This window comes from Brachionichthys hirsutus, chromosome 20 (genome assembly GCF_040956055.1).
Source record: "Brachionichthys hirsutus isolate HB-005 chromosome 20, CSIRO-AGI_Bhir_v1, whole genome shotgun sequence".
In the NCBI taxonomy this organism is placed as follows: Eukaryota; Metazoa; Chordata; class Actinopteri; order Lophiiformes; family Brachionichthyidae; genus Brachionichthys; species Brachionichthys hirsutus.
Genome location: NC_090916.1, coordinates 11,030,616 through 11,102,704, shown reverse-complemented (window position 1 = coordinate 11,102,704; position 72,089 = coordinate 11,030,616). Strand labels below are relative to the sequence as shown.

At 46.1% G+C, this 72,089-nt stretch overlaps 3 protein-coding genes across 4 annotated transcripts in view; 2 read left to right on the top strand and 1 right to left on the bottom strand.

Annotated features, from left to right (window-relative positions):
* psmc6 (proteasome 26S subunit, ATPase 6) overlaps positions 1-8,034 on the bottom strand; it is a 29,923-nt gene extending 21,889 nt beyond the window's left edge. The window contains exons 1-3 of the mRNA XM_068753463.1: positions 7,937-8,034; positions 7,535-7,614; positions 1,221-1,260 (exon numbers count right to left, since the gene is read on the bottom strand). Coding sequence (XP_068609564.1) covers positions 1,221-1,260; positions 7,535-7,614; positions 7,937-8,021 — 205 coding nt within the window. The 5' untranslated portion in view covers positions 8,022-8,034. The remainder of the gene's footprint in view (positions 1-1,220; positions 1,261-7,534; positions 7,615-7,936) is intronic.
* A 7,063-nt stretch (positions 8,035-15,097) lies between these two features.
* Positions 15,098-48,410, top strand: gopc (golgi-associated PDZ and coiled-coil motif containing). 2 transcript variants are annotated; one of them, XM_068753773.1, is made up of 9 exons: positions 15,098-15,358; positions 23,259-23,423; positions 24,595-24,618; positions 33,173-33,348; positions 35,862-36,027; positions 36,102-36,197; positions 37,456-37,620; positions 37,699-37,864; positions 47,379-48,410. In XM_068753773.1, the coding sequence occupies exons 1-9, from the start codon at positions 15,098-15,100 to the stop codon at positions 47,495-47,497; spliced, it is 1,338 nt and encodes a 445-aa protein (XP_068609874.1). In that variant the 3' UTR covers positions 47,498-48,410. The 2 variants fall into 2 exon arrangements, with proteins under 2 accessions (XP_068609874.1, XP_068609875.1); XM_068753774.1 differs by having other exon boundaries at positions 15,264-15,358; positions 37,708-37,864.
* Positions 48,411-62,662: 14,252 nt separating this feature from the next.
* Positions 62,663-72,089, top strand: part of mcm9 (minichromosome maintenance 9 homologous recombination repair factor) — a 23,546-nt gene continuing 14,119 nt past the window's right edge. The window contains exons 1-3 of the mRNA XM_068753755.1: positions 62,663-62,827; positions 62,991-63,144; positions 64,030-64,136. Of these exons, the coding sequence (XP_068609856.1) occupies positions 62,663-62,827; positions 62,991-63,144; positions 64,030-64,136 (426 nt within the window). The remainder of the gene's footprint in view (positions 62,828-62,990; positions 63,145-64,029; positions 64,137-72,089) is intronic.

The following is a 72,089-nucleotide window of genomic DNA, read 5'->3' as shown; positions in this document are numbered from 1 at the left end:
TACGAGGGGAATGAGTTGCTTGGCGGAGGTTTGCGCTCTCAGAGTGCTTTTCTAGTTCAAATTCCATTTCATTTCATTGAACAACAATTATTTGAAACTAAAAACATTCTCGTCCTCAGCTTACCGTATTTTCACACCCATAGGATGCGCCTAAAAGTCTTAGATTTTTTCCAAAATGTGCCGCGCGTCCATTGGTCCGCGCGGCCTATTTGTTGTTGTAAGGCGGACTCAGTCAGGTGCCTCGCGGAGTGATACGTACCGATGCGCTTCACCATAGTAAACTATTATGGCGTGCTAGCGAAGTGGCTGCCGAGGCTGGTGGTCCCGCAGCAGAACACGGGAATAGAGCAGCGGAGAGAGAATCCAGCATTAATGAATCCATGGAGGAAGAGGAGGAAGCAAGAAGAAGACCTGCAGCAACTCGGCTCCTGCGATCTGCGACTCCGTGCGCGCTGATCTCACCGATACGGTCTAAACCGGAGTGAAGCAAGCTAACGCGCTAACGGGCTAACTAGCAAGCTAGCTTATCAGCATCATCCCCGGTGGATTAACCAAAGAACTCCAACCGCGCAACGTTAAACTGCGAGCTGCGTGGGAGCGCTGGACGACAGAAGGAGAACACAGTTCCACTCAGAGTGGAAGGCAGCGCAGCGCCACCGTTTGACTGGATTGTAGCTGCTTCGGCTAACTGTCTGCTAGCATTGTTGTTCGAGCCTTCGCAGAAGCCGGCATCCCGCCGCACGGCACGGAAAGAGACTGACAGTGAAGAAAGGGAGACCGGCATGTTTGACGGAGATCTAGCGCAGCTGTTCACTACAGAAACAGAGGATGAGGACTTTGATGGGTTTGATTAATGACTCTGTTTTGCTCCGGCTCTATTTCTTAAAACGCGCACCAGTATGCTTGTTTGATTGATGACGATTAAAGGTGTGAGTAACAAACTCAGTTTTGCTCCTGCTTTATTTTGCACACCTATCATGCCGGCGCCTTTTGATCCGCGCGCCCTTTGTACGTTTGAAATACCGAAAAATCAGCTGTTAATGAGACTGCGGCGAATCACCAGGTGCGTCATAAGGTCGTGAAAATACGGTAATTTTAGGATACGTCTTTTACTGCAGTTACAGTGGATGGTTGATAAAATCAGGCTGCATGGCTGATATTAGGATCCTCACTGATGGCGATGAGCTCTGAGCCACTTGTGCAGAAGCCAATGAACTTACATTTTTCATCAGTTAGCTGCTTGAGCACTTCTCCAACAATCTGTAGAAAATGCAGAAATATTGTTATTAGTTAGTAAAAAGGAAAATGCATTGCGTTACAGAATGCTGTCCCCAATCACACCCAGATAAACACATTATTCACGCAGTGAATGCTGCAGCAGCAACATTCACATGAACACGGGGACAGGATCTAAGAAAGCTCGAACGCAGGGGTGTCAAACTCTGGCCCGCGGGCCAAATTTGCCCCGCAGTGTAATTATATATAAAATCAATATTAGAGCTGGCCCGCCGGTACAGAACAGCACATTCACCGCTAATACTACAAATCCCATAATGCCATTTATCTTATTTGACATTATTTATGTACACTATTTTATATATATTGTGGCAACTTTATTTTTCTTTTGATGTGGCCTTATACATTGTTTACCTATTTATTTTGCATTTTAATGTACAAAAAACACATTTTTGCGGCGTGCCCGGGTGGGGTGGGGGCCCCAGGAATTTCTTGGAGTCCCAATAGACCAGGGGTGGGCAAACTTTTTGATGTGCGGGCCACATTGGGTTTGAAATTTTGACAGAGGGGCCGGGCCAGGAGCATTTGGATGAGTGTTTGGATATACTAAAGCGCTGCGTGTAGTGTGCAAACCTCATAGCACAGTAAACACACAGATAAATGTACAACCAGATTTACTAACAGTGTGTACGAAGAACTGCGTCTTTCAAATGTGCAAAATAGCCCTAATGCAGGTAGTACGTTTGTCTCAATGAATATGCAATATGCAGCATTTACACATATTTTGGCACAACAGTGTGAGGAGAAATGTAAATAGATTAAAATAGAACAACAGTGTGAGGAGAAATGTAAATAGATTAAAATAGAACAACAGTGTGAGGAGAAATGTAAATAGATTAAAATAGAACAACAGTGTGAGGAGAAATGTAAATAGATTAAAATAGAACAACAGTGTGAGGAGAAATGTAAATAGATTAAAATAGAACAACAGTGTGAGGAGAAATGTAAATAGATTAAAATAGCACAATAGTGTGAGGAGAAATGTAAATAGATTAAAATCGAACTACAGTGTGAGGAGAAATGTAAATACCGTATTTTCCGGATTATTAGTCGTGGTTTTTGTCATAGTTTGGTCGGGGGTGCGACTTATAAATCGGAGCGACTTATATATGCTTTTTTTTACAAAATCTGTGAGCGCAGAGACAGTAGCCTACACATTTCTATAACAGGTGTTACAGGGAACTCTGTGACCCGTCAGAACCTGTCGCGGTTTCTGGAGGTTCAGAGTTATCTGTCACACCTGTTATCTAAAAACACCAATTAGAAGGGCTGATTGAAAATGGCGCCGAAAAGAAAGTCATATTCCGCGGCTTACAAGCTTCAGATAGTGAAATATGGAGCCGAAAACGGCAATCGAGCAGCAGAAAGAAAGTTTGGAGTGAGCAAAAAACTTGTAAGGGACTGGCGAAAAGCAGAGGTTACGCTTACTGAAATGAAGAAAACAAAGAAAGCTAATCGCGGGCGACAAGCTAGGTGGCCGCAGTTGGAGGAACGAGTTCACGCATGGGTGCTTGAACAACGTGCTGCTGGGAGAGCTTTGTCAACGGTGCAGTTGCGTCTCCACGCCCAGGTGGTTGCCAGGGCAGTGAATATAAACGGCTTTGCGGGAGGACCTTCTTGGTGTTACCGCTTCATGCAACGCAAACGCCTCTCTATCAGAGCTAGGACGACACTGTCCCAAAAACTGCCAGCGGACTTCCAAGCCAAGGTTGACAGTTTCCGCGCGTTCATTGAAAAGCATGTAAGTGATCACAACGTGACACCGGATCATATTATTAACATGGACGAGGTCCCCCTCACTTTTGACATCCCCATGGGCCGAAGTGTTGCAGAGAAAGGGCAAAAAAGTGTGAATATCGTTACAACTGGTCATGAGAGATCACACTTCACAGTGGTGCTGGCATGTTGTGGAGACGGATCAAAACTGCCACCGATGGTCATTTTCAAACGAAAAACCATGCCAAAAATCCAATCCTCCTCAGTTGAAGTCGCCGTGAACGAGAAAGGGTGGATTGATCAAGAAATGATGAACTTGTGGCTTACAAAGTGCTATAATAAGCGACCGGATGGCTTCTTTAGAGCACGCAAAGCTACTAAATCTCAATCATTTCTGCTGCACTCATTGTTGTTCCACTGCTGTGCATAAATGCGCACTTCATTAAAAGAACGGGATTTATTGATCATGACGCTGATCGTCTGCTCACACACGGAGGTCGAGCCAAACAGCAGCAGCATCTTCTGTGCCGTCCTCCGGAGGTTTGGAAACGTTGCTTCGTTAAGTGAGACATAAAAGTAATTCAGGTTAAGAGACTTGAACTTATCCTTTGAGGCGGAGTCGGACTGAAGATCGATCAGTTCCAGCTGCAGCTCCTGCGGTGCTGTTTCAGGGTCTCTTGGCATATCAGACATGCAGCCGTAGATCGGATTTCGGTGAAAAGAAATCTTGTTGTCCGCTCTTTATTAAACACTCGGCCCTCACCGTCTACTTCGCTTTTCTTTGGTCCGCTCATTTCTACAGATGGGGTCAGAGAGCAACGGGGAAAACGAAACGAAACTAGAGTAATATGCTATGCGCCACCGATGGTCAGTGCGCCATCTGCTGGTGAAACACGGGTATTACAGGGACAAAATGAAAGTTATGATTTTAAATTTTTAGGTAGTTGGACAAGTTCGGCGGGCCGTATTGAAAAGCATAACGGGCCGTGGTTTGCCCATGTCTGCAACAGACCCTAGCAACGCTACTGTATATATTAACACATATTTTGTATAATATAACACATGGAATTACAGCAATAAACAAATCTAAATTCGGTTCGGTTTGTTTTCGTGATAAATTCATATTTGAGCAGTCATGTGACATTACGGAACTCAAGTCAGTTAAATAAAATGTTTGCCCCCCTGACACAAATGTTAAGCTCCGCCCAGGATTCCAGGTATCTGGCTTGGGCTCATCAGATTAGATCAGTGTTGCAAACTGAGCAGTAATTAACGCTTTCTTGATGCACCTTTTCTTGCTACTCCAAGGCCTGAATGGTTGCTTCATTCATTATTTTATTTTCACATTTATTAGCCTGTGGAAAAGTTTATTTTCATATTTACCTCAGAAGCCTGCAAATAATAAAACATACAATTTCTATTTAAAATACGATTTTTTAATTTGAAATTTGATTTTTCACGTCTTCATGATTGAATTACAAAAGCGTTGCTTGTTCCATAATCAATGTTAAAGCAAAACTTGTTTGGGTCCATATTAAAGGTTCATTTATTCAACATTGGCCCGTGACTGATTAATTTTAAATTCTGGCCCACTGTGTATTTGAGTTTGACACCCCTGCTCTAACGTGTTGCATTCTGAAGGGGCTGGCTGATATCAGCATCTAGATAAATCACACTACAATAGCCAGTCAGGTAAGATGGCCATTAGTAATAAGAATGCATAGTTTAAGCTGCCATTGTATATCAACAATACCACAATGGTGTGAAAAAGTACAACCCCTGACAAAAAACATGGAATCACCGCTTGTGGAGGGAAAAAAAGCAAATCACTGACAAGGCTCAAAACTATTACTGGTAATACCTAAAAAGTCAACCTTCTGACTTTGTGAAACAAAACCAAAAAATAAAGACAGAAAATCCTTTTAGTCATAACTTCTTTTTGGATCGAGTGGAAGAAAAACAGAACATGACATCACTCAATTCTAAAGAAAATATTACAATATTGAATTACCCTGTAACTGGCTTTTCAAACAAACACCTGCATCAGATTAAATCTGCTAAAGCAGTGGTTCTTAACCGGGGTTCGGCGGAGCCTCCGCCGTGGAGGTCAAGACACACCCGACTCATCGTGTCAATTCGTGATGACACGCCCCCTCCTGGCCGTCACTGGCTGCAGATTATCACGCTACATTGCTTGGCCAATCAGTGCTGCGGGAATTTAGTGCGCTCAGTATTCAACGTGACTGTCGTGCTCATGCTGGTGAACAAAGCTAAGGTGCAGCAGTGCTAAAGAAACACGCCAGACTAGCTGAAGATGTTTTATTTGCTCTTACTGGTAATAATAAAGTTCCTTGTCCTCGATACCTCCACCTCCGCTCCGGGCTTCACTCTCTCCCTCTCACAGGGGAGGGGCGCACACACGCACTCGCATTCACACAATGAGCTACCCATCCCAACACAGGAGCGAGACACATCTCACACCAGACTAACTATGTCGAGCAAAAAAAGCGGTCGGACAAATATGTACAACACGGATTCACGTGCATCACGGAACGTATTTGGGAGTTAGCGTCCTATCGGCACTAAATCTTTTTTTATTGAAAGATACTGCATGACAAGTCAAAACAAAACATTAAACAAACATAATAAATACAATACGCTTTCCAGGGGGAGAATCTGCATGACGGAGCCCCCTCTAGTGTCGCACCAGCAAACCTAAAGGAACACTTTTTGAAGCTACACGGAGATGGGGAATTATTATTGCTAAGAAAGCCCTGGAATGTTTAATACCATTTGTTACAACATATCTTTGTGAGCAATCCTTTGAGGATGCCGGACATAAAAACGAAGAAAAGGAGCAGACTTTGCCGTGAACATGACATGAGAGCGGCACCGAGGTGAAGCCACGCACCTGAACTGTCTCTCAGGTAACGGCAGAATCACTCTGATTGGCCGGGATGTAATTTCTAGTGAGTTCATGCACTGTGTTTGTTTTGTTCTCTGAAGGTGATGTTCATGCACGGTTTATTTTGTGCACCATTAAAGAATCATATACCTATGTCTTAAATTTTATTTCCAGATCTATTTTGTTTTTCACTAAAGAAGGGTTCGGTGACAGCGCATATGGAACTGGTGGGGTTCGTACCTGCAACAAGGTTAAGAACCACTGTGCTAATTAGTCTGCAGTTTAAAAATATTTTTAAATAAGAGTGCTCAGACCTTGGAGAGCTGTTGCACCGAGTGCATATATAAATATATACAGTATACACATTACATTTTAATTACCACAGAATTGTATTAATCAGAAATTCTCTTCACGTTTTTGAGTATCTATTCTAAACCAAAATATTTTTGGATTTCAGATGTTGTTAATAACATTGACTTGAACCTTTATATTTGTTCTTGTAGCAACTTGATTTGATAGAATTGCTCGCTTGCTCAGTGATGTATGTGCAGGTTTACGTCAACCCCCACCCTACATGTCTTTGAGATGATCAGCCTCTCATATAATTTATTTTACAAGGTTTTAGCTTGTTAAGCTGCAAGTGGGCATGATTTACTTGGATCAATTGAAATGAAAGTGTTAATATTTAAATGGGTCCCAGACCACTTTGCACTGGGACCCCTGCCCTAGGGGACTGTCTTCAAGCTGCTGCACATGCACCCTTCAGCGACAGCATGTAGAAAACTTCACTGGATGTTGCGGGAGCAGATCACAGGAGAGCGCGAGACAACAGAGAGACTGGAAAAATGAAAACCTGATTCCTGAACAATTTTATTCTATTTTGCTTCTAGGAGATGCGTTGAATTCAGGTAAAGAAATAGCTATTTAAGTCTTATCTTGATGATTTGAACATAAGCAAGAATATAGCACAACACGCATGTGGAAGCAGTGCTCGGTTGACTTAAATGTTATTTATAAAATATTTTGACCATAAAAAAAACAAATACACAAGCAGCCTATGCTGGCTGGCTCCATTGTCTCCTACCACGACCTTAGTGACCAACCCCCCTCTTCTCCTTCTGAGTAAAACAGAACAAGAAGAAACACAAACCCAGGAGGACAGTTACCCTCATTTTATGGATGAGGACTCCACTTCAAAGGAATAGTCCCTCTGCCTCCCAACGCTGTACCGGCAAACGATACAGAATTATGCTTTGTTTTTCATAATACTCAGACGTATGTGTTAGCTGTTGTTGAGATACACGTCTTTACATATTCATATTGATCATTGTCCCGTGAGGGGTCACCACAGCAACTCAACACTGGTAATAATTATACATAACGTCACGGTCCTGTCATAGAGCAAAGAAAATGCACGTCACAATGGTGAGAAATAACCTTCACTGTTTGGACCGCTTCCAATAACTATTAGACCAATGTGTTTTTACGCACTTTAACCAACTTGTCCTGTATCAACCATATTTATGGTTCTGTAATATGTGGATTTACAAAACTGCATCGAGTCGCCTGTTATTAATAAACACGTGACTTACAATACATGAAATGCGATGCTCTTACCTGGCCCACACTTTGCAGCGCCTTCAAGTCATTCTCAGACTTCTCGTACTGCTTGGTTTGTTCTCTCAGTTGTTCTCTCACTGGAAACAGAACAGGAGCATCCGGTCAGACACGTTCAGAACCCCCGACTCAACGACTCTCATTCGCCGATTACAACACCTTAATGTAAAAGCTCTTTATCTGTGAAGCTCTAGTCAGGCTAACAGCACTGTGCTACTCCTTAGCAGCGTTGTATAAGCTAGGCTAACCAGTTTGCTTCCATTCATTTCAACGAGGATGCTAACGGCATGACGAAGCACCAGCTAGCTGCCCAGCTAGCACGCAGCGGCTGCCCCGATGACGCCTCCATAAAGCGCGTCTGTCGCCGCCACACAGCGAGCGTCGCAACGAAACGTCATTTACGTTCTTTCAGCCTTCCATCAACTTCTTTATGTTCCAACAACTTCTTTCTGTAGTCCTGAAGCGCTTTCTCTCTCCCGTCCGCCATGATGCCGCACTGAATGCCGGGAAATGCAGCGCCACGCACTGAATGCTGGGAAACGCAGCGTCACGCAAAGCAGCAGACCGGGCTCTGCCTGCCTTGATTTCAATAGTTTTGCCACATTGAATAACACTTTAAAATAAATGATTTTTTTTTTAGATATCCAACGTCATTATGGAACTTTATATCCCCGCCGAGGCCGAAGTTATGTAATCGCCGCGTTGGTTGGTTTGTTTGTTTGTAAATAACTCAAACGGTTATGAACGGATTTGATGAATTTTCAGAAAATATTGGGAGCGTTACCAGGAACAGATGATTACGTTTTGGTAGTGATCAAGAAGAGATCCTGGCTTATGGATCACTTTCGTTAACATTTGTGAACGAAGAGGCTTGCGATGGTTTACTGTGGTGACCAGCGTTGCAGGTCAACCGCCAGCTGCGGCTAACAGCTGATGCTGCTAACAGCTGGTGCAGCTAACAGCTGGTGCTCAGGCAGCTAACAGCTGGTGCTGCTAACAGCTGGTGCTGATGCTGCTAACAGCTGATGCTGCTAACAGCTGGTGCAGCTAACAGCTGGTGCAGCTAACAGCTGGTGCAGCTAACAGATGGTGCTGCTAACAGCTGGTGCAGCTAACAGCTGGTGCAGCTAACAGCTGGTGCAGCTAACAGCTGGTGCAGCTAACAGCTGGTGCTGCTAACAGCTGGTGCAGCTAACAGCTGGTGCTGCTAACAGCTGGTGCAGCTAACAGCTGGTGCTGCTAACAGCTGGTGCAGCTAACAGCTGGTGCTCATGCGGCTAACAGCTGGTGCAGCTAACAGCTGATGCTGCTAACAGCTGGTGCAGCTAACAGCTGGTGCTGCTAACAGCTGGTGCTGCTAACAGCTGGTGCTGCTAACAGCTGGTGCAGCTAACAGCTGATGCTGCTAACAGCTGGTGCTGCTAACAGCTGGTGCAGCTAACAGCTGATGCTGCTAACAGCTGGTGCTGCTAACAGCTGGTGCTGCTAACAGCTGATGCTGCTAACAGCTGGTGCAGCTAACAGCTGGTGCAGCTAACAGCTGATGCTGCTAACAGCTGGTGCAGCTAACAGCTGGTGCTGCTAACAGCTGGTGCTGCTAACAGCTGGTGCTGCTAACAGCTGATGCTGCTAACAGCTGGTGCTGCTAACAGCTGATGCTGCTAACAGCTGGTGCAGCTAACAGCTGGTGCTCAGGCAGCTAACAGCTGGTGCTGATGCTGCTAACAGCTGATGCTGCTAACAGCTGGTGCAGCTAACAGCTGGTGCAGCTAACAGCTGGTGCAGCTAACAGCTGGTGCAGCTAACAGATGGTGCTGCTAACAGCTGGTGCAGCTAACAGCTGGTGCAGCTAACAGCTGGTGCAGCTAACAGCTGGTGCTGCTAACAGCTGGTGCAGCTAACAGCTGGTGCTGCTAACAGCTGGTGCAGCTAACAGCTGGTGCTGCTAACAGCTGGTGCAGCTAACAGCTGGTGCTGCTAACAGCTGGTGCTCATGCGGCTAACAGCTGGTGCAGCTAACAGCTGATGCTGCTAACAGCTGGTGCAGCTAACAGCTGGTGCTGCTAACAGCTGGTGCTGATGCTGCTAACAGCTGGTGCTCGTGCTGCCAACAGCTGGTGCTCATGCTGCTAACAGCTGGTGCTGCTAACAGCTGGTGCAGCTAACAGCTGATGCTGCTAACAGCTGGTGCAGCTAACAGAGGGTGCTGCTAACAGCTGGTGCTGCTAACAGCTGGTGCGGCTAACAGCTGGTGCTGCTAACAGCTGGTGCTGATGCTGCTAACAGCTGGTGCAGCTAACAGCTGGTGCTGCTAACAGCTGGTGCAGCTAACAGCTGATGCTGCTAACAGCTGGTGCGGCTAACAGCTGGTGCTGATGCTGCTAACAGCTGGTGCAGCTAACAGCTGGTGCTACTAACAGCTGGTGCTGATGCTGCTAACAGCTGGTGCGGCTAACAGCTGGTGTTGATGCTGCTAACAGCTGGTGCAGCTAACAGCTGGTGCGGCTAACAGCTGGTGCAGCTAACAGCTGGTGCTCATGCTGCTAACAGCTGGTGCGGCTAACAGCTGGTGCAGCTAACAGCTGGTGCTCATGCTGCTAACAGCTGGTGCGGCTAACAGCTGGTGCAGCTAACAGCTGGTGCTGATGCTGCTAACAGCTGGTGCTCATGCGGCTAACAGCTGGTGCGGCTAACAGCTGGTGCTGATGCTGCTAACAGCTGATGCTGCTAACAGCTAGTGCTGATGCTGCTTACAGCTGGTGCGGCTAACAGCTGGTGTTGCTAACAGCTGGCGCTGTTAAGTTTCAGTTATAAGATATTGGGACAAATGACAATGGCTGTCAAAAATATACTGGAACGTATTACTATTGAAATATGTGTGTAAAATGTGACACCTGTTATTATATGCAGAGCTCCGGGCCCCAGCATTGAAGTGGTTCGAGAAAACGTAACACAAGAATAAATATTTGTGGAGACATGAATATTGATTTATTAAATCCATACCAGCACAAAGTAATTTAAGAGTTTATTAATACGATGTACAGTTTAAACCCAAAATAACTAGGCCTTCAAGAATAACTTTGCAATCAGCCACTCTTATTGATAAAATCATTACTAATGGCATTGATACTAATACGGTAAGTGGTTGGTTAATTAATGATATTAGAGACCTTTTACCAATATTTATGGTAACAGATTTCCATTCAAATAAAAAATGTATTGAGAAAACTCAGTTCAGTAAAGGAATACGATCAGGAGAAGCAATCACTGGCTTTAAAAGGGATCACAGGACTGGAATGTTAGAGTCAAGATCTTAATTATGCATCTGATACATGTCAAAAATATTTTCTTACTTATTTAACAGTAAAAATGATAAATATAAAGTTAAATCTTGAATAACAAAAAGTATCCAAAAGGTTTGTAAAATGAAAAACCTGCTGTACAGAGAATTCATTAGAAGGGAATCAGTGGAGGAGATGAAGATGCTGAGGTTCTCCTTGGGAGGGACCAGGTTGGACAGGATTAGAAATGAGACAATAAGAGGGACAGTGAAGGTTAGACGTTTTGGAGACAAGGTCAGAGACCAGACTTTGATGGTTTGGACATGTCCAGAGGAGAGACGGGGACTATATCAGTAGAAGGATGCTGAGCACTTCTGCGGACCTCTCCTACCACAGAGCACACCTGATACTCTCCTCCCCCCGTTCCAGCCTGCCTGCACACGATTCTTCACCTCCTTTCCACATTCTCTCCATCACTCTGCTCTGTTGACCCGAGGTACCTGATGAAGTCCTCTCCCTTCTTTACGTCTCTTCCTTGTAGCTTCACTGTCCCCCCTGGGACCTTCTCATGTACACACATGTACTCTTATTTACAATATTTCATATATATATATCGGTGTTTGAAATATATATATCAGCGTTTCATATATATATATATATTCCAGAGTTTGGTCCATATTCTCAGACCTCACTTTTGATATATATATATAATAAGTTCCTGAACGGCATGCCATAATATATATATATACCGTATTTTTTGGATTATACGTCGCTCCGGATTGTAGGTCGCACCAGCCAAAAAATGCATAATTAAGAAGAAAAAAACCATATATAGGTCGCACTGGAGGATAAGTCGCATTTTTGGGGAAAATTTATTTGATAAAATCCAACACCAAACAACATATAGCACAAAGAACATGCTAACACGTTTACCAAAATATCAGGTTTTACTCCGAATCACGAAATCCAAGGAAATCTTCATCCTCGGTGTCACTTTTGAACAACTCCCCCAACTCGGCAGGTAGACAAGACGCCGCTTCCTCTTCTACGTCGCTTACATCAGACTCGTCGTCAGTTGCAGTTCCAATTATTCCAGCCTTTCTGAATCCCGACAGGATGGTTGCGGTTGTCACTGAAGCCCATGCTTTGTCGATCCATTCAATGACTTCCAGGAAAGTTGCATGGCGCATTCTCCCGGTTGCCGTGAAGCTGTGCTCTCCATCCGTCATCCACTGCTCCCACAGGTTACGCAAAATGGACTTAAAGCTCCTATTCACGGCGATATCAAGTGGCTGGAGTATTTTGGTTAAGCCTCCAGGGATGATGGCAGGTATGGAGTTGAAAACTTTTAATTTATTTTTTAACTGTGGTGTGATGTGCGCTCTCATGCTATCCATCACAAGCAGAGCTTTGCGTGCTCTAAAGAAGCCATCCGGTCGCTTATTGTAGCACTTTGTAAGCCACAAGTTCATCATTTCTTGATCAATCCATCCTTTCGCGTTCACGGCGACTTCAACTGAGGAGCATTGGATTTTTGGCATGGTTTTTCGTTTGAAAATGACCATCGGTGGCAGTTTTGATCCGTCTCCACAACATGCCAGCACCACTGTGAAGTGTGATCTCTCATGACCAGTTGTAACGATATTCACACTTTTTTGCCCTTTCTCTGCAACACTTCGGCCCATGGGGATGTCAAAAGTGAGGGGGACCTCGTCCATGTTAATAATATGATCCGGTGTCACGTTGTGATCACTTACATGCTTTTCAATGAACGCGCGGAAACTGTCAACCTTGGCTTGGAGGTCCGCTGGCAGTTTTTGGGACAGTGTCGTCCTAGCTCTGATAGAGAGGCGTTTGCGCTGCATGAAGCGGTAACACCAAGAAGGTCCTCCCGCAAAGCCGTTTATATTCACCTCCTTGGCAACCACTTGGGCGTGGAGACGCAACTGCACCGTTGACAAACCTCTTCCAGCAGCACGTTGTTCATGCGCCCATGCGTGAACTCGTTCCTCCAACTGCGGCCACCTAGCTTGTCGCCCGCGATTAGCTTTCTTTGTTTTCTTCATTTCAGTAAGCGTAACCTCTGCTTTTCGCCAGTCCCTTACAAGTTTTTCGCTCACTCCAAACTTTCTTTCTGCTGCTCGATTGCCGTTTTCGGCTCCATATTTCACTATCTGAAGCTTGTAAGCCGCGGAATATGACTTTATTTTCGGCGCCATTTTCAATCAGCCCTTCTAATTTGTGTTTTTAGATAACAGGTGTGACAGATAACTATGAACCTCCAGAAACCGCGACAGATTCTGACGGGTCACAGAGTTCCCTGTAACACCTGTTATAGAAATGTGTAGGCTACTGTCTCTGCGCTCACAGATTTTGTAAAAAAAAGCATATATAAGTCGCTCCGATTTATAAGTCGCACCCCCGACCAAACTATGACAAAAACCGCGACTTATAATCCGGAAAATACGGTATATACAAGCAACTTCCAGATGGTGGCGCTAAATGGCTGAGTGCTCCAAGTGCACTTCACTCATTCAATTCAGGTGTAGTCCACATTCCGTCCTCGTCTCCTGCACATCTCTGTGTTGTGTTTCCAGTGTTGACCTGATTCTGGCCTACCTGTGAGCATTCCTGATCAGTGATGCAAGCGGTGAGGATGGCAGTGAAGAAGAAAATAGTTTATGTTTGATTATTTTATGTTCCTTGCATTTCCTGTTAGTCATTTTGTTCTCTTTCTCCATAGTGGGCGTGGCAGAGGTCAGATTGGCAGCGCGGAGCAGACACACCTGTGATCCGTTTTCCCATGTTGAATAATTTGAAACACATTCGGACATTCCAATCATTCATGCTGGATCTAGTCTTTTACTTTAATCCGACAGCGATTAGGTTTGGATCGATGAGACCAATATTTGCTGTCACCGTTTAGCCGTTTAGTTCAGTTTTCTCTAATATGTAATGGACGTGTTCAAAGGCAATCTAATGGCTCCTGCAATACTTACCTCCCTGAGTTCCGATAAACTTACAGTCCCTTTTTGGTGAACATCGGTTGTGGCTACTCCTCCACTTCTTTCCTTTCTTCTTGTTTTCGATCAGCTCGCCATTTGTTAGTTCTCTAGATTCATCATCGAGCAACTCCTTGACATCTTCCATGTCACACTCCAGGGAAAGGTCTTTTGCCAGTTTGTCTATTTTTTTCCATATCACATGAAGTTGTTTTTCACTGTCAAATCTGGCAGAAGTATTTACATAACGCTGAACACAATGTTTCCATATCCCGATCATCCAGAACTGTGGAGGGTGTGTGTGGGAGAGAAGGCACAACTGTAGGACAAGATCCTGGCTGCAGCATCCAAGGATTCATAATGCCCTCAATGTTCTGTACTGAATAAGATAACTGTTTGTGTCATTTTCCCTCTTCACATGAACACTGTTTACAGTGAGCATTTAATGGTGAATGATGTCATGTTTCAAATGAAACTAGATGTTTAATCTTTCTGAAAGTTTGTTTTTCCAGACAGATATTTTCTTCATTTTATGTGGTCTTCAAATATGAACGGCAGAGTGATTTCAGTCAAAAAGAAAACTTGTTTAGATTTATTTGTGTACTGTGTGAAGAAATTAAAAGTATGCCATTGGCAAAATAAAAAAATAGTTAATTTAATGTTAACGGTTCAAAGAATGTCAGGCTGAATGTTCACCTCCCCGAAGCTGGCCTTCTTTGCAAAACGTTTGGACACCCCCGGTGTTTAGGTTCGATTCGTTTCATTTCGTTTCGTCGAGGAGCAGAGCAGAGCGGAGCCGGAGCCGGATCGGCACCCGGACCACTAGGAGGCGCTACTGCCCCTTCGCGAAGGTGGCCATTCGCCGTTATTAAACCACAAAGAAGAAGAATGTCGGATAAACGTTTCAATATTATTTTGTAAGTTAGTCGTTGTACCGGGATACCTCTCGTGAGTTTAATATGTATTTATACAACGTGTATCTCATATCAACATGTGACTGAAATACCACACAATTACATATTGGCAGAAGGCGATCGATCATGCAGGCTCTGCTATCGATTGTTTTCGTACGGCTGTCGGACAGACAGTAACAGTTGATGGCAGATCAATACGGAGGTTGATGTGGACTTCCTGGTCGGATTCGTGGTGATCGTTACGTCAACAGAAACCAACCTGTTTTTCTGACAAGTCAATACTTCGATCGTTTCACGGAGGGCTTTGTTTACGCGGCTCTATCTAGTTAGCTAGCAAGCTAACGGCTACACCGGGCCGGGTTGACGATGTCCGCCTCGACTGGGTGCTCTCCGCCAGGCCAGGCCTCGAGTCTCGGCTCCGGTATGTCGATGTTTCGCTGGTTGGAGGTTTTGGAGAAAGAGTTTGACAAGGCCTTCGTGGACGTGGATCTGCTGCTCGGGGAGGTCGACCCGGACCAGGCGGACATTACGTATGAGGGGCGGCAGAAGATGACCAACCTCAGCTCTTGTTTCGCTCAGCTCTGCCACAAAAGCCAGACGGTGTTCCAGCTCAACCACAAAGTGGAGGTCAGTGTCTCTGTGACGGCTCAGGCGCGTTACACGTTACACGTTACACCTCACAGGTTCACCCTCTTAAACTGACGTCATTTTCATCCAGGCCCCGCCCTCGTGATGTGCGATACTACAGATTTCCCTTCCGATCCGATACCGATCCCGATATTGTGTGTTGGTGCGTGCGTGTGTGTGTGAACAACACAACTTCCTAATGCTTCATCTGATGTAAATTCATCCATGTTTGTAGTCTCTCCAAATAGCCTACGACAAGGGGGTACACACACACACTCGCTGTTTTATAATACTGGCTTATGGCCGATAACGATATTTGGAGCCGATATTTATTTGCAGTAAAAGTGAAAATATTGGCGTTAAAATTTAGAATAATAGGAAGTCCAACACTTAACTTCGTTTAAACGCCTTTAAGCATTATGTTTATTAACAGCTTTTTTTTAAACTTAGACAATAATCAACAAATCTTTGTTTGAAACTTGTAACAAAGTGCCGGGAGCTCAGCAGTACGTCTAATAAATTTAAATGAAACATGAAACAAATAAAAAGCTTCCTGAAATGTTACATAAAATAAAGTTACAAAGTAAATAAAACAAAGTTATATAAATTATGGCATGCCGTTCAGGAACTTATTATATATATATATCAAAAGTGCTGGAATATATATATGAAAAGTCTGAGAATATGGACCGAACTATGAAAAGTCTGAGAATATGGACCGAACTCTGGAATATATATATGAAAAGTCTGAGAATATGGACCAAACTCTGGAATATATATTTTGATATGTATATTCGGATATTTTCAAATATATATTCAGACATTTTCATATATATATTCAGACATTTTCATATATATATTCAGACTTTTTCATATATATATTCAGACATTTTCATATATATATTCAGACTTTTTCATATATATATTCAGACATTTTCATATATATATTCAGACATTTTCGGTGCACGGGAACATATATATGAAAGCCGCGGTGTAGTGGTTAGGGTTCCGCACTCACACCCCTCTTCGGTTCCCGGTCGGGGAGCCAGATCGGTCTTGTGTCATAAATAGAGTCAGCTCGAAATCTAGTGCCGGCAATCCTCAATGAGGAGATAATGAACGCCCTGAAACAAATCCGCAAGGGCTTTTTTGAAACGCTCCTCTTAGACAGGATCTTTGACTGTATTTGTACTGTAATACATGCTGTGGGTGTCCGTCTGACGCGCGACAAGTCACGTGATGGCTGGCGTGCCGACAGCTGTTCGTCACGCCCCCTCGCTGGCCAAACTGTTCTGGCTTCATACGGCACTTGACAAGTCACGTGATGGGGTCGAGGCTGCCTGCCCCGGAACATGCATAGCGCCGTTCTGGCTTCATACGGCACTTGACAAGTCACGTGATGGGGTCGAGGCTGCCTGCCCCGGAACATGCATAGCGCCGTTCTGGCTTTATACGGCACTTGACGGGTCACGTGATGGGGTCGAGGCTGCCTGCCCCGGAACATGCATAGCGCCGTTCTGGCTTTATACGGCGCTATGATCCTGTCTAAGAGGAGCGTTTCAAAAAAGCCCTTGCGGATTTGTTTCAGGGCGTTCATTATCTCCTCATTGAGGATTGGGTTAGGGTTAGGGTCATCACAACTCTCTCCGGATCAACCCCCCCCCCCCCCACCCCCTTTTTTGTCCACCTACGTTGCACATATTAAGTGTCTTTGTAATTTAGTGTCATTCATTGTCATTTTGCATCAGTGGTGTAATTTATTTTAGATTTATTGTTAGTTTGCATCGGCGGTGTAAAATCATTTTATTTTTCTCATGTTACTTTGCATCAATTGAGTTATCGAATATTGGTTTTATTTTTATGTTTTATTTTTATTATTTTTATTTGTATTGTTAAATTTGTATTGTTAATTGTCGATGATTTATGTACGAAGGACTTTCAACGGAAACAAGACCGCAAGGGCTTTTTAGAAATGCTCCTCTTAGACAGGATGTTTGACTGTATTTGTACTGTAATACATGCTACTGTGTGACTGTACTTGTACTCATTCTATCTAACATCTATCTAATAAATATATTCATCATCATCACAAATAAGGCACTTAGAACCAAAGACACGACAGAAGTAATGTGGGTAATTTCCTACTTTAATTTTGTATTATTTTAAAACTTTTCAAACGGTTTAATATTGTTTCTATTTATTTCTCGGAGTTCGGTATACACACTTGTTAACCTCCAAGGCTCCATGGCCTTACAAACCATTGTATTTTTCCTTACAAAATACAAAATAATCTTACACCATATATTTCTTTTCAAATGCGTTTATGTACGTAGTTGGGCACCCCTGGTATAAAGAATTCCTGAGGCTGAGAACAAATACAAGACCAATAAAATAAACTAACGAGTATTATGAGAAACAATAAAAAATATCATTATACTCATACCTGTCAACCAGTACGTTTTTGCCGTACAAAGTACGGTTTTTATGCATTTTAAGACGTGTACGGCGTAGAAGAAAATCTGTACGGAAAAACACAAATTTGAACATTATGGGTAGCGTCCGCCAGACGCTGAAATAAGGATGAGATGTTCTCAGAACAAGCTTTTATTAATCGGTAACCGCGCCGCTAACAGAACAGATATCTTCTCCCGTCTCTCTCACCCCCTCCCCTCGGGAGCACGCTCACACACACACCACCCCTCCTCCCTGGATGCTATGTACATACATTCAACACATTCTGGAGGTCATTACTGTGAGGGTGTTCTGCAGAACCCACGTTCTGGAGGTCATTAAAGAGAGGCTGTTCTGCAGAACCCACATTCTGGAGGTTATTACTGTGAGGCTGTTCTGCAGAACCCACGTTCTGGAGGTCATTACTGTGAGGCTGTTCCGCAGAACCCACGTTCTGGAGGTCCTTACTGTGAGGCTGTTCTGCAGAACCCACGTTCTGGAGGTCATTACTGTGAGGCTGTTCTGCAGAACCCACGTTCTGGAGGTCATTACTGTGAGGCTGTTCTGCAGAACCCACGTTCTGGAGGTTATTACTGTGAGGCTGTTCTGCAGAACCCACGTTCTGGAGGTCATTACTGTGAGGCTGTTCTGCAGAACCCACGTTCTGGAGGTTATTACTGTGAGGCTGTTCTGCAGAACCCACGTTCTGGAGGTCATTAAAGTGTGAGGCTGTTCTGCAGAACCCACGTTCTGGAGGTTATTACTGTGAGGCTGTTCTGCAGAACCCACGTTCTGGAGGTCATTAATGTGTGAGGCTGTTCTGCAGAACCCACGTTCTGGAGGTCATTAAAGAGAGGCTGTTCTGCAGAACCCACATTCTGGAGGTCATTAAAGAGAGGCTGTTCTGCAGAACCCACGTTCTGGAGGTTATTACTGTGAGGCTGTTCTGCAGAACCCACGTTCTGGAGGTCATTAAAGTGAGGCTGTTCTGCAGAACCCACGTTCTGGAGGTCATTAATGAGAGGCTGTTCTGCAGAACCCACGTTCTGGAGGTCATTAATGAGAGGCTGTTCTGCAGAACCCACGTTCTGGAGGTTATTAAAGTGTGAGGCTGTTCTGCAGAACCCATGTTCTGGAGGTCATTAAAGTGTGAGGCTGTTCTGCAGAACCCACATTCTGGAGGTCATTAATGTGTGAGGCTGTTCCGCAGAACCCACGTTCTGGAGGTCCTTACTGTGAGGCTGTTCTGCAGAACCCACGTTCTGGAGGTCATTACTGTGAGGCTGTTCTGCAGAACCCACATTCTGGAGGTCATTAAAGTGTGAGGCTGTTCTGCAGAACCCATGTTCTGGAGGTCATTACTGTGAGGCTGTTCTGCAGAACCCACATTCTGGAGGTCATTAAAGTGTGAGGCTGTTCTGCAGAACCCACATTCTGGAGGTCATTAAAGTGTGAGGCTGTTCTGCAGAACCCACATTCTGGAGGTCATTAATGAGAGGCTGTTCTGCAGAACCCACATTCTGGAGGTCATTAAAGTGAGGCTGTTCTGCAGAACCCACGTTCTGGAGGTCATTAAAGTGTGAGGCTGTTCTGCAGAACCCACATTCTGGAGGTCATTAATGAGAGGCTGTTCTGCAGAACCCACGTTCTGGAGGTCATTAAAGAGAGGCTGTTCTGCAGAACCCACATTCTGGAGGTCATTAAAGAGAGGCTGTTCTGCAGAACCCACATTCTGGAGGTCATTAATGAGAGGCTGTTCTGCAGAACCCACGTTCTGGAGGTCATTAAAGAGAGGCTGTTCTGCAGAACCCACATTCTGGAGGTCATTAAAGAGAGGCTGTTCTGCAGAACCCACGTTCTGGAGGTTATTACTGTGAGGCTGTTCTGCAGAACCCACGTTCTGGAGGTCATTAAAGTGAGGCTGTTCTGCAGAACCCACGTTCTGGAGGTCATTAATGAGAGGCTGTTCTGCAGAACCCACGTTCTGGAGGTCATTAATGAGAGGCTGTTCTGCAGAACCCACGTTCTGGAGGTTATTAAAGTGTGAGGCTGTTCTGCAGAACCCACATTCTGGAGGTCATTAAAGAGAGGCTGTTCTGCAGAACCCACGTTCTGGAGGTCATTAAAGAGAGGCTGTTCTGCAGAACCCACATTCTGGAGGTTATTACTGTGAGGCTGTTCTGCAGAACCCACGTTCTGGAGGTCATTACTGTGAGGCTGTTCCGCAGAACCCACGTTCTGGAGGTCCTTACTGTGAGGCTGTTCTGCAGAACCCACGTTCTGGAGGTCATTACTGTGAGGCTGTTCTGCAGAACCCACGTTCTGGAGGTCATTACTGTGAGGCTGTTCTGCAGAACCCACGTTCTGGAGGTTATTACTGTGAGGCTGTTCTGCAGAACCCACGTTCTGGAGGTCATTACTGTGAGGCTGTTCTGCAGAACCCACGTTCTGGAGGTTATTACTGTGAGGCTGTTCTGCAGAACCCACGTTCTGGAGGTCATTAAAGTGTGAGGCTGTTCTGCAGAACCCACGTTCTGGAGGTTATTACTGTGAGGCTGTTCTGCAGAACCCACGTTCTGGAGGTCATTAAAGTGTGAGGCTGTTCTGCAGAACCCACGTTCTGGAGGTCATTAAAGAGAGGCTGTTCTGCAGAACCCACATTCTGGAGGTCATTAAAGAGAGGCTGTTCTGCAGAACCCACGTTCTGGAGGTTATTACTGTGAGGCTGTTCTGCAGAACCCACGTTCTGGAGGTCATTAAAGTGAGGCTGTTCTGCAGAACCCACGTTCTGGAGGTCATTAATGAGAGGCTGTTCTGCAGAACCCACGTTCTGGAGGTCATTAATGAGAGGCTGTTCTGCAGAACCCACGTTCTGGAGGTTATTAAAGTGTGAGGCTGTTCTGCAGAACCCATGTTCTGGAGGTCATTAAAGTGTGAGGCTGTTCTGCAGAACCCACATTCTGGAGGTCATTAAAGTGTGAGGCTGTTCTGCAGAACCCATGTTCTGGAGGTCATTAATGTGTGAGGCTGTTCCGCAGAACCCACGTTCTGGAGGTCCTTACTGTGAGGCTGTTCTGCAGAACCCACGTTCTGGAGGTCATTACTGTGAGGCTGTTCTGCAGAACCCACATTCTGGAGGTCATTAAAGTGTGAGGCTGTTCTGCAGAACCCATGTTCTGGAGGTCATTACTGTGAGGCTGTTCTGCAGAACCCACATTCTGGAGGTCATTAAAGTGTGAGGCTGTTCTGCAGAACCCACATTCTGGAGGTCATTAAAGTGTGAGGCTGTTCTGCAGAACCCACATTCTGGAGGTCATTAATGAGAGGCTGTTCTGCAGAACCCACATTCTGGAGGTCATTAAAGTGAGGCTGTTCTGCAGAACCCACGTTCTGGAGGTCATTAAAGTGTGAGGCTGTTCTGCAGAACCCACATTCTGGAGGTCATTAATGAGAGGCTGTTCTGCAGAACCCACGTTCTGGAGGTCATTAAAGAGAGGCTGTTCTGCAGAACCCACATTCTGGAGGTCATTAAAGAGAGGCTGTTCTGCAGAACCCACATTCTGGAGGTCATTAATGAGAGGCTGTTCTGCAGAACCCACGTTCTGGAGGTCATTAAAGAGAGGCTGTTCTGCAGAACCCACGTTCTGGAGGTTATTACTGTGAGGCGGTTCTGCAGAACCCACGTTCTGGAGGTCATTAAAGTGAGGCTGTTCTGCAGAACCCACGTTCTGGAGGTCATTAATGTGAATGTGTTGAATTCAAGTCCATAATGAGGCTAGAACTCAAACGTGGGTCAATCAGAACCTTCTCAGACGTGGTTCTGCAGCACTAAAATCTAGGAGCTGGAACATCTCAGCTGTTTGTGCTGCATCTCAAGCATCCAGAGCAGAATGAGAAAGAGAACTTAGTTTAATGAAGCGTATTAAAATAGCATCCAGAAATGCTCCTGAAGTGTTTGGAGCAGCCGATGCATAAAGTCAAAGCTGCAGGAGACGAGGACGTCAACCTGGACAACGTGAGAGGGACACAGGACACATGAGCTTATACTGTATTTAGCAGACGAGGAGTTCCACATGAATGAATGAATGAATGAATTTTATTTTCGAACATGTATAAAAATATGTAAGTATTTGTACATACAAAGGAAAGAAATACTAATAAAAAAAACAAAAGACATAACAAAATGTAGCACATAGTTCAAAAGAGGAGTAGGAAGAAGTGGAATACTTATTTAAAATAATTCCTACCATATTATTCAGTTTATAGCAAAATATTCAACAAATATTTGCATTAATAAACCATAAAATACTATGATATATAAATACAAATATATAGACTCCTCATCATCCACAGTTAACACCTTTCCTCTTCTGTACACTTGTTTAGAAAAAACATTTTATACCTCCCTTGCTTGTTAATTTTATGTTTTATTTGTTGATTTTATCTCTTGTTTTTATGTTTTTTTATACTCTTGTGCACTTTGAGGTTTGCTTTCAAATATAAAGTGCGTTCAACATGAACTTTATTGTTCTGATGTTGCTCACATTGGTCTGCTCAGGGAGTTTGTGTTTGCTCAGACACACGGAACGTTAGCGGGAACATTGGTTAGGTTCTGTCCAAGGTTTCCAAATGCAGTATTTCCTTGCCTGATGTATATATATATATATATGATGATGATTATATTTATTAGATAGAATGAGTACAAGTACAGTCACACAGTAGCATGTATTACAGTACAAGTACAGTCAAACAGTAGCATGTATTACAGTACAAATACAGTCACACAGTAGCATGTATTACAGTACAAGTACAGTCACACAGTAGCATGTATTACAGTACAAGTACAGTCAAACAGTAGCATGTATTACAGTACAAGTACAGTCACACAGTAGCATGTATTACAGTACAAATACAGTCACACAGTAGCATGTATTACAGTACAAGTACAGTCACACAGTAGCATGTATTACAGTACAAGTACAGTCAAACATCCTGTCTAAGAGGAGCATTTCTAAAAAGCCCTTGCGGTCTTGTTTCCGTTGAAAGTCCTTCGTACATAAATCATCGACAATTAACAATACAAATAAAACTAATATTAAATTACTCAATTGATGCAAAATAACAATAAATTAAAAAGACACATAATATGTACAACGTAGGTGGATAAAAAAAGGGGGGGGGGGGGTTGAACAGGAGAGAGTCGTGATGACTATCTCCGTTTCTGCCCCCCTTGCCAAAGTGCTTGTTCTTGTGGGTCAAGTTGGGTTCTGTCTTTCTCTGCTAATCCTGTAAAGTGCCTTGAGATTACTTCCTGTTGTGATCTGGTGCGATAGAAATTAAATGAATAGAATAGAATCAAGCTCTTTCTTTCCCGTGTGTTATATTTCCATTCATAGTGACTGTGTATTTGTTGAAGCCAACGGCGTCTTCTTTCTGTACCTGACTCTAGGCTCAGCTGGTGGACCTGCGCTCTGAACTGACTGAGGCGAAGGCTGAACGGACGGTAGTTGAGCGGGAGGTCCATGATCAGCTCCTGCAGCTTCACGCTCTCCAGCTGCAGCTTCATGCAAAGCAAGGTCAAGTTGAGGACTCAGACGCGATCAAAGATAGACTGGTAGGTAGGATGAGGACATTATAACACAACCATCAGACTAAGTAACTTTCAAAATGTGGAAAACAATTAAGATATATTTTTAATAGGGACAGAATATGGAACGGACCTAGCTAGTGCTGCTGGTTCCAGCAGAATATGGAACGGACCTAGCTAGTGCTGCTGGTTCCAGCGGAATATGGAACGGACCTAGCTAGTGCTGCTGGTTCCAGCGGAATATGGAACGGACCTAGCTAGTGCTGCTGGTTCCAGCGGAATATGGAACGGACCTAGCTAGTGCTGCTGGTTCCAGCGGAATATGGAACGGACCTAGCTAGTGCTGCTGGTTCCAGCGGAATATGGAACGGACCTAGCTAGTGCTGCTGGTTCCAGCGGAATATTTAACGGGCCTAGCTAGTGCTGCTGGTTCCAGCGGAATATGGAACGGGCCTAGCTAGTGCGGCTGGTTCCAGCGGAATATTTAACGGGCCTAGCTAGTGCTGCTGGTTCCAGCAGAATATGGAACGGACCTAGCTAGTGCTGCTGGTTCCAGCGGAATATGGAACGGACCTAGCTAGTGCTGCTGGTTCCAGCAGAATATGGAACGGACCTAGCTAGTGCTGCTGGTTCCAGCGGAATATGGAACGGGCCTAGCTCGTGTTGCTGGTTCCACGTCTTTCGATGGTTCTTGATGAAGCAGCACGTAGCAATCCCACTCAGAGCAAGTCATTGCCTTACTCCAGATAGCCCTGTTGTAATGTTGAATGATTGACTGAAATGATGATGATGGTGATGACTACACAAAATGGGAACAGCATTCTATGCATGCCTTTGTGACTGCAGTATTTTGCCTCCTTCAATTCCAGAATTCTCAGACTCACTCACTTTTAGCTGATTCACCAATCAGTTATTTCTCTCATTAACTGCATTACGTGAATATAATTTGGTAAAAAATACTTCATGCCTAAACCTTTCCTGATATGTGTAATACAGTATACCATTACAGAGAGGTATAGATGGCTGCTTTGCTTGACCCCCCCCCATGTTGCTTTGCTATTACTCCCACTGCATGCATTTACCCTGCAATACTGTGTGCATCTTGGTTTTTGTTATATTCACATCTCACACTATTTGCCAGTAACACCTTCTCTGATTGAATTCTTTCTCTTCTTCCTCTGCTCATTTTATCCTAAAGCCCCCACCACATTTGAAAGAGATGGTAAGTTTGTGTATGGATGTGTTTTGATTTTCAAAATAAAAATTCAGTTTGATCATGTGGCAACTAGGACACAATTGGCTCATGAAGTCATTCTATCATTCACTTTGAATTACCAAGAGAAGAAACATGGGCAGGAAGGAGGACTTAACTAACTCCACCTTACAAGAGACCTCTGACAAGACAAAGACGACAACAACAAATATCTGCAGCATCCTTCTGTGTCTGCAGAAGAAATCATCGTAGAGATAGTGGAAATGTTGGGAGTGGTAAAATCTGCAGTTTGGTGCATCCAAAAAGGCCTGAAGGTGGTGCATGATTGCTGGAGTGTTTCCATGGTGACCACCACCTTAAATTCTTCATGTATTTCTATTTTCTATTTTTAATGTCTCTTAATGTAAATATAGTTGGTTAGTTATCTTAGATTTCCTCTTTTCTGATTACTGTAAGTTCCGGACTACAGAGCGCACCTGATTTCAGTGCACTAAACGACGGTTTGGCCCACCAGGACTGGTGTGCAATTTATACTAAGTCTGATGTGGGCGGTGCCTATAGTACATTTTTAGATATATTCACCAAGTTGTATGATAAATACTGTCCGGTTATGGAATACTGTATAAAGAAGAAACATATCAAAAGCCCTTGGCTCACAAAAGGAATATTAAATGCCTGCAAAAAGAAGAATACTCTTTATAAATTATTTATTAAAGTAAATACAATTGAAATGGGACAAAGATATAAGAAGTACAGGAATAAATTAACCGACATTATAAGAACCAGTAAGCAGCTGTATTATAAAAGAAAATTATATGAAAATAAAGACAACATAAAAGTAACGTGGGAAACATTAAATAGTTTAATTAAACAAGGCTACTCAAGACCGACATATCCGGATTTCTTTACTGATGAAAATGGTGAAAAGTGTCAGAATATAAGCAGAATTGTAAATAAGTTCAACAATTTCTTTGTAAACATCGGCCCTGAATTAGCTGCTCAAATCCCAGACCAAGGCCAACATAAATATGATTTGAAAATTAAGCATAATCCATCGTCTCTTTTCCTCTCTATAACTGAGCAGGAAGTGATCAACATTGTACACAAGTGTAGGAGTAAGCTGTCCACTGACTGTCATGATATCAGCATGACGTTGGTCAAAAAAATTATTCTGAATATTGTGAAGCCTTTCACTCACATCTGTAATTTATCATTTCAGTCCGGTTGTTTTCCGAAAGGAATGAAGACTGCAAAAGTAATCCCTCTATACAAAAATGATAACAAACATTGTTTTAATAATTATAGACCGATTTCCTTGTTGCCTCAATTCTCGAAAATTCTGGAGAAACTCTTCAACTCTCGGCTTGATAACTTCCTTGAGAAACATCACATTATAAATGAAGGTCAATATGGATTTTGAACAAATAGATCGACTTCTATGGCGATAATTGAGGCCCTTGAAGAAATCACTACTGCAATGGAGCTGAAAAAATATGCGACTGGTATCTTTATAGATCTAAGAAAAGCATTTGACACCATTAATCACCCATTATTACTCAATAAGCTGCATAAATATGGGATAAGAGGGATGGCTGGGGACTGGTTAAAAAGTTATTTGACAGGAAGGGTGCAGTATGTGCGAATGGGGCAGTGCTTGTCTCATACACTTGACATTGCTTGTGGTGTCCCCCAGGGGTCGGTTTTGGGTCCAAAGTTGTTCAGTATATTTATAAATGATATTTTTAATGTATCTCAAACATTAAAACTCATCCTGTTTGCAGATGACACAAATATATTCTATAGTAGTGATAATTATAAGGAGCTTGTAAATACGGTGAACAAGGAACTAAGTGCAATAAAGAAGTGGATAGACACAAATAAATTATCTTTAAATATTCATAAAACTAAAGTAATGATGTTTAGTCGTCTAAAAATGGATTCAGAACTGCAAATAACTATTGAAGGTATCCCAATTGAAAGGGTAAATAAGATCAAATTTTTGGGTGTTATTATTGATAATAAATTGTCATGGAAACCTCACGTCGGACATATAAAAACTAAGATCTCCAAAAGTCTCTCAATAATGAACAAAGTAAAACCATACCTAGACGTGAATGCTCTCCGTACCTTGTATTGCACGCTGGTACTTCCATACTTTACATACTGCATTGAAGTGTGGGGGAATACTTATCAGAACACAACAAATCCATTATGCATATTACAGAAACGAGCAGTACGGATCATTCACAAGGTCGGATTTCGGGATCATACTCATTTAATAACTTTATTTATTTATTCAGTCAAAGTTGCTTAAATTTATGGATCTTGTGAAATACAACACTCTGGTAGTTCTGTTAAAGGCATTTAACAAATCATTACCCATTAACCTGCAACGTTTTTTTACTGTTCGGGCAGCTGCTCATGATTTGAGAGGATTTGGAGTTTTTAAACTTCCTCAAGTTCGAACCACGCTCAAAGGTTTTTGTTTGTCTGTACGTGGGGTTAAACTTTGGAACAGTCTGGATACACACCACAAGCAATGTCAAGGTATTCATCAATTTAAGCTAGTATATAGACAGCTGGTTTACTCGCAATATTCAAACAGAGGGTCTTGAAGGTACTTATTGTTTCCATTACCATTGTTGGTATATGTTTGTTACCATTGCTGGTATTGTTTATTATTAATGTTGGCATGACTGTCTAAACTGTCATGTTACCTGTGGTAACACCATAATGAAAAAAAATAAAAATAATAATGAATAAAAAATATAATATATATATATATATATAATTTTGTAATTTCGCTAGTTTCATCCAATATTTTTTTGTGTTTTTCGAAATCATGCAGTGTATATAGTTGTTGTTAATATGATTTGGAGCTTGAAATAGAGGAGCTTACTACGTTTATGAGAAATGGGGGTGGGTTAAATAAGTTTTCTTCTTCCCACTCCCTTTCAGGCTGAATTGGCATATTACTTATTACTTATTGTTTAAATGTGGCTCGTGCGATGTGGCACGGGTAGTTTTGTTTTGTGTGCTTTTGTCATTGCCTGAAATAAATACATACCATACCATACCATTTAAAGCCGCATGCGCTAATTTTTAGAAAGTAAATCAATTTTGTACGTGTACAAGCCGCACTCGATTTTAAGCCGCAGGCTTAAACAGCCCTAAAAATAAACGAGTACTGTAGTTCACGATCATTTGTTACATTTAAATAAATAAGACACTGTTATTCTTCTTAAGCATTGTTCAGATATTTACACAGAAAGATATTACAGGTGAAGATTTTTTAACTTTTTTATTTAATCCGCTTAGTAACATAAACAAATACATACATATTGCGCATGCTTTTCTCTAACAGTAGCTGTAACGCGGCTACGCTAGTGTGACTAGCAAACATTTGTATCGGTAACACACAACTACGTTATATTAATCAACAGTGCATGAACAGTATTCCAGGATCTCCGAATAACATAACATATACCACTGTTAAACTGGTTCCGGTTCCGGTTCTGGTCTCCGAACTGTGGTTGAGTGACACCGGGGAGATCGCTCCTCTCCAGGGCCGAAGACTGCTTCTACCTCCGGGGTTAGCTAGCCGACTTCACGCTGGTGAACGAAGCTAAAGTGCAGCAATGCTAAACGGACACGCCAGACTAGCTGAATAACTGAAGCTGTTTTATACCACTTGCACTTAATAATAAAGTCCCTATTTCCTCGATACCTCTCGCATACATCTATCTCTCTCTCTCACTCACTCACGGGGGAGGGGCGCACACCTCAGCTGCACACGCACTCGCACTTGCACTCGCGTTGTGTGTCGTGTTTTTTGTTGGAAGTAACTTGTTCACTTGTGGCTGGATCTTATGTTTCCGTTTTCTTTGCGGCACCAGCCAGTCGCCACTTGTTAGTAGAGCTTGCTTTTTGGTTTTTCTTTCGGCTGTGTATTTCTGTTATATATATTACGTTGGGCTCCAGCCGCCCCTCGTCCTGTGTGCAGCTCCAGGTTGTTGTTGTTTTTTGCGTTGAATTTATATCAGTAAATGATAAATTCAACTATTACACCGTCTCTGTTCTCTGCTTTCTGGGCTCCGTTCACATTAGTCCGTAACATTCAGAGGCTTATTATATTGACATTTAGTTGAATTCACGTTTAAAGTATAATATATCCATCCATCCATCCATTATCTTCCGCTTATCCGGGGGGGTTGCGGGGGCAGCAGCCTAAGCAGGAAGCCCAGACTTCCCTCTCCCCGGCCACTTCCTCCAGCTCTTCCGGGGGGATCCCAAGGCGTTCCCAGGCCAGCCGAGAGACATAGTCTCTCCAGCGTGTCCTGGGTCTTCCCCGTGGTCTCCTCCCGGTGGGACGTGCCCTGAACACCTCACCAGGGAGGCGTTCAGGAGGCGTCCTGAATAGATGCACCTCATCTGGCTCCTCTCAACGCGGAGGAGCAGCGGCTCTACTCCGAGCTCCTCCCGGATGACTGAGCTTCTCACCCTATCTCTAAGGGAGAGCCCAGCCACCCTACGGAGGAAGCTCATTTCAGCCGCTTGTACCCGGGATCTCGTTCTTTCGGTCACTACCCAAAGCTCGTGACCATAGGTGAGGGTAGGAATGAAGATTGACCGGTAAATCGAGAGCTTCGCCTTTCGGCTCAGCTCTCTCTTCACCATGACGGATCTGTGCAGAGTCCGCATCACTGCAGACGCTGCACCGATCCGTCTGTCGATCTCTCGCTCCATCCTTCCCTCACTCGTGAACAAGACCCCGACGTACTTGAACTCCTCCACTGGGGAAGGATCTCCTCCCCGACCTGGAGGGTGCACTCCACCCTTTTCCGGCTGAGAACCATGGCCTCGGATTTGGAGGTGCTGATTCTCATCCCGGCCGCTTCACATGCGGCTGCGAACCGATCCAGTGAGAGCTGGAGGGCGTGGCCTGATGAAGCCAACAGGATCACGTCATCTGCAAAAAGCAGCGACCCAATCCTGAGGTCACCAAACCGAACCCCCTCAACGCCCTGGCTGCACCTAGAAACTCTGGCCATAAAAGTTATGGCTCTCACTGAAATAAATTTCCAAATCTCTTGCTTTCATGGCTCTCAAAGGCAAAAAGGTTCCCGACCCCTGTTTTAAACCAATGGAAACTGATGGAACAATGAATACTGGGAGGATTACCAGTGTTTATTGCTAAACTTGAATCTTGAATCTTGAATCTTGAATAAAGGGGGTCTTGCTGCTGGCATGAAGAGGTGCTGTGGATGAAATGGGGCAGGAACACTCAAGAGGGAGAATGACAGCGTAGACACAAGGGAGAGAGAGCACCAGCTGGACCCCAACGCGGCATCCCACCTCCATAGTTTACCATTGTCTTGTAAAAAAAATACACAAAAGAAAACATGAAAGTAATCCTTGAATGAGAGAGACTACTTAAAAACATGCTGAAGTAACAGTGGCAGATTTGGCATTTTAAAAGTGAAGCCACATCCAAATTCTTCCCCCTGTATTTTATGTTCCCATGTAGGGTACCCAACCTGTATTTCAGATAAGTGGCTGAAGACGAGATGATTGTAATGATATCATCGTCAAATATATCAGTGAATGTAGGACACTGTTTAGTTTCTTTCTTGGATGGCGTAGCTCATCAGAGCAGGGAGGAGGGGGCTAGAAATGTCCTGTTGGTGAAAGACGGCTACTGTTCCAGTCAAAGATTTCAATAAAGCTCATATATCTTCACCAAAAGGCTAGAAATTCATAGGATTTATATAAATGTAAGTACAGGTACATTTATGATTGTATTGTTGTAAAACACTTTTAGAAAATGTATGTTCTTGGATGCAGTTTGTGTTTTTTTTTTACATAGTCCTCTGTTCTGAGGTGAGATTGGTCCTGATTTGATGGTAGAAAACAACAGGCTTGAATAGAACCATTATACTGTCATGTTTTCAAAAGACACCTGAGCAGCCATCTGATCCGATCTACAGCAGAAAACAGAAATGCTGCAATCCATCCATGCATCCATCCATCCATCGCTTTTCTGGGGCAGGGATGTGGAGCCATTCCCAGGGCAGCCGAGATCACACTGCCACCGTTTGCTCCCTTTTAACCTGACCAGAGTTCCTTTCCTCGGATAATCCGCTCCGTTTGGGCCAGTGTGAACGCGCATCCGGACTCTGGAGAGGATCAAAAAAGTCCGCCTGAAAAGGAGGGTCTCGGTTCCTTTCGGCGGAGCAAAGGCAGGATCAGCTGTACGTAGTAACGCTGCGCTGTGCGTCTCCGGTAGAGGAAGTACAGCGAGTACTCCAAGCCGCTCTGAGGGGAAACTCAAGTTACCAGAAAAACTAAAAGTGGTGAAATATGTACCGCTGTGTGTAGATTTAATTAACTAAATATGTGTTATAATTAGGGGTGGGACATTAACGCGTTAATTACAATTAATTAATAAGAAGGACGTTAATTAATTCAAAATATTAACGCATTTTAACGCAGTTTGCGTGTCAAAAAACCCGGAACGTTTGTCAGTTCACCATGTTCTGGTACGCCACTTATACTGACGCACACAGTCCCAGGCTGGCTTGGGGACGAATGGAGACGGGAGAGAGTACTTTTGTAATGTATTTGGTCCGTGCCTGGATTCCGTAGTCACGTGATGACGTAGGCACGTTAGCTTGTTGTGTGCGCCGATGTAGCATGTAGTTCCGTGACTGACTGCGCCTCATTAAAAGATAAGTTTGTTCCTGAATCTGCCTCCTCCTTCCTACCATCCGTAGAGGTGAGAGACAAACAACTCTGCTGGACGGTAAATTCATTTTCAAAAAACGACCAGATGGGAGAGACAAAGCCACCGTGTATTGCAAACTATGCAAAAAAGAGTTTGCCTACCACAGAAGTACTTCGCAGCTAGCACAGAAACGGCTTGACCAAATGACAAATGGATTTAGACGGAAAATGAGCAAGTAAACGTCGGAAACAGACGAATCCACTCGCAAAGTGGGTTGCCAAAGACGGTAGACCACTATCAGTGGTAGAAGACAAAGGCCTACAAGATGTGCTGCGGATAGCTGCGTGTGATGAAACCTTTGAAACGCCGTGCAGAAAGACTATTTCAAGCAAAATTCTGCAACTGTACTTACCTTTGTTTACAATTTTGAAATGAAATGAAATTACCAGCCATTAAATGAGCTTCAGTTAAAAGTCATGTCTGTGTGTATCATTTGATAAGTCGTCCAATACAATTTATTTGCATAAAAAATTTTGCTTTTAAGGAAATTATGGTCATGCGATTAATTTCGATTAATTAATTACAAAGCATATAGTTAATTAGTTAAAAAAATTGTATCAAGTCCCACCACTAGTTATAATACTTTAATCTTTTGTTCTGCAGCTCCACGGTGCTTTAACAGTCCAGTGCGGAGCGGAGAATCAGCTGATCATCAGCGATAGTTTTTCATTCCGTTGTTCTGAACTGATCCGCAGACTTTACGGAGACCCAGCGACTTTGTGTTTGTTAAAAACGACTAGCGTGTGTAACATTTATGATTTAGGCCAGAACTAAATGAGATTCCCTCATTGAATGAGCAGCAGCCGCAACTGCGCACTCGAAAAAAGCAAACATGGGAGAGGGCGGGGCTTCCCCTTCTACTTTTTCCAATCGACAAGCGCCCCTTTCAGCCACGCGACGCTGCTTTGAAAGTTCGTTTTGTGAAGAAATCACAGTGTGAACGCAGACCTTTCAGCGAATTATAAAAGCAAGAATTTGCTCCCAAAGGAACCGAGTCCTCTTGGTGCAGTGTGAAAGCACCCTTAGTCTCTCCAGCGTGCCCTTGGTCTTCCCCGAGGAGGCCTCTTCCCGGCAGGACATGCCCGTAACACCTCCCCAGAGAGGTGTCCTGGAGGCCTCGTATGTAGATGCCCCAGCCACCTCAGCTGACTCCTCTCGATGTGGAGGAGCAGTGGCTCTACTCCTCCCTGGTGACTGAGCTCCTTCTCCTGTCTCTAAGGGGGGGCCCAGCAACCCTTCGGAGGAAACTCATTTCGACCGCCTGCATCCGTGATCTTGTCCTTTCAGTCATAACCCAGAGCTCAAGACCAAAGGTGAGAGGAGGAATGTAGGTTGACCGGTAAATTGAGAGTTTCTCCTTTCGGTTAAACTCCTTCTTAACCACGACAGACCGATACAGCGACTGCATCGCTGCAGCTGCTGCACCGATCCCTCTGTCAACATCCCGCTCCATCCTTCCCTCACTCCTGAACAAGACCCCAAGATACTTGAACTCCTCCACTTGAGGGCAGACCACCTTTTCCCGGTCGAGAACCATGGCCTCGGATTTGGAGGTGCTGATTCTCATCCCACTCGCCTCACACCCCAGAACACGCTGAAGGTCCGGGCTCAAAACTGCTGTGTGTCTTTGCCATTATATACAGTCTATGTCTATGAAGATTAAAAGCGAGGAACACGCGAAAATAAGGGGTAGGAATAAGAGGAATTTGGAATGAGCCAGAGAGCTTTTTAGGTTTGCATATTGTGTTTGTGTTGTTCACATGTAATGTCCTTTTCCAGCAACAGGAGCTGGAGGCCAGTAGGATGGAGAAATTGGCAGAGTCGAGGCTTGAGGCAGAAGTGAGATTGTATAAGAAGGAAAACGAGGCCCTCCGTCGACACATGGCAGTGCTGCAGGCCGAAGTGTACGGAGCCCGGCTAGCTGCCAAGTACTTGGACAAGGAACTGGCTGGCAGGTACGGAGATGTAGCTGGAACATCTTGTGAAGGAAACGTAGACTTTACTGAATTAGAAGTGTCAATCATAAAACCACTTTAAACTAGAAAGTATCAATTTCAAGAATAAAATAATGAGAAATAAATAAAGTAAGCGGCGCCTTATTCTCATTTGTCAGTTTGTGTTTGCGTATAAAGATCATTTAGTATGACCTTGAAGACCCCAGAAAGGATCACTAACATGTACAGTGGGACACACTACAGGTTGCACACTGCACACATGTACAATATTAGGCAGCCACTGGTTGAAGTGAATCTGTCTTAATCTTTAATCCACCATGTTGCGATCCACTGTATCAACACGGTGATCACAACTTCCAGTTTCACCTGTGAAGATGTCAAGGCCATCATACTGTTCAGTACACCTTGGAATAGATGGGAATCTCAGCATCAAGGTGGACAGAAATCCCTCCCACACCAACCAGTATCTTGTTTTTGATTCCCACCACCTGCTGCAGCACGAATTAGGGGCCGTCACCCTGAAGCACCGGGCCCAAAACACCTCCACAGAGTGGAAGGAGAGGCCAAAGAAAATAATTCACATTTTCAGCCCAAACCGATTAATTTGTCTTGATCCAATTAGGCAGTTAGTCCTCAGTAAATCCACATTTCGGGAGCCAATGAGAGACTTCAGTCCCTCTCAGTCTTTGCCAAGTCCGATCTGCCGAAACAGTCCTGCCTGCTGGGGCAAGATGAGATCCAGTCTGTGCCGCTCTTCCACGGATCGGGCAGTTCCTCGATCTGGGCCAACACCCGGTTCCCCAAAGCCCCCAAAAAGCACTTTTGGATCCATAGTCATTTTATCAAGAGCTAGGCGTGCACCGATTGCAATTTTCTCAATGTTTTAAATAACTGGCAGCAAAACCTTCGATGTTCCGCTCTTATTTTATTGAACACAAACAAAACCTGTGCAACAGGTTACCTGCAGATCTGTTGTGAGCCTCTCGCCAAAATAAAGTGTACAGTAGTGTTTAGCTTTTACAGATAAAAGGAAATGACGAGGTTTGAGGTCGTTAATAAAATAACTATCTACAGGGCAAACGACCTAAACCATCAGTAAGGTGTCCTGACTTTTAGCTTTTCCTTCTTGTAGTGCAAAAAGACAAAATGGCCAAATGCAGCAGCTTTGTGACGATTTCTATGTAAAATTCTTTCTAAAAATAACTTGCAGCATCTTACAGGACAAAAACCTGCTAAAAGTCAAACATTCTACAACAAATAGTTGAGCATGTTTAATAATTTTAATCAGTTCTGCTTTTTCACCATCGACTTTTCTCATCGACATGTCCAGCCAAGCTAAACAGGCGCTTTCAATGCAGCAGGGGGCGGAGCCATAGGCTCGGGCAAGTAGGCGGGGCTGTCAGTGATTTAATGGCAGAGCAGAAGGAGACAGGGGGCTGACTTTCATACCTTTGCGGAGGTAAATAAGATCGGTGGAAAAGATCGTTTTCATATGTAGCAATTGTCCGATTCCGCATAATCAAGGAAATCAGTGCCGATCGATCGGTGCATCCCTATCAATAACTGTGAAAGCCGCAGTCTTGGAGTCTCCGGTACACCAGGGTAACTCCCAGCCCCATTTGCAGATGCCTCCTCACCAATAAGCCAAATAGCCAAATATCTATGTCCTCCACAGACAGGACTGCGAGACAGACAACTCTCCACTTGTCCCAGGCCCTTGTTTGCCTGCCACGAAGGTCCCATCTGGGCAGGTCCGCATATTTGATCAATGCACTGAGACCAACAAATCAATTCCATGATTTTAGTTGTCAGTAAGCACAAGATTTCCATCCCTTCAAAACTGGCAACACACTGAGACAGAAGCTGGTCCACTTGAAAGCAAAACACCACAGAGACAGAGCAATGTAGTGCATGTTGTCCACTGCAGTGAAGAATGCCGTAGCTTAACCGCTCCACAAGCGTCTGGCTCAACACGGGAGGGACAAGACCCAGCAGTCCACCTGCACCTGAAAGACACGGGACACTCCTTTGAGGACAGTAATGTCCAGCTGTTATCCAGGGAAGACAGGTGGTTTGAGACGAGAGAAGATATTTTAGTCCAACTACTAGAGAAACCATCTGGACAGAGGAGGAGGACTAACACACCATCTATCAGCAACACACAATGCAGTACTGAACTCTGTCCCCAGAAACCACAACAAGCATCCACACCTGGATGCAGCTCAACATAACAGCTCACATGAAGGTGGGGGGGCAACGACTCCCTCATAAAGGTTAATGACTCCAAACAAGACTTGCTGTCTTATTGTGGTGGTTTTGTGCGCCAACAGGAGTAGAAGTACCTGGACTTTGTACCAGTAAGTAAGAACAGCATATTCCATTAGCCTTCCTGTCATGAACGGATCCATGCCACGCACCTCTGTGATTGCTGTTGGGAAGCAAAATGCTAGTTCATATCCTTGTTCTACATTAGAAATGAAAAGTGAACTCCATTTATTGTGTTTGTCCTACAGAGTGCAGCAAATCCAGTTACTGGGTCGTGACATGAAAGGGCCAGCACACGACAAGCTGTGGAACCAGCTGGAGGCGGAGATTCACCTCCACCGCCACAAGACCGTGATCCGAGCATGCAGAGGCCGGAACGACTCGAAAAAGCTCCTTCCCTCACCCGCGGGTCATGTGAGTGAGGACATGTCAGGAACTGTCCAACTTCACCTGTGTTTCCAGTGTCCGACGTGTTCATGTTCTTACAGCACCCAGAGACACTGAAGAAAACTCAAGGAGTTGGACCCATCAGGAAAGTGGCTTTGGTCAAAGATGATCAGGAGGGGCTGGGAATTTCCATTACAGTAAGACATCGCAGCTGTTGGTGCTGCTCCTTCCTGAATATGGTGCTAGTGTCAACCGTAGTGAATGTACAAGTACACAGTATACAAGTAGGAATGTACAACTATACAGTATACAAGCAGAAATGTACAACTATACACTATACAAGCAGAAATGTACAACTATACAGTATACAAGCAGGAATGTACAAGTATACAGTATACAAGCAGAAATATACAAGTATACAGTATACAAGCAGAAATGTACAAGCATACAAGCAGAAATGTACAAGTACGCAGTATACAAGCTGAAATGTACAAGTACACAGTATACAAGCAGAAATGTACAAGTACACAGTATACAAGCAGAAATGTACAAGTTCACAGTATACAAGCAGAAATGTACAACTATACAGTATACAAGCAGGAATGTACAACTATACAGTGTACAAGCAGGAATGTACAACTATACAGTATACAAGCAGGAATGTACAACTATACAGTATACAAGCAGGAATGTACAACTATACAGTATACAAGCAGGAATGTACAAGTATACAGTCTACAAGCAGAAATGTACAAGTTCACAGTATACAAGCAGAAATGTACAAGTATACAGTCTACAAGCAGAAATGTACAAGTTCACAGTATACAAGCAGAAATGTACAAGTATACAGTCTACAAGCAGAAATGTACAAGTTCACAGTATACAAGCAGAAATGTAGACAGTATACAAGCAGAAATGTACAAGTCTACAAGCAGAAATGTACAACTATACAGTATACAAGCAGGAATGTACAAGTATACAGTATACAAGCAGGAATGTACAAGTATACAGTCTACAAGCAGAAATGTACAAGTTCACAGTATACAAGCAGAAATGTACAAGTATACAGTCTACAAGCAGAAATGTACAAGTTCACAGTATACAAGCAGAAATGTACAAGTATACAGTCTACAAGCAGAAATGTACACGTTCACAGTATACAAGCAGAAATGTACAAGCATACAAGCAGAAATGTACAAGTACACAGTATACAAGCAGAAATGTACAAGTACGCAGTACACAAGCAGAAATGTACAAGTACACAGTATACAAGCAGAAATGTACAAGTTCACAGTATACAAGCCGAAATTACTTAAAAAGAACAGAAACTTATCCATTAGCCAAACCCCAGTCTGTTTCCACTGCAGAGCAAAGTTCTGTGCGGTTGCACAGCATTTTTATACTGTGTGCGTGTGTGTGTGTGCGTGTTTGCGTGCATGTGTGCACGCTCATCAGGGAGGAAAGGAGCACGGCGTTCCCATTCTGATTTCAGAGATCCATCCTAATCAGCCTGCAGATAGATGTGGAGGTCTGCATGTCGGCGATGCCGTACTCGCGGTCAATAGCATCAATTTGCGAGATGCAAAACACAAGGAGGCTGTCACCATTTTGTCTCAGCAGGTAAGCTCGGCATGCACTAACACACACACACCTGCACGTGTCTCTGGACCGCTCCCCTCTCACTGTGGCTGATGCTAGCGAGGACAGATCGAGTTTGAGGTGGTGTACGTGGCTCCAGAGGTGGACAGCGATGATGACAATGTTGAGTACGAAGACGACAGCGGTCACCACTACCGACTCTACCTGGAGGAGCTGGATGACGGCGGCGCGGCACCGCCCAGCAGCAGCTCGGCATCACTGCAGGGTAAGACAGAGGCTCGTGCAGCCATCAAGCTTCTTAGAGTTAACGCGCAGTCCTGCCATTGACGGCACCAAAGGATGCAGACCTGATTTGATGTCTTAAACGTACAGTATACGGATACTGCTGAAGGACTTGGCTGTAATCGAGCAGAGAATGTGACCGATAAATCATCGACATTTAACAATTCCAATAAAAATTAAAGCTGCGAGCAGCCTTGAGAGGTTCCTCGAACCCGGCGTACGTTGGGGCCTGGCGCACGTTGGGGTACGCGCTTATTCGCAATCCACAAATGTCAGAAACACGCGTTTGTCCTCTAGACGTGACCCTGATGAAGAGTGTCAAGTTTGGGACCAATCCGACAATGTATGCTCCTGTTCCTGTAGGTGGCGCTGAGACTATCACCGTCAATGGCATGTACTCGAGTTCAGGTCTGGACTCTCATCCAGCGTGTGAAATTTGGAGACGGTCGGACCGCGTAAAGTGAAGCTCCGACAGCCACGCACGTCACGGCAAATCATCAAAGTTTGCAAGGCTGCCACGGCAACAGCGATTGGCGAAAACACAAAAGCTTCGCAATTTAGCGTCGTCAATGAGTCGAGAGGCCGTCGCCCGACTTTGAGATCAATATCTCGAAACCTCTAGGAGGAGTATCGCAAAGTTCGAGACCTCTAAAATGGGAAAATGGCACATTCAAACCAGGCCTGTGACCTCATAGTTCGATCGATCAAAAATCCCTTCGCAATTTAACATCGCGGGTACTTGGCGATTACGTCACCCGAATTCGACGCGAATCCGATAAAGCGTCTGGGAGGAGTTCGTCAAAGTATGCTGAAAAACGTACAAAATCCAATATGGCCGACATCCGGGTGGGCGGGGCTAAAGAAAGCCAATTACAAATACGTCTGGATTGACGATTTGGACGTTCCTACCAAATTTCGTGACTATCGGACAAACTACGTTCAAACTACGGCCTCCCGTGCATTAGGGGGCGCTCTGGAGCCCCAGAAACACACCGAGAGCAATCGCTGTACGAGCAGGTCAAGTTGGCAGATGCCCGTCTCCTGACCGATTTTCAAGAGTTTTTGCGTATGTTGAGGGGGTCAAAGCTACGCTACAAGGGGAAAAAAACAAGGGGGCGCCAAAGAGCCAATATGCAATCAAAAGTTAAAATTACACAATCAAATCCTCGGAAGTACCGTTGCGAACCTGCGCGTAAAGTTTTGTGGATTTTCGTTGATGCTAAAGTCCTCAAAAACGCGTTCGTACATTTCAAATCTTCGCGCACCGTCCAAGATGGCTGACTTCCTGTTTGTGTGAAAAATCTCAAAAATATTTACTAGGCTCGGGACCCCCAGAGGTACGACATACTCGGATTTTTTGACGATCCGAGTACCTTTCCGGAGAAAAACCACCCTTAGGTGGCGCTATGGAGCCCGAAGGCGATATCAAATTCCAGATTTAGAAACTAGACACCAGATCTGATACTCCATATAGTTTTCAAGCCCCTAGGTGCCCGGGAAGTGCCTCAAAAAGGCATTCGCAAATAATAAAAATAATCTCTAGAAAAACAATAGGTTCCTTGAACCTCCGTTCTCGGAACCTAATAATCTCTGGAAAAACAATAGGTTCCTTGAACATCCGTTCTCGGAACCTAATAATCTCTGGAAAAACAATAGGTTCCTTGAACCTCCGTTCTCGGAACCTAATAATCTCTGGAAAAACAATAGGTTCCTTGAACCTCCGTTCTCAGAACCTAATAATCTCGAGAAAAACAATAGGTTCCTTGAACCTCCGTTCTCGGAACCTAATAATTTCTCAAAAAACAATAGGTTCCTTGAACCTCCGTTCTCGGAACCTAATAATCTCGAGAAAAACAATAGGTTCCTTGAACCTCCGTTCTCAGAACCTAATAATCTCTAGAAAAACAATAGGTTCCTTGAACCTCCGTTCTCGGAACCTAATAATTTCTCAAAAAACAATAGGTTCCTTGAACCTCCGTTCTCGGAACCTAATAATCTCGAGAAAAACAATAGGTTCCTTGAACCTCCGTTCTCAGAACCTAATAATCTCTAGAAAAACAATAGGTTCCTTGAACCTCCGTTCTCGGAACCTAATAATTTCTCAAAAAACAATAGGTTCCTTGAACCTCCGTTCTCGGAACCTAATAATCTCGAGAAAAACAATAGGTTCCTTGAACCTCCGTTCTCGGAACCTAATAATCTCTGGAAAAACAATCGGTTCCTTGAACCTCCGTTCTCGGAACCTAATAAATTACTCAAGAAGGGTTCGGTGAATGTGCATATGAAACTGGTGGGGTTCGGTACCTCCAACAAGGTTAAGAACCACTGAGTTAGATGATGGTTAATCTCCTCTTATAATCTGATCAGTTAGATCAGCGGTCCCCAACCTTTTTCCTGCCACGGACCGGTTTCTTGCCCGGCAATTTTTTTGCGGACCGGGGGGGAATTAAATTTAAAAAAGACAACTATAATCGTACCAATAAACTTTATATTATGCACTTGCAATAACTATTCAACCGGTCATATAGCTCTGGCACCAGTCATATAGGGAGCGAACACCCCATATCACGGGGTCCGACACCCCATACTCCGGGAGCACCCCCCACAGGACTCCCCGAGAGACACGGTCGAATGCCTTCTCCAAATCCACCAAACACATGTGGACTGGTTGGGCAAACTCCCATGCACCCTCCAGGACCCTGCCGAGGGTGTAGAGCTGGTCCACAGTTCCACGGCCAGGACGAAAACCACATTGCTCCTCCTGAATCCGAGGTTCGACTATCCGGCGGACCCTCCTCTCCAGTACCCCTGAATAGACCTTACCAGGGAGGCTGAGGAGTGTGAAACCTCTATAGTTGGAACACACCCTCCAGTCCCCCTTCTTATAAAGAGGGACCACCACCCCGGTCTGCCAATCCAAAGGCACTGCCCCCGATGTCCATGCGACGATGTCGATGCAGTCGTGTCAACCATGACAGCCCTACAACATCCAGAGCCTTAAGGAATTCTGGGCGGATCTCATCCACCCCTGGGGCCCCGCCACCGAGGAGCTTTTTAACTACCTCAGCAACCTCAGACCCAGAGATAGAGGAGCTCACCCGAGTCCACAGGCCCTGCTTCCTCACTCGGTGGGATTAAGGAGGTCTTCAAAGTAGTCCCTCCACCGATCTACGACATCTCGAATCGAGGTCAGCAGCGCACCATCCCCATCATACACAGTGTTGACCGTGCACTGCTTCCCCCTCCTGAGACGCCGGATGGTGGTCCAGAATCTGAGAATCCAGACCCTCATTCAGTATGGAAGCGCTGAACTGTGGGAATTGGGGGAAAAAACAGGTTGGAATACCGTCTATTTTGGATTTTATCCCTCCCGAGCTCCAGCGGACATCGGAGCCCCCCACTATCCCACCGCTGTGGCCGAGGAGGCGAAGAAGATACCGTAAACAAAAGCGGGGAAAGCGAGGCGGCGTGCGTGCTAGGCTACGTGCTAACCCACACAGACCAGGCTCCAAACTTCTGCTTTTGTCAACAAAAGTGCTCTCCGGACGCTTGCTGGAGCCCTCGTTCAGCCCCTCTTTGACTATGCTAGCACCTCCTGGTACTCCAACATCAAAGTGTCCCTGAAAACCAGGCTCCAAACCTCCCAAAACAAACTGATTCGGCTACTCCTCAATCTGGGGCCCATGACCCACCTTCTTCCTGGACATTTTGCTAGCCTAAAATGTCTCAGGGTAGAAGACAGGGTTAAACAACTCAAAATGGGATTGGCATTTAAAATAGTCAATGCAGCTCTGCCCTCAGTCCCCTCAATCCCTGCATAGCTGACGGAACACCTCCACAGATTTAGTGACACCCACAGCCACACCACTAGAGGGAGCTCAAACAACAGCCTGATTACCCCCTCCTATAGGACTAACATGGGTAAATCATCTTTTTATAATACTGCCCCCTAAGGGTGGAACTGTTTGACTCCTGCCCTCAAAACATGCACCTCTTTGGCCTCCTTCAAAACGGCCCTAAAAATACACCTTTCAGGGGGACAGAAACGGAGATAGTCATCACGACTCTCTCCGGATCAACCCCCCCCCCCCCCCTTTTTTGTCCACCTACGTTGCACATATTAAGTGTCTTTGTAATTTATGTAATTTAGTGTCATTCATTGTCATTTTGCATCAGTGCTGTAATTTATTTTAGATTTATTGTTAGTTTGCATCGGTGGTGTAAAATCATTTTATTTTTCTCATGTTAGTTTGCATCAATTGAGTTATTGAATATTGGTTTTATTTTTATGTTTTATTTTTAGTATTTTTATTTGTATTGTTAAATTTGTATTGTTAATTGTCGATGATTTATGTACGAAGGACTTTCAACGGAAACAAGACCGCAAGGGCTTTTTTGAAATGCTCCTCTTAGACAGGATGTTTGACTTTATTTGTACTGTAATACATGCTACTGTGTGACTGTACTTGTACTGTAATACATGCTACTGTTTGACTGTACTTGTACTGTAATACATGCTACTCTTTGACTGTACTTGCACTGTAATACATGCTACTGTGCTACTGTACTTGTACTGTAATACATGCTACTGTTTGACTTTATTTGTACTGTAATACATGCTACTGTTTGACTTTATTTGTACTGTAATACATGCTACTGTGTGACTGTACTTGTACTGTACTGTTCCGCGCCAACCGGACTGCAGCTTCAGGCAAGGCCAAAGGCGGAGGTTTGGCGCTGTACGTTCACAACTCGTGGTGTTCTGCTCCGAACGTGATCGGAACATTCTGCTCCCCCGACCTGGAATATCTTGCAGTGAAATGCAGACCGTTTAAACTGGCTAGAGAACTCAGCTCCGCTGTGATCGTAGCGGCCTACATACCACCGCGTGCTAATGCTAAGCTAGCGCTGGAGGAGCTGTACTGCCTGGTTAGCAGCCAGATGGACGCTAATCCAGAGGCCGCTGTGATTGTAGCTGGAGACTTTAACCACGTGGAACTGAAAGCTGTGCTCCCCAAATTCCCCAAATTCATCACCTTCCCCACCAGAGAACACAACATTCTGGATCAGGTCTACTGCAACATCCCGGGGGCCTACAAGGCTGTAGCAGCCCCCCACCTGGGTATGTCTGACCACATCTCAGTGAACCTGATCCCTGCTTATAAACCGCTGATCTGCAGGACTAAACCCACCACCAGGACCGTGCAGGTCTGGACTGAGGAGGCTTCCTCAGCCCTGCAGGACTGTTTTGAGCACACGGACTGGGAGGTATTCAAAGAGGATGCAGATTTTGAGGAGTACACGTCATCTGTGCTTTCCTATGTTCACTTCTGCACTGATGCTGTCCTTCCCACAAAGACGATCACGGTTTTTCCTAACCAGAAACCGTAGGGGGACAGCACGGTGCGGCTTCTGCTCAGAGCCCGGGATGCAGCCTACAGAGCAGGAGACCGGCTGGCCTATAGCAGGGCACGGAGTGAGCTAAAAAGAGGCATCAAGCAGGCAAAGCACAGATACAAGCAGCGCATTGAGGAGCACTTTGAGAACAATAACCCACGTGACATGTGGAAAGGCATCAGGGCTGTGACGGACTACAAACGCAGGGACCAGCACGCCAGCCACGACTCCACCCTGCCTGACACCCTGAACAGATTCTTCTCACGCTTCGACTCTCCGAGCAGCAGAAGGTCTGTGGATCTGCCCCAGCCTGAGGTGCAGCATCAGCCGCTCGTCCTGCAGCTGCACCAGGTCTCCTCAGCCCTGAGGAGGATCAACATCAACAAGGCTGCGGGACCAGATGGCGTGTCAGGCCGGACACTGAAGACGTGTGCTGACCAACTGGCCGGGGTTCTCCTGGACATCTTCAACCTGTCCCTGCAGCTGTCCACCGTCCCTGCCTGCCTTAAGTCCTCCATCATTGTGCCGGTACCCAAGAAATCATCCATCTCCTGCCTCAACGATTACCGCCCTGTTGCTCTGACTCCGGTGGAGATGAAGTGCTTCGAGAGGATCCTCCTTAAACACATCAAAGACGCCGTCCCTGCTGGTTTGGACAGCCTGCAGTTCACCTACAGGGGGAACCGCTCCACGGAGGACGCCGTCTCGCTGACACTGCACTCGGCCCTGACTCACCTGGAGCAGCCTAACACCTACGTCAGGATGCTGTTTGTGGACTTCAGTTCAGCTTTTAACACCGTCCCACCGGACATGCTGGCTCTGAAGCTCCACAGCCTGGGACTGTCTCCACCGCTCTGCGCCTGGGTCAGGGACTTCCTCAGCAACCGGCCCCAGGTGCTGAGGATAGGAGACACCACATCCTCCCCTCTGATCCTGAACACTGGGACCCCCCAGGGCTGTGTTCTCAGCCCTGCTTTCTTCACCTTCTTCACCCACGACTGCGCTGCCATCCACTCCACTCTGCCAATCACTGGTTGTGAAGTTTGTGGACGACACCACTGTGGTGGGTCATATCTCCAACAAAATAGTCCATCGGCTTGTTCTGAACGGGGTGTTCCGTTTGGAGATGGCGTTTGAGCTTGCTTGGCACCATGGAGTTATTGGATAGCTTCTCACTGTACTAGAGTTAGCGGCAGAGAGGAACTGTGCAACACCGTACTCAGGTGTGACGCTGAAGTCTGAAGAGCGATCTACGGGCGGCACACACACTTTATTACAGCACGGACACTCGAAAATGGTTAATTAGCTGATATTAGAAAATTTCTCACGGCACACCTAACGATCTCTCGCGGCACACCGGTTGGGAAACACTGGACTAGATACCATCAGCCTTCTGCCCCAGCACACGACAGCAAACAGGATGGACTAGAGACCACAGACTCAGAACATCCTCAGCATCGTCCGGCAGATGTTCAAAGACCTGAGTCTCCTCAGGGAATAGAGGCGCCTCTGGTCTGTCTTATAAAGGGCTTCTGTGTTCTGAGCCCAGTCCCGTTTATTGTCTATGTGTACTCCCAGATATTTATAGTCCTCCACTGAGTCCACGTTGACCCCCCCTTGATGGAAACAGTGGTTGTTGGAGACTTGTTGGAGTCCTCCTGAGGTCCAACACCTGTTTGTTTGTCTTTGCCACATTGAGCTCCAGGTGGTTCAGATCACACCATGTGACAGTCATTAATCACAGCCCTGTACTCAGACTCCTCCCCCCTGCTGATGTATCCAACTATGGCCGAGTCAACTTCTGAAGATGGCAGGACTCTGACCGATATTCCCTGAGGTGCCCCACTATTACTGATCACCCTGCCTGACATCAGCTTCTCATCCAGCAGAGCCGCCTGATAGTGTTAAAAGCACTGGAGAAATAAAAAACATGGTCCTCACAGAGCTGGCCGGCTGGTCCAGGTGAGTGCACATACGGGTCAACAGGTAGATGATGGCGTCCTCTACTCCCAGGGGGGGCTGGTAGGCGAACTGGAGGGGGTTCAGGGATGGGCTGACAATCGCCTGTAGCTGGTCCCGGATCAACTACATAACATTTTGAGTTATTGGCAGCACGGGGTGTCGTGGGTAGCTCTATTGCCTCACAGCAAGAAGGTAATATGTTCAAATCCTAATTGTGTGGGGTGTGTTTGTTCTCCCCGTGTCTGTGTGGGCTTTCTCTGGATTCTCTGTTTCCTCCCACCTCCCTAAACATGCAAATTCGGTGATCTGGGCTCCTGTACATGAATGACAAATAGTTATTTTATATATATAAATATTGATATTTTTTTGTCCAATAACCAGCAGCTGCGATCTTTATCTTTCATTCACTATTTATTTATTAGACTACAAAGTGAAGGAACCGACGATGGATGTTTCTGACTGCTGAGGCAAAACTCCCAAAATCATCCGGGTTTCGTGGATGGAGGGAAGCACAGATTATACTGACACCCATGGGCGTGCACAGACATTTTGGGGGTCCGGTGCTCGGTGGAAAAAAAGGGCACCTTGTGCGGCATGTAGAGTCATTGACTGCCTTCGTGTAAGATTTGAAAAAATCAGGAACACATTTTCTCTAATGGTATTTATTTTAACATCTTGGTAACAACCACACAAAGGGCCAATAAAACATTGCACCATAACATGACTGATCATCATCATGACCTAGAGGCTCCTCCTCCTCCTAGCACAGGGGTCCCCAACCACCGGGCCGCGGCCCGGTACCGGTCCGTGAGGCATTTGTTACCGGGCCGCAAAGAAAGAGCAACTAATGTATACAATTTCCGTTGTATCGATTATTAGCGTCTAAAACAGGGGTGGGCAAACTTTTTTACTTGCGGGCCACAATAGGTTCTAAAATTTGACAGAGGGGCCGGACCAAGCACAGATGGATGGAGTATTTGTGTGAGCTAATATAAATGACACATGAAAGCTATTGCATTAAAGGATTTGGCCTTTTACAGGCAGCATTACAGGGAAAAGGTCAAATGAATGAGGTTCAATTATAATACAATTATATTTAATGATATAATTTGGACAAGTTCGGCGGGCCGGATTAAAAAGACCAACGGGCCGCATATGGCCCCCGGGCCTGGGTTTGCCCATGTCTGGTCTAAAAGGTGTTTTATTTTGAAAAACGGCCGGATGTTCTGCAACGTAACAATCGCGTCTTGATACGTTGATAAAAAAAACGGCCGTGAACTCGCGAAAATTAATAAAAAGAAACAAAAGTCTTTGGAGAGCTTCTTTGCTAAGGAGAAAAGTCCAACTGAGGAGGAAGAAGAGGAGGTGATTACCTCCAAGAAGAGAAACCAGGACTAAGACTTAAAACTCGGGTATTAACAGCTGATTAGCTTCGTTAACGAGCAATGAAGGGTTAAAACCTGCTTCGGCACATTGAGACCAGAACCCGGATTAAGAAATTGGGGACCGCTGTCCTAGCAGGTTGTTTTAATCCAGGAGAGCAGAGAGCTCCTTCCCTGGGGGGCTGCTGCAGCTCCCTTTCTTTGTCTCTTTTAATTCTCTCCCTTCTGGGCATACATTAAAAGAGACGACAACATCATAAACCTACACAACTAAATATTCAGTTCTAGGATCCTGGTGCTGCACCAATTCACCAAATAACACTGGTGGGGTGGTCGTCGTCATCACGCACACTGTGTGATGTCATTAATTGATTATTATTATGGTAGCGTAATTAGCCTGCATGAGAGGCTCAGGAACAACACACCTGATTCATTTACCTGTTACCTGGTTTGTTGGTGGCTACAGTCAGGGGCGGGGTGCGACTGCTGCCTCGCGCACGTCTGCTCCTCATGCTCACGTTACGAGATGGGCCAGGCAAGTTCCGGCTCGGTCGTGTGTGTGAGTGTTTAAAATAAAATGCATGTAAAAAAGTTCAGACGCGGAGGGTACTTGCTTGACACTTGGGGCAAGGGGCAGGTGCTCTAGCACCACCTTGTGTCTACCTGGTCACGCCACTGCTGACAGGCATCAGGTAGCTTCAGTATTGCCAGAGCTGCTCTCATCGTATTTATTATCTGTCTGTGTCCTCCCTTCAGCTCTGGAGAAGATGTCACTGAGCAACGGTGCGAAGAACAGAGGAGCTGCAGGGATGCCCACCGATACCCCTTCACGTGGAAACCCCTCGAAACCTGCTGAGACCGACTGCTCTTCCTAGAGTTGGTGGGATACTTCTCAAAGAACAACTGTGCGTTTTCCCTTGTTCCTCTTGGTGTTCTGGGTTGGAGGGATGGGAGTTTATTCCGGGCATATGGCAACAATTTGGGCAATTTGAGTAAGCAATGTGAATGGGAGGAAGAGTGAATTTGTGAATTGCTTCTTCTCAGGACTGGATTAGGAGCAAGGTAACTCGTATAACTACACATTTACCTGAGCAGCTTACCTTTGTGGCAAACTCTCTATTGCCATCTTCAGTTATAAAGGCACCGCTACAGCTGCATCAGGGGCGGCTACACAGAGTATCCAGGCCCATATGTACAACTGAATGAGCAATTGTTGATATATCTATATAGACTATTTTATGCGACCTTAACCTCCTGAAATGGAGTATCAAGGCCTCTGTAGTTGAAAGCCAGGGGAGTGGCTTATGATCAGAGAAAATATATGATCAAATACATTCATTATTTTACTTCTGCAGACGCCAGGTTATATCAACTATCTCTTTGAAGACATTGTAATCGTTTCACTTCAAGTTCCCAAACTGAAGATGACCCACACGAGAACCCATTTGATTTTGTCTCAGTCCCCCTAACCCTGACAGAACTCCCAAACCTGTTTCTGATTGCTAACTTGGTTCCCACATTAACATACTCATTTCTCTATTCATTATGTGTATGAAATCATGTAATTGGACACAATTATTTAGTGTAATGGGTTATTTCCTGAATTTGGTTTGGACTTTATTGAATAATGTTTGTATTTAGTCGCAGTACCTCAGCGTTCAGGGAATGCGCCCTGCCTTCCAGCAGTCACACAGCACTTTCTGTCCTGGTGTTTCTGCTGTCGCTGTATTCACTGAGTCTGTTTTGTCTTAAAATAAAGTTTGGTTGCTTTACAATACATTTGGAGTATTTTTGTCTTTAGTTCATGTCTTTGTTTCCTGGAATCTTAACTGAGTTTTAGAACTGTATTCTGACAAAACTGGTAAACATCTGGCATTGTCGGGGTCACCTGATTTGAATTTGAATGCTAATTGCCTTAAAGTGACGTGAAACCTATTGATATGACTAAAAATCACTTTATCTTATTTTCAATAAGATAATTTCACCATGCCCTGCAAATGTGCTGCCGTCAAATGGTGGTGTACCCTGGCTTTCGCCTGTAGCCTGGGATGGGCTCCAGTAGACCCGTGACCCGCATGGAGGATAAGCGGCTGGAGACCAGACGAATGGACCTCCAAAAGGCCTTTGACACCGTTAACCATTCGATTTTGTTGAATAAACTCGGGGCGATTGGTTTTGATAGCACATCAATAAACTGGATGAAATCGTACCTTGAGGACGAGAACAAATGGTGGACATAAACGGAACCTGTGCCGCCGGGTCTTATCTGTCTACCAAAACAATCCAAGGACATGTCTCTCTGACTTTTCACACACATGAACTCGCACACACCGCTCAACGGCTCATTTGCTCTCTGAAATCTACCTACAGATGGAGGACACCTCCAAAGGTGGTCGAGAACAATCGAGCAGAGATCCTGAGGGACTTCCATTCACCCAAGCTGGGTGAATGGCTCCAGCAGATACCGGGAACACGTTCGACATGTCCGTCCAGAAGAGCGCAGTCCTGGGGACAGCTTTCTGCAGTTGAATGTTTTGATTTTAACAGAGAGACAGTCCGCCTCCGTGGAGCGAGCGGCCAGCAAAACAACACCAAACGGAATGGATCGAGTTTACGCCACCGACCTTAAAAACAGACGAGGATGAATCGATTCCGTATTTGCTGTTCCTCCTATACATTAACGACATGAGTGCTGCCTGTAACTGCAAATTGTTCCTGTTTGCTGATGACTCAGCACTCCTGATTTCTGGAGAGGACAAAGTGCAGGTTGAGGAGGCTCTCAGCTCTGAGGTCACCAGAATCCGTACTTGGCTTACCGATAACAAACTGTCACTACATCTTGGTAAAACAGAATCTATTCTTTTTGGGTCTAAACACTCTCTACGTGAGATAAATGTTAATGATTTCAAGGTCACAGTTGATAATACAGTAATCTCCAGCAAAGAAGAGATTACCTATTTGGGCTGTGTTCTTGACAAATACCTGTCTGGCGATAGTATGGCAACTAAGGTGATCAAAAAAGTCAATCAGAGAACAAGATTCTTGGGCAGAATGTCTGCTTTTGTCAACAAAAGTGCTCTCCGGACGCTTGCTGGAGCCCTCGTTCAGCCCCTCTTTGACTATGCTAGTGTTCCACACGTAAAGACAGAGGCACAGCCTTTAGTGTAACTGGTGAATCTTTAATGCTGTAAATGCAATAAAAGTATGCTAGTAGAGGCGTTATCTGCCTCGCGCCGTCACCTCGCTTCCACTGCGCACTAACTGCGCATGCGTGTGACGTCACCGGATGCTAACTGAAATAGTCATGGGTGCCACACCCTCCCCCACTTAATAAAATAAAAACATGCTTCATCATGTTTTTCCCAAATATCAAACAATACCACAGTGTCTGTAGGACTGACCATATTACTACTCAACATCAATAAACAAGTTCACCGACAGTGATCATTATCTTTCATCCTTTGTAACCAGACATAAACAGCCAACTTCATCAGTCTGTCTGTTACCTTTTTACCACATCGTTTACCTCCAGACCCCAGTAACCGTTAACTCAGTCCCTGTGAACATCACTTCCATGTCCTCTGGATAGAGAGCACTACTAATCACAGTCTTAAAGTGTGTGCATCACCCTCTGAATCGTGAATGTTCTGCTTGCACGGTGTCAGATTCCCATGGTCTCCACAGTCGCTGTGACCCTGTGGGCGAGGCACTCACCCTGACGCAGTCTATACCGACTGGTCTTGTGGTTGGTTGTCCGAGCTGGTCATAGGATAGGACCCGGGGCCTTCGCCGCTCCCTCTGTGGGTAGATATGGGACGACGAAGATGGCGAACGTCCGTCCCCTTGCTGGGATGCATCACTATCCGAATGATGGTCACTGCGCTGCTCCCGATCTGCTTCTCCCCCTGTTGCTGGCGGGCCATCTTCTTCTGCTGCAGCGTCCTGGCTGTAGGTGTGATGAGCGCATGATGCCTCTGCCTGGTACTGCTCCAGCTGCTGCTCCGACTCACGGCTGTGCACCTGAGCTCTGCGCTCCTCACGAATCTGCAGGCGGGGAGATCTCCAGACAAGCGCACCTTCTTCATCACTGTCTGAGTCTGTGTACTGCGGTAGCATCTGTTTTTGTCTTCTCATTTTGCTTCGCGGTTTCTTCTTGTGTTGGGTCTGCTGTTTGTCGGCAAGTTTTTCGACAGGTAAGCTGTCACATGGGAGGAGCGGGTTTCTGTGTACTGTTCGGCTTTTACCTCCTTGCTCTGGTTTTATTTCATAAACAGGCAGGTCAGGACTTTTCTGGGCAACTATCTCGTACACAGCATCCTCCCAGTACGAGCGGATTTTCCCGGGCCCTCCTCTCTCTCTGACGTTGCGAAGGAGTACTCTGTTTCCTGGATACAGCTGGACACCATATGCCTTTCGATCATAGTAGTGTTTGCCCCTGAGAGCTTCCTTCCGTGCTGCTTTTGACGCAATCTGATAGGCTTCGCTCATCTGCGTCCGCCACTTTTGCACATACTCTTCGTAGCTGCCTTGTTGTTCTCGGTTGGGCAGGTTGAACAGGATGTCTATTGGGAGTCTTGGAGTGCGGCCAAAAAGCAGGTAGTAAGGAGAGAACCCAGTAGCTTCACTCTTAGTGCAGTTATAAGCATGTACAACCTTTGCCAGTGACTCTTTCCAGTCTGCTTTTTCACTGTCTGTGAGGGTTCTCAACATGGAGAGCAGGGTCCTGTTAAAACGCTCCACCTGCCCGTTCCCCTGCGGATGGTACGGCGTTGTGTGGGAGCCACGGAGACCACTGACTGTCTGAAGTTGAGCGAACAATTGGTTTTCAAATTCTCGGCCCATGTCGTGGTGAATTCTCACTGGAAAACCATACTTTAACGCAAAGTGATTAAAGATTTTGTCCACCACAGTCTTTGCTGACTTGTTTTTCGTCGCATACGTTTCTGCAAAGCGGGTAAAATGATCCATCACCACCAGGATATATTCATACCCATGTTTGCACGTCTCCAAATGCAAAAAGTCAATTGACACAAGTTCAAATGGGTAGGTTGTGGTAATCGACGTCAGCGGGGCTTTGTTTGCTCTATTGGGGCGTTTCCTTTTCAGACACTCACACGCATGCATCACAAAATGTTCCACATCTTTTTGCATTCGTGGCCAGTAAAATCTGTCTCTTATCAGTCCCAAAGTCCTTTCTGCCCCAAGGTGACCCATCTCTTTGTGCAGTTCTCTAAAAACAGTGTTGCGATGTTCTTTTGGGAGGAGGAGCTGGTCTCGATCACTGACTCGCCGGTAAAGGACACCATCCTCATTCAAATGGAGTTTCTTCCACTGTCTCAAGAGCATTCTTACATCCGGGGGCTCTTTTCTTAAAACTTGGCCTTTGGGCTGGTACTCATGGATTTTGCAGCGCAGGACCGGCCCAATGACAGAGTCCTTTTCTTGGCTGGCCCTGATTTCAGCTTGCGTGAGAGTCTTGTCCGGTGAAGGCGCCGGATCTTGGACGAGACTGATGGCATTCTCACTGATGACGTAGTTCTCTGGACCTGTGCTCCTTTTCTGCAAACAAACACTGTCAGCAGCTAATTTCATGACATCCTGTTTCACCTCAGCCATGCACTGTGACATGTACTGATTTATATCAAGAGGCAACCTGGATAGGCCATCTGCATCGGCATTTCTTTTTCCAGGCCTGTATCTGATTGTGAAATTGAAGTCGGCCAGTTCCCCTACCCAGCGGTGGCCTGTAGCATTTAGTTTTGCCGTGGTGAGAATGTACGTTAAGGGGTTATTGTCTGTGTAAACAATAAAATGAGAGGCATAATAGAGATAGTCACGAAAGCGTTCACATATCGCCCACTTCAAAGCTAAGAATTCTAGCTTTCCAGAATGCATGTGATAGTTCTTTTCCGGGGGTGTGAGTGTGCGTGAGCCGTAGGCCATTACTCTCAGTTTGCCTGCTTGGTGCTGGTACAATACGGCTCCTAGGCCATCTTGAGAGGCATCACAGTGGAGTATAAAGGGCTGCGTGAAATCTGGATACCCCAAGATGGGTGGCTCTGTTAAACAGTCTGTGAGCTGGTTCAGAATCCCTTGACAACTCTCAGTCCATTTTATCGGTGTGCGAGGGGGTGGTCGCCCTTTGTGTTTTGCATCAACCTTTTTACTCTTTGTTCTGCACATCGGTGGTGGTGGCTGATCAAGGGGCAGTGTTAGGAGCTGGTAAAGTGGCTTGGCAATCTTAGAGAAATTTGGAATGTACGACCGGTAGTATGATAGGAAACCCATGACTCGGCTTAGCTCACCTACAGTTTTTGGAGGTTTCTCTTTGAGCGCCTGGACAGGAGCTATTTCGGCAGGATCCATCGTGTATCCCTGTTCCGACACCATCCGTCCAAGGAACCGAACCTGCCTCTTAAACACATCACACTTGTGAGGGGTGAGCTTAACACCATGGGTTTGATACCTCCGTAGCACATCCCGGATATGCTGCACATGAGATTCAAATGTCGTAGAGTGCACCAAGTTGTCATCTAAGTAGGGCTGGCAGATAACATCACACAATCCCTTCAAACAGTCCTCCATACTCCGTTGGAACTCTGCCGGAGCTGAACTGAGGCCAAACGGTATGCGACTCCACTGATACAGACCCCATGGAGTAATAAAAGCTGTCAGGGGACGACTTTCTGGATCCAAAAAGCCTTGATGATAGGCTTTGCCCTGATCGAGCACGGAGAACCAGGAGCTGCCATGCAGAGAGTCCAACATGTCCTGAATTCTTGGGATGGGGTGCCTGTCTGGTACCGACTTCCGGTTCAGTTCTCTGTAATCACAGCACAGTCTCAATTCACCTGATTTTTTCCTGACACAGACGATTGGGGATGAGTAGGATGATCTTGACTCAGAAATCCACCCCCTGTCTAACAGATCTTGCAGATAGTCCTTAACCTCTTGGTGCAGGGGCTTTGGGACCGAAATATATGTTTTTTTCACAGGGGCAGTATCATTGAGTGTGATGCGCAGATTTAAAGAGGGGATACACCCTACATCTTTGTCATCATATGCGAAAGCATGACATTCTTCTCGTAATAGCTGCTTCGCCACTACTTGTTGGTCGGGACTGAGATGGTCAAGTTTAACCGGGGGATCCCACTGAGGTGGCTTAGTCTGAGACTGGGTGTTAGTGGTAACTTCGTTTACCTGGACCTCAATACCACTGCCACCATCAAGCTTCTCAGATATGTTTACAGGGCTTTGAACCGGAACTGGATACACCGCTTGTACTTCCTCTAGGTGGCCCAGGACGGTGCGGGGAGACAAGATAAGGTCTGGCTTATGTGTATTGGCAATGGAGATGGGTATATGTACTGACCTTCCCCGTGTGACAGTAACCAATCCTTCTTGTACCACCAGGCCCTCAGGTAGCGGTGACAGTTCATCTGGAACAAACAGTAAACTCTGGCCTGCATACTGCGCTCCTACATCTGCACGGATGTATGTGGTAGTTATCTGGGCTGCAGGGAGGCAAATCTCTTTCTTCCCCGTGTGAACTGTCCCGACTCTTTGGTCCTCTTTGTGACTGTGCAAAATCTTCAGCATGTACTTGGCTGTTTTTACTGACACTGAAAATGTCTGACTGATTTCCTGTATGCGCTTTGCCTTGGACTGCCCTGTGTCACACTTTCCCACTACTTCTTCGATGACATTGAACCCAATAATAGGCTTCTCAGCAACATTAGGATCATCTGATACTAAAATGGGAACAAGTAATGTCTTTGCGGGGTGGGTTTCACAGTCCAAGTAAAATTCAGTCTCTATCCAGCCCATGTATGGTATTTTACTACCATTTGCCGCTACGGCTACCAGTGGCTCAGATAGGAGCTCGGTGAGGGGTCTTACGATGCTGTGGGGGAGGTGTTTCTTTCGCCACTCATCATTTATTAAACTTGCCTGAGCCCCTGTGTCCCATAAAGCCTCCACTGGTACGTTATCAAGTTGGCACTGGACTAGACATCTTCTTCCGACGAGACTGATGAGCTTGGATTGGCGCTGTGATTGTACGTAATTGTCCGACTGTAGGGGAATCATGGTGTTTTTGCGCTTACCGGCTGGTTTTAGTGGACCTTCAGGATTAGCCTGCAGCGATGTGATGCCGATGTGGGGCCTGAAAGGTGACTGGGTTACTGTCGGTCCCGGTTCAGCAACCCCTTCCCGTTTCCCTGCAGCGTTGTCCGTCTGCAGCCGCGGGAGAGATGGCCTTCTTGTCCACACCTGAAGCAGTGCCTGCAGGCGTCACCAGTTCCAGCTTCTCTACATGCCTGGCACCCTTTAGTCCAAGTGGATGCGCGCTTTGATGTTGCTGCCCCAGACTCAGTGTACAGTCTCTTTATCTCATGTACATCTGCTCTAAGCCCTTCAATCAGTTTCACAGTCTCTGGGTCTGGTCCTCTGCTTTGCATTTGCCTCTTCTGACTACTTTTGTCACCTGCTTTGCTCAGTCTCTCCTCCTGTGTGTCGGTGTCGCCATCTTGTGGTTGTACCGCTGCTTGTATTTCATTAATTCGGGGTGGTTTGACTGGCACATGTCTCTTAAGCTTGTTTTGCCGCTCTGTTTCAAGACTCGCAGCTTCATTTATCTTTTCAATTAAAACCTCATCTGCATACCCTGGGTTGCTCAGGTATGGTATTAACTGGAACTTTACAGCTTCACTTAGCAACCCTGTCTCCAGTGACCGCAGGAACTTGCGCTGGATAAGATTTGCACTAAACTGCTCTCCCTCATCTTCTTCCCCTGACTTGCAGAACAGTTTCTCTCTTACCTCTATGGCTCTAAACAGGAAGGCTTGAGCAGACTCTTTGGGATCTTGGACAATGTTCATGAGTCGATGCAGCAGGTCTGATGCGGATTCAGCTTTGTAGTGTCCTCTCAATATGATTCTGAGAGTGGGGAGTGTGAGGTTCCGCTTCACTTCCAGTAGATCTCTGAGATGAAGGCCTGGGCTGACGGCTCTGATAACAGCTTCTATTATGTCATCCTCAGAGTATCCCTTCCTGATGCCTGACTCAATCTGGTTGTTTAGACTGGTGAACGAAAGTTTATCTTTCTGTCCTGCTTCCCCAATCTGGCCCCATATTTTAAAGTCTTTCTTTAGTGTGACTTCTGGAACTCTGTGGGTCGCAGGTAGGTTCACCTCTCTTTCAGGAGTTACTGTCATGGTGCTCACTTTCCCTCCCACCGCTCCAATCTTCTCCTCCAGGTGGCGGCGTTCTTCCGCCTGTGTCTGCTGAAGCTGCTCAAACTCCTGCTTGAGTCTTTCCATGGCAGCATTTTCTGACTTCTGTGATTCAGATTCTATTGTTCCATGTTCTTCTAGTAGTTTTACAAATGACTGGAGGTCACTGACAAACTGTTGGAACCCCTCGGGTTCTCCACCATCCTCAATTTCACCAATCGTGGATTCCACCATCTTCATCAAAGCACGGCGGTTCCGGCCATTGAACCCTTCCCCTGCCGGCTCACTGCACTTTAGACGATGACACACTTTGATGAGCTCCGGCTTCCCCAAGGCCCACAGTCTTGCGATGATCTCATCCAGTCTTTGCTCCATGTTGATTCTAGGTTCGGCTTTCAGGATGCTTCTTTTTTATTTATTTTCTCCTGGCTGGCTCGCCAAGTTTATGTTATACACGTAAAGACAGAGGCACAGCCTTTAGTGTAACTGGTGAATCTTTAATGCTGTAAATGCAATAAAAGTATGCTAGTAGAGGCGCTATCTGCCTCGCGCCGTCACCTCGCTTCCACTGCGCACTAACTGCGCATGCGTGTGACGTCACCGGATGCGCTGCGGAGTCCGTCGGTGCGCCACTACTGCCACTTACTGGTGGCGACTGGGATAACACCAGAACGTCCTGTTCAGTCAGTCTACATGCACAATGACAGTGAAAACCAATAACATAAAAATATTGGGGGGTGCCTTTTCTAACTGAAATAGTCATGGGTGCCACACTAGCACCTCCTGGTATTCCAACATCAAAATGTCCCTGAAAAACAGGCTCCAAACCTCCCAAAACAAACTGATTACCCCCTCCTACAGGACTAACATGGGTAAATCATCTTTCTACAATACTGCCCCCTAAGGGTGGAACTGTTTGACTCCTGCCCTCAAAACATGCACCTCTTTGGCCTCCTTCAAAACGGCCCTAAAAATACACCTTTCAGGGGGACAGAAACGGAGATAGTCATCACGACTCTCTCCGTTGTACATATTGTGTGTCTTTATAATTTATTTTTATTTTATTTGTATTGTTAAATGTGGATGATTTATGTACGAAGGACTTTCAACAGAAACAAGACCGCAAGGGCTTTTTAGAAATGCTCCTCTTAGACAGGATGTTTGACTGTACTTGTACTGTAATACATACTACTGTTTGACTGTACTTGTACTATAATACATGCTACTGTTTGACTGTACTTGTACTACTCTAACATTCTATCTAATAAATATATTCATCATCATCATCCGGTTGGAGTGAAAAAAGTAATATTACTTTTGAAAAAAAAGTAAATGTAATATTACTCAAAATGAAAAAGTAATTTGTTACACTGCTCATTACTGGTAAAAAGTAATATTACTCTAAGTTACTAGTTACTTTAGTTAATTTCCCAACACTGATTATTATTGTTATATATTATTATTATTATGTATAAACATATTTTTTATTCCTATAAAATCTTTATAAAATCTAAATGAAAAATGGAAAAATTCACAGCCCTCAGATTCCCGCTGTGACTGAGTTGCTCTCTGACGTCACGTGATTGTGAAACAGGAAGCAGTTTTCGGTCCGTATCCGTTTCTGCTAACAAGTACCGCGACATTCAACCGGTACAAACGAGATTCCGTCGTCGAGGAACAAAAGTAAGTTACCAATCGACTCGTGTGACTGTTAGAGGCGTGAATGCGAATGCGAAATATCGATCTTAGCGTTGTGAGGGCATGGTTAATGGTTAAGCAGGTCTACGTTCTCTGGCTAACGAGCTTTGGCTAACCAGCTGTGGATAACCAGCAGTGGCTAACCAGCAGTGGATAACTAGCAGTGGCTAACCAGCAGTGGCTAACCAGCAGTGGATAACTAGCAGTGGCTAACCAGCTGTGGATAGCCAGCAGTGGATAACTAGCAGTGGATAACTAGCTGTGGCTAACCAGCAGTGGATAACTAGCAGTGGCTAACCAGCTGTGGATAGCCAGCAGTGGATAACTAGCAGTGGATAACTAGCTGTGGATAACCAGCAGTGGCTAACCAGCAGTGGCTAACTAGCAGTGGCTAACCAGCTGTGGATAGCCAGCAGTGGATAACTAGCTGTGGATAACTAGCAGTGGCTAACCAGCTGTGGATAGCCAGCAGTGGATAACTAGCAGTGGCTAACCAGCTGTGGATAACTAGCAGTGGCTAACCAGCTGTGGATAACCAACAGTGGATAACTAGCAGTGGATAACTAGCAGTGGCTAACTAGCAGTGGCTAACCAGCTGTGGATAACCAGCTGTGGATAACCAGCAGTGGCTAACTAGCGGTGGCTAACTAGCAGTGGACTAAATGCGTTTAGTTTGAAGAAGAAAGAATGTTCGACTCCTAAAGTAACGAGCGGTGTAACGCGCTGAGACGCTACTAGTATTCTAGTACGGCTACTAGTATCCTAGTAACATTTGACCATATTTGGGCTCGTTTTACGCTTTATTTGATGTGTTACTCTAAATGACGGCTCATTTAGTGGCTTTGCACCAAACATCTTTACCGTTAAGGGTTATGGAAACTCGATATTGATCCATAGTGGACGTGATTGAATTAGTATTTATATTGAATAATACTTATGTAGAGGGCCGAGGTGACAAAGTGAGGATGACTTAATAAATATGAACGGCCAAAATAATAAAAAAAAATATATATATATATGTACATAAATAAGTAAATAAGAAACCGTTAATATAAATACAAAAACATAAAACAAGACAAAAAAATTAAAGTACCGTATTTTTTGGATTATACGTCGCTCCGGATTGTAGGTCGCACCAGCCAAAAAATGCATAATTAAGAAGAAAAAAACCATATATAGGTCGCACTGGAGGATAAGTCGCATTTTTGGGGAAAATTTATTTGATAAAATCCAACACCAAACAACATATAGCACAAAGAACATGCTAACACGTTTACCAAAATATCAGGTTTTACTCCGAATCACGAAATCCAAGGAAATCTCCATCCTCGTTGTCACTTTTGAACAACTCCCCCAACTCGGCAGGTAGACAAGACGCCGCTTCCTCTTCTACCTCGCTTACATCAGACTCGTCGTCAGTTGCAGTTCCAATTATTCCAGCCTTTCTGAATCCCGACAGGATGGTTGCGGTTGTCACTGAAGCCCATGCTTTGTCGATCCATTCAATGACTTCCAGGAAAGTTGCATGGCGCATTCTCCCGGTTGCCGTGAAGCTGTGCTCTCCATCCGTCATCCACTGCTCCCACAGGTTACGCAAAACGGACTTAAAGCTCCTATTCACGGAGATATCAAGTGGCTGGAGTATTTTGGTTAAGCCTCCAGGGATGATGGCAGGTATGGAGTTGAAAACTTTTAATTTATTTTTTAACTGTGGTGTGATGTGCGCTCTCATGCTATCCATCACAAGCAGAGCTTTGCGTGCTCTAAAGAAGCCATCCGGTCGCTTATTGTAGCACTTTGTAAGCCACAAGTTCATCATTTCTTGATCAATCCACCCTTTCGCGTTCACGGCGACTTCAACTGAGGAGCATTGGATTTTTGGCATGGTTTTTCGTTTGAAAATGACCATCGGTGGCAGTTTTGATCCGGTGTCACGTTGTGATCACTTACATGCTTTTCAATGAACGCGCGGAAACTGTCAACCTTGGCTTGGAAGTCCGCTGGCAGTTTTTGGGACAGTGTCGTCCTAGCTCTGATAGAGAGGCGTTTGCGCTGCATGAAGCGGTAACACAAAGAAGGTCCTCCCGCAAAGCCGTTTATATTCACTTCCTTGGCAACCACCTGGGCGTGGAGACGCAACTGCACCGTTGACAAACCTCTTCCAGAAGCACGTTGTTCATGCACCCATGCGTGAACTCGTTCCTCCAACTGCGGCCACCTAGCTTGTCGCCCGCGATTAGCTTTCTTTGTTTTCTTCATTTCAGTAAGCGTAACCTCCGCTTTTCGCCAGTCCCTTACAAGTTTTTCGCTCACTCCAAACTTTCTTTCTGCTGCTCGATTGCCGTTTTCGGCTCCATATTTCACTATCTGAAGCTTGTAAGCCGCGGAATATGACTTTCTTTTCGGCGCCATTTTCAATCAGCCCTTCTAATTTGTGTTTTTAGATAACAGGTGTGACAGATAACTCTGAACCTCCAGAAACCGCGACAGATTCTGACGGGTCACAGAGTTCCCTGTAACACCTGTTGTAGAAATGTGTAGGCTACTGTCTCTGCGCTCACAGATTTTGTAAAAAAAGCATATACCGTAATTCCCGGTGTACAAGCCGCTACTTTTTTCCAATATTTTGAACCTTGCGGTTTATGCAACGACGCGGCAAATTTACGTATATTTTCCCACTTTCGTTACGAGCCGTGTTTCGTTAAAGCCTATTTATTTTCGTTACAAAATTAACGCCCGCCCGCCCGGAGGGAAAGCCCCGCTTGCGCGTAGCTGGGGAGATCCGCGAGAAGCGCCCGGCGCTCGTCCAGAGTCGCCGCCGCCGGACCGCCGTACCCGGTCCCCGCCGCCTGTCCGCCATCCGCTACGCGGCGTCGGACGCGCCGCGTAGCGGGGAAGGAACCCACCCCCTCGACCTCCCGGGCGTCCCCACCCCTGCCGCACCACGCTCCCGCGGACGGAGGATGAGGGGCACGGGGGCAAGGGGGACGGGGACACCCCGCCAGGCGGGCGCGCGCGCCGCGCAGCCTCCGACGGGCGGAGAGGGGAGGGCGACGGGGCGACGGGGCGACTGCTCCCCCAGCCGCGGCTCGAGCCCAGCCCCGCTTCGCACCCCAGCCCGACCGACCCAGCCCTTAGAGCCAATCCTTATCCCGAAGTTACGGATCTGATTGCACTTGTGGCTTACGAATATGTGCGGCTTATTTTAGTACAAAATATATATATTTTTTAATACAGTGGGTGCGGCTTTTTCACAGGTGCGCATAATAGTTCAGCAATTACGGTATAAGTCGCTCCGATTTATAAGTCGCACCCCCGACCAAACTATGAAAAAAACCGCGACTTATAATCCGGAAAATACGGTATGTGCTGGAGCTCTCCATGCAAGCGTGGAAGAGTGGAAAAAAGCTCTACGAAAAATTATTGTGAATTTATGAGCGATTGGTCACGGGTCCGCTCGGAACCATCAGTCGGTCCGGGTCCGGACCGAGGTCCGCCATTTGGCGATGCGTGTTCGAGGGACTGCACAGCAGCACACACACAGCGCTGCGCACGTAGCGTGGCCAGCCACTGCAGGGATTAAAGTGCTCATGACATGAAAGTAGACATTTTTAAACATAATAGATAATCGAGAAATCCGTCCCCAGTGAAATAATGAACGAATTGCATAATCCTACTGCGAACAAAGAACCGTTCTGGGGACGATGGACCCGGATCTGAGGCCAGTGACAGGACTGACAGCAGCTTTAACCGGTGACTTCATTTACACAGAGAAAGTACTCGACACGCCTTCGAGTAGTGTTGCAGGAATTTATTCAAATACCCACACGGACGGCGTCACCTTATTTAGGTTCCCCAAAGATCCGGAGTTACCGGTCAGACCGGTCAGGCTCCCTCCTCCACCTCTCGTCTCTGTTCGGAACATTTTGAGCTGGATCGCTTCGATTCCGTTCCCACGATGAAGGAATCACTCGGTTGTTCAGTTCAACATAAACGCGCCTCGCTGGCGACAGCTGTGCCTGCTCGGTGGACCGAGCAGCACGGAGCGGGCCTGGGTCGTACCCACGGTGCCGGTGGACCGAGCAGCACGGAGCGGGCCTGGGTCGTACCCACGGTGCCGGTGGACCGAGCAGCACGGAGCGGGCCTGGGTCGTACCCACGGTGCCGGTGGACCGAGCAGCACGGAGCGGGCCTGGGTCGTACCCACGGTGCCGGTGGACTGATTTGGAAAGAAAAGAAGCCACGATTAAAACGTATTTCTAATCCTTACCGATCCGTGCCCCCCCCCGACGTCTCTACGTGTTCCCCCGACGTCTCTACGTGTCCCTCCGATGTCTCTACGTGTCCCCCCGACGTCTCCGTGTCCCCCGACGTCTCTCCGTGTCCCCCCGACGTCTCTCCGTGTCCCCCCGGCGTCTCCGTGTCCCCCCGCCGTCTCTCCGTGTTCCCCCAACGTCTCTCCGTGTCCCCCCACCGTTTCTCCGTGTCCCCCCGACGTCTCCGTGTCCCCCCGACATCTCTCCGTGTCCCCCCACCGTTTCTCCGTGTCCCCCCGACGTCTCCGTGTCCCCCCGACGTCTCCGTGTTCCCCCGACGTCTCTCCGTGTCCCCCCACCGTTTCTCCGTGTCCCCCCGACATCTCCGTGTCTTCCCGACGTCTCTCCGTGTCCCCCCGACGTCTCCATGTCCCCCCGACGTCTCCGTGTCCCTCTGCTTCCGCGTTGGAGTTGGTCTCGCCGTTCGCCGACCGGCTGCCTTCTGTCGTCTCAGTCGTTCCGTTCGGTTTGTATCTGTGCGGTTCGATCCGATTGGCAGAATCTTCCAAGCCTTCAAATATTTTGACTGCCTCCATCATGCGTCAGTCATAGTATATTGTTGGAGTTTCAGCCTGTGGAACCGGAACCATCTCAAAGTAAAAATACTGCACCAGTATCTTTAGTTGAGGTTTGTGTTGCTCAGATGTTCAGTCAGATTTGGTGACTTCATGACGGTAACAGTGACACTTACTTTTCACTTTGAGACCATTGCCTTTGCAATTTAATGTTATCCCAAAAACATAATTGTATGATTTTTGGATATAAAACCTTCTATTCTTGCTTCAGATCAAATATGTCGATGAATCCCGAGCAGGAAGCCCTGATCACTCGCGTGTTTGGCTCCTACCTGATGGAGTATCATCATGGAGATATGATCCAGCTCATTGCGGATGCTAATGGGGAGAGCCATCGGCCTGTTGTTGTCAATGCTATGACATTATTTGAAGCCAGCATGGAGGTAATGCCAACTCATTTCAAAACACAGATTGTGTGTGTATATATATATTAGGGGTGTAAAGTTATACTAAAATGTCATTTCGGAAACAAATAACTTAAAATGCTTTTCTTCATTTTTTAAAATCTGGGTACCTCTGGTTTGCATCATGGTTCTACTCTGGCAGGTCGGGGATTGTTTCGTCGCCTATCCCAGTGATGTCCTGTCTATTTTTGATAAAGTGTTACACAGAAGAGCCATGGAGTTGTCACAGAATGCCGATGGAACAGACAGAACAAAGGAGCGGCGTTTAAACGTCTCTCCTCATGCCCGCATCACAGGTGAGATGCACAGGTGAGACTCACAGGTGAGACTCACCTGTGCAGTGAATGCTGTTCATGTGCTGCCTCAACCGATCGTTCAGACACAAACGTGAACTTTCTCTTGATGACTCAACCACAAGGCAAAAGTGCTTAAAGTGTATTTGATATATTACTGCTGAAGGGGGTGAGTACATTTTTACCACTACTATTACTGTACTTTGTGTTATACAGTATATACGTTTGGGATGCGAAGGTATCGATTTGTTTAGACTTGTATTCGTTTCGGTACTGAGTGAGTTAATTATTTGTGTATTTCGTGCTCTAAACTGGTTTTACTAGGAATGTCTCGATCAGGTTTTTTTTTTACCCCAAGTCTGAATGATTTGATGTTGAACCGATACCGATCCGATACTTCTTTAATACATAAAAAAAAATAAAGACGAGTGAAAAACAGATCCAGGATGTCCCTTATTTTATATTTTAATTTAATTTTCAACATTTAGCTCTTAAAAAGAGCACTTCTGTGGCATAGCTTGAGCATTCAAGTAATAAATAAAATACTTTCTTCACTTTGGACTTGAACTAGTGCAACAGGAAATATTAAATTAAATAAGAATATTTAAAATAAAATCAAAAGCAGCTCAATCGCCAGGTTTTTGTCATCCACTTCAGAATACCACAGTGCAGACATACTCGCGCGACTATCAACCAATAGTGTCACAGGAAGTGATGTCATGCTGCATGCGTGTCACTTTCCCTTTGTCTTCCCAAGCAGACCTTGTTTCTTTGCGTGAGTAAAATAGCATACGGGCTTCGCTAGAAGAGCAGATTTGCAAAGATAAGTTGCTCAGATGAATGGATTGAAGTTGTCTTTGGTTGACTGGCTCTCCTGTGTGTGTCTAGGTCTGCCAGTGTGTCCCGAGCTGACGCGAGACACCATTCCCAGGTCCAGAGATATAGGGCGCTTCCTGTCTGTTACTGGTACTGTCATACGCACCAGTGTTACCAAGGTAACCCGCATGGCTCATGCTTACTTACCACCGCTTGTCGGAGCGCATTTGTTGCTTTATACAAGTGTCTTTGCCAGTTGGTTGACCTCATACATGCGCTCAACCAACTGGCTCTTTTTGACATATATATATTTAAAACGTGTATTTTATATTTTAACATTTGAACGTATTGTGGTAACACTGCAATTCAGAAAGCAACCCCTTAAATTAGGTTAAATTTGATCTCCCTGTCGGTTCAGCTCACCTCTCACAATAGTGCTGCTTTCTTCTGTATGTCTGTTCGGAGTTCGAGGGGCCAAATCATCATATTATATTATGATGGTTCCCTTCCTCACATTTGTTTCCATTAGAATGACATTTGCTCAGTGTCTGTTTTGTCCTTAAGCTTTTGTGGGAAGATCTTTTAACGACAGGTCACTGAGACACAAAATAAGTATCTTACATCATTAAATACTACAAGTCATGATCCTTCCTTACGCTCTTCATCTCTGTAATGGATGTACTGTGCAATGGAAGTATCCTTGACACCATATTAACAGCATCTCTGTTCTGATGCTCTCCAGAACCTATGAAAGTGCATCACGATCAGTGAATACTGTGGGTTACTCTTCAACTCTCTCATTCTGGTCCTCCTGGAGACCTCTGGACAAGGTGGCCCCCACAGGGTCGTTCTTCTGGACCATTATAGATGGCTATATCTTTTATTGGCATTTAAAATAGACACCACTGGTGCACATATGAATCAAATTTTGTTTCCAATGGCTCAGATAGGAACATGTAATATGGTTGTAATAATTTAACATGGACTGGTTTCTTGGATGATCTCAATGCAGGGTTTATTTCCCAGCATGCACTAAAAGCTTCAAAGAGAAAAAATTAAACAACCAATACAATGTCAATAACTTCCATCACAATAGCATACAGTTTAACAACAAAACACACAACATATGCAAGAGAAAACACCCATTTGAACAGTGATCCAACACGTCTACTAAGGCAGTGGTCCCCAACCGGGCCGTGAGGCCTTTGTTACTGCGCCGCACAGAACGTGCAATTTTTTATTTATTTTTTTAATAAATTATCAGTCTGAAGATGTTTTATTTTGAAAAGTGACTTCTGTGTGTAATGACGCACAGACGACTGCATGCGCCTTGACCGGTCTCGGTCACGTAGTTTGTGCAGCTAGAAGAGTTTGAGCGGTACTTCCCAACCACAAGAGACCGACGGACTGCAAAAGAATGGATCCGCGACCCATTTGTGAACAAACCTGGTGAATCAAGCCTGTCCGTCAACTGCTGACGGTGGCTCTAAAAGGATGCTTTAGACAACAACAGTGTTCTGGATTAAAGTCAAGGCAGAATATCCAGAATATCCGCTCAAAAAGCATTGAAAATCCTGCTTCCATTTCTAACTTCCTATCTTTGTGAAGCTGGATTTTCTGCAGCGACCGCAACCAAAAGCAAAGAACTGACTGGACCTACGGAACACACTTCAGGTGCCATGGTCTCCCATTACCCCTCGATGGGACACACTTTGGGTCTCCCGTTACCCCTCGATGGGACACACTTTGGGTCTCCCATTACCCCTCGATGGGACACACTTTAGGCGTCACACTTCGGGATTCCGTTTCCGGAATGGCGGCGCGTACACACGCTGCGGCCCGAGGCTCCCGGCTTTTCGTGCTTGTTTTTGTATTTTTGTTTATATTTGCGCCTATTCTGAGAATCCAGGCCCTCATCCAGTATGGAAGCGCTGAACTGTGGAAATTGGGGAATAACCAGGTTGGATTACCGTCTATTTTGGATTTTATCCCTCCCGAGCTCCAGCGAACATCGGAGCCCCCCACTATCCCCCCTCTGTGGCCGAGGAGGCGAAGAAGATACCGTAAACAAAAGCGGGGTAAGCGTGGCGGCGTGCGGGCTAGGCTACGTGCTAACCCACACAGACCGGCGCTACCCAGCATCTTCCTCGCCAACGCCAGGTCGCTCGTCCACAAGATGGACGAAATACGGGTGAGGATCGTCTCAAAGAGGACCGATAGCTGCGTGGCGATCTTCACCCAGACCTGGCTGGACGCCAACATCCCCGACGCAGCGGTGGAGCTAGCGGGCCGCTCGCTGCTCCGCGCCGACCGGACTGCAGCTTCAGGCAAGGCCAAAGGCGGAGGTTTGGCGCTGTACGTTCACAACTCGTGGTGTTCTGCTACGAACGTGATCGGAACATTCTGCTCCCCCGACCTGGAATATCTTGCAGTGAAATGCAGACCGTTTAAACCGGCTAGAGAACCTAGCTCCGCTGTGATCGTAGCGGCCTACATACCACCGCGTGCTAATGCTAAGCTAGCGCTGGAGGAGCTGTACTGCCTGGTAAGCAGCCAGATGGACGCTAATCCAGAGGCCGCTGTGATTGTAGCTGGAGACTTTAACCACGTGGAACTGAAAGCTGTGCTCCCCAAATTCCACAGATTCATCACCTTCCCCACCAGAGAACACAACATTCTGGATCAGGTCTACTGCCACATCCCGGGGGCCTACAAGGCTGTAGCAGCCCCCCACCTGGGTTTGTCTGACCACATCTCAGTGAACCTGATCCCTGCTTATAAACCGCTGATCTGCAGGACTAAACCCACCACCAGCACCGTGCAGGTCTGGACTGAGGAGGCTTCCTCAGCCCTGCAGGACTGTTTTGAGCACACAGACTGGGAGGTATTCAAAGAGGATGCAGATTTTGAGGAGTACACGTCATCTGTGCTTTCCTATGTTCACTTCTGCACTGATGCTGTCCTTCCCACAAAGACGATCACGGTTTTTCCTAACCAGAAACCGTGGGTGGACAGCACGGTGCGGCTTCTGCTCAGAGCCCGGGATGCAGCCTACAGAGCAGGAGACCGGCTGGCCTATAGCAGGGCACGGAGTGAGCTAAAAAGAGGCATCAAGCAGGCAAAGCACAGATACAAGCAGCGCATTGAGGAGCACTTTGAGAACAAGAACCCACGTGACATGTGGAAAGGCATCAGGGCTGTGACGGACTACAAACGCAGGGACCAGCACGGCAGCCACGACTCCACCCTGCCTGACACCCTGAACAGATTCTTCTCACGCTTCGACTCTCCGAGCAGCAGAAGGTCTGTGGATCTGCCCCAGCCTGAGGTGCAGCATCAGCCGCTCGTCCTGCAGCTGCACCAGGTCTCCTCAGCCTGAGGAGGATCAACACCAACAAGGCTGCGGGACCAGATGGCGTGTCAGGCCGGACACTGAAGACGTGTGCTGACCAACTGGCAGGGGTTTTCCTGGACATCTTCAACCTGTCCCTGCAGCTGTCCACCGTCCCTGCCTGCCTTAAGTCCTCCATCATTGTGCCGGTACCCAATAAATCATCCATCTCCTGCCTCAACGACTACCGCCCTGTTGCTCTGACTCCGGTGGAGATGAAGTGCTTCGAGAGGATCCTCCTTAAACACATCAAGGACGCCGTCCCTGCTGGTTTGGACAGCCTGCAGTTCGCCTACAGGGGGAACCGCTCCACGGAGGACGCCGTCTCGCCGACACTTCACTCGGCCCTGACTCACCTGGAGCAGCCTAACACCTACGTCAGGATGCTGTTTGTGGACTTCAGTTCAGCTTTTAACACCGTCCCGCCGGACATGCTGGCTCTGAAGCTCCACAGCCTGGGACTGTCTCAACCCCTCTGCTCGTGGGTCAGGGACTTCCTCAGCAACCGGCCCCAGGTGGTGAGGATAGGAGACACCACATCCTCCCCTCTGATCCTGAACACTGGGACCCCCCAGGGTTGCGTTCTCAGCCCTGCTCTGCATCCACTCCACAAACATGGTTGTGAAGTTTGCTGACGACACCACCGTGGTGGGTCACATCTCCAACAACGATGAGACCCACTACAGAGAGGAGGTCCAGAACCTGATGCTGTGGTGCTCGAGCAACAGCCTTGTTCTGAACACCAGCAAGACCAAGGAGGTCATAGTGGACTACAGGAGGTCCAGGAGGACTGAACACGCCCCCCTGTGCATACGAGGGGAAGCAGTGGAGCGTGTGGAGAACATTAAATTCCTGGGCATCCACATCTCCTCTGACCTCTGCTGGACACTCAACACCAGACACCTGGTGAAGAAGGCCCAGCAACGGCTCTTCTTCCTCAGGAAGCTGAAGCGGGCTGGACTCTCCTCTGTGCTGCTTGAAGACTTCTACCGGGCCACGATAGAGAGCATCCTGTGTCTCAGTGCGACCGTGTGGTACGGCAGCTGCACGGCGCAGGACAGGAAGGACCTATCCCGGGTGGTGAGGACAGCTCAGGGGATTGTGGGTCACCGTCTGCCTGATTTGGACTCTGTTTACACCTCCAGAGTCCAGAGGAGGGCCAGACGCATCCCCTCAGACCCCACCCGCCCGGGCCACAGACTGTTTGTCCCGCCCACAGACCCCACCCACCCGGGCCACACACTGCTTGTCCCGCCCCCATCAGGGAGGCGGTTCAGGACAATAAGAAGCAGCACAGCGAGGCTCAGGAACAGCTTCTTCCCCCGAGCTGTGAAAGCAGTCGTTCCCTCGTAGTGATCTGGGACGCTTTACGCCGGCCCTGTTGCTGCTGCTGCTGTTTTGCACTACTGCCTGTGATTCTCACTCTCTCTGTGTGTATATATATTCTCTCTGTGTATATATATTGTTTCTTAAGAGAGGGAATTTAGTTTATGTTATGATGTGTGCCTTAAGCCGTGGGCCTTCTCACGATTTTATTATGCTCGCATAATGACAATAAAGTATCTTGAATCTTGAATCTTGAATCATTGTCTCCCATTACCCCTCGATGGGACACACTTCAGACGCCATTGTCTCCCATTACCCCTCGATGAGACACACTTCAGACGCCATTGTCTCCCATTACCCCTCGATGGGACACACTTCAGGCGTCATTGTCTCCCATTACCCCTCGATGGGACACACTTCAGGCACCATTGTCTCCCATTACCCCTCGATGGGACACACTTCAGGTGCCATTGTCTCCCATTACCCCTCGATGGGACACACTTCAGGCGCCATTGTCTCCCATTACCCCTCGATGGGACACACTTCAGGCGTCATTGTCTCCCATTACCCCTCGATGGGACACACTTCAGACGCCATTGTCTCCCATTACCCCTCGATGGGACACACTTCAGGCGTCATTGTCTCCCATTACCCCTCGATGGGACACACTTCAGACGCCATTGTCTCCCATTACCCCTCGATGGGACACACTTCAGGCGTCATTGTCTCCCATTACCCCTCGATGGGACACACTTCAGGCACCATTGTCTCCCATTACCCCTCGATGGGACACACTTCAGGTGCCATTGTCTCCCATTACCCCTCGATGGGACACACTTCAGGCGCCATTGTCTCCCATTACCCCTCGATGGGACACACTTCAGGCGTCATTGTCTCCCATTACCCCTCGATGGGACACACTTCAGACGCCATTGTCTCCCATTACCCCTCGATGGGACACACTTCAGGCGTCATTGTCTCCCATTACCCCTCGATGGGACACACTTCAGGCGCCATTGTCTCCCATTACCCCTCAATGGGACACACTTCAGGCGTCATTGTCTCCCATTACCCCTCGATGGGACACACTTCAGATGCCATTGTCTCCCATTACCCCTCGATGGGACACACTTCAGGCGTCATTGTCTCCCATTACCCCTCGATGGGACACACTTCAGGCGCCATTGTCTCCCATTACCCCTCGATGGGACACACTTCAGGCGTCATTGTCTCCCATTACCCCTCGATGGGACACACTTCAGGCGCCATTGTCTCCCATTACCCCTCGATGGGACACACTTCAGGCGTCATTGTCTCCCATTACCCCTCGATGGGACACACTTTAGGTGCCATTGTCTCCCATTACCCCTCGATGGGACACACTTCAGGCGTCATTGTCTCCCATTACCCCTCAATGGGACACATCGAGGGGTAACAAGATGTTGTTCCTTAATTAAACACATCACCCCGGTCCTTCAAAACCTTCATTGGCTCCCGGTCCCCCAACGCATACAGTTCAAAGTCCTCATCACTTTCAAAGCACTCCATAATCTGCCCCCCCCTACCTCACAGATCTGCTCCACCATCACACCCCATCTTGTTCCCTCCGCTCCGCAGACGCCAACCTCCTTTCCCTCCCCTGTAGGACCAAGCTCCGAACCTGGGGAGACAGAGCCTTCTCCATCGCTGCCCCCACACTTTGGAACACATTACCAAAACCGCTACGAGCCTGCCCGGATCTTAACACATTCAAAAAAGAACTCAAAACGTCTGTTTGACATTGCTTTTAATGTATAATTTTGCTGTTGGAATTTCTATTGATTGTTTAACCGTGTTCACTTTTAATGTATTATTTTACTGCTTGAATTTTATTGATTTTATATCGATTTTACTGTTTTTATTATGTACACTGTAAAGCGTCTTAGAGTTTTCAGAAAAGCGCTATATAAATAAAATGTATTATATTATTATTTATTGTCTGTTGATGTTTGCATTTGACATAAGACCACTGGGGTGATTTATTATTAGACTACACCGGGACGGCTGCGGCATTAACGATTATTGAGCAAATGAAGGCCGGCCCGTGAAAATATTGTCTTAGATGAAACCGGGCCGTGGTGCAAAAAAGGTTGGGGACCGCTGTATTAAGGTAAACAAACTACAAATTCAACGAGAACAACATATGAATGACAAAAAAATATTGGTCCACAATGCCTACAAACAATATTTGTCAATGAAAGAATAACTCACAGATAATGGTGCCTCTTGAAGTTCTTGCTTTAGACGGAGCTGTCCCTGTTGCTGCCCCCTTACTAACCCACATGGCGCTCCGCATAAATCCTGTGAATCTCATTGGTCCAAGAAAAATCTGGTGATATGGCCCCAGCCACACCCAGGGAGGTGTCTGCGATTTAATTGGCCCAATCCAAAAGATCATCCAATAAACTATTTCCCTGTCACAAAATGGCCAAAACAAATGTGACAGACTAGATCAAAAATGTGCTTCATAAGCCGGAGATTCTCTTTAGGGCAGTAACAAAGGTGCATATTAGGGATGGGGAAACCCCCCGATTTGGATCAATACATGATTTTACACATGCGTGATGCGAGCGCATCGGCAGGGGAGTGACGGATCGATTCAATTAAGGCGGGCCACATCAGGCCCGCGAAAAGGTTTTCAACGGCCCCTGGGATGATATTGATTTATTATTAGGACCCGCCCACACCGCAGTAAGCCGGCAGCCCGCAGATCTTTTACCCGCACCAATACTACATTTCCCACAATGCAACGGTGACGCACCGATCAGTCAGCTGCTTCGTTTCACAATTTAATAGCGCAGCAGTCGTTAGCATAGCAGTAAAGTTAACTTTCAGATACCCATCAAAAATGGCAGAACGGAAGGTGGACACTGAGAACCGGGGGTTTCAGACAAGGTGGGAGTCGGAGTCCATGTTTATGGTGGGAGCGGGAGAATCTGTGTGTCTTCTGTGTGGAGTAAGTGTGGGGTAATGAAAGAGTATAATCTGAGACGACATTATGAAACGAAACACGGACAAAAACAAGGATATGGACACGGAACAAAGGCTGCAACAGGTTCTGTTCAAAAAAGCCAAATCACAAAGCCAACTGTTGTCAAAGCCAGCTTTAGTTTGGCAGAAGAGATCGCTAAATCAGCCTGGCCATTTACAGATGGGGATTTCATCAAAAACTGTACGCTTAAAGGTTGTGATGAAGTATACCCAGAAAAAAAGAAACTCTTTTTAAACGTGACCCTGAGCCGAAATACCGTTCAGAGCGAATCGACCAGTTGTCCATCAATCTAAAGGAGCAGCTTGACTATATGCGGTCATCTTAAAATTTTTCAATGGGCAATCGATAGTAGGCGTGTGAATGGAATGAGTGCTGCCCGAGGTT

Coding starts and splice junctions, on each gene's coding strand:
- gopc (XM_068753773.1), top strand. CDS start 15,098: ATGTCCGCCTCGACTGGGTGCTCTCCGCCAGGCCAGGCCTCGAGTCTC. Junction 23,424..24,594: donor ACGCGATCAAAGATAGACTG/GTAGGTAGGATG, acceptor TTTATCCTAAAG/CCCCCACCACATTTGAAAGA. Junction 37,621..37,698: donor TCACCATTTTGTCTCAGCAG/GTAAGCTCGGCA, acceptor GGCTGATGCTAG/CGAGGACAGATCGAGTTTGA.